Source organism: Macrobrachium nipponense, chromosome 2 (assembly GCF_015104395.2).
Source record: "Macrobrachium nipponense isolate FS-2020 chromosome 2, ASM1510439v2, whole genome shotgun sequence".
NCBI classification, from domain to species: Eukaryota; Metazoa; Arthropoda; class Malacostraca; order Decapoda; family Palaemonidae; genus Macrobrachium; species Macrobrachium nipponense.
In genome coordinates, this window is record NC_087201.1 from 161,902,169 (window position 1) to 161,974,257 (window position 72,089).

Genomic DNA, 72,089 nt, shown 5'->3' on the forward strand with positions numbered 1-72,089 from the left:
AAAAAAGGAAAAATATTTGAAGGTTGTAGCTTTTCTCATTTTCGAAATATTTGCATATAAATCACGATAAATAGAAAAAAAAACCACGTTCGGTCAACTTTGACTCTACCGAAACTGGTCGAAAAAAACGCAAATTGTAAGCTAAAACTCGTACAGTATCAGAATATTCAATCTTTTGTATTCATTTTGAAACAAATTGGAAGTCTCTAGAACAATATTTAGATTTACGGTGAATTTTTGAAAAAAAAAAAAAATTTTACGTCCGCACGTTACGAATTCGTACATCATTTTGTGATAATATTTTTCCGGTGTTGCTTTTATTGTTTTACAATGTATCATATATCAAAATGATTGCAATTTAGTGTACAATACAACGAAAAAAAAAGAAACTCGTTAGCTTTTACCGTTTTTTGCACAGCGTGATTTTAATACAATTATGTATGAATTTTTTTTTTTGCTACCATATATCGCATTATTTACATATGATAATGATATTTTTCTTTTTATTTCCTGATGATTGCATACTAAACTTCAGGCAATAAAAAAAAAAGGAGCCAAAAATGAACTCTTAATCTTCAAAACTAAGCGCGCTGTGATTTTTTGAAAAAAAAATTTTTTTCGCTTCCGTGCTCACTCAAAACCGGCTCCGGCATTCGGGGGAGTTTTTTATTTTTACCACTCGGCATTTAAGGGTTAATAATACACATTTATTGAAAACATTTCAAATGGAAAATATTGATAGGTTATACTTTTTTAATAATAATGATACTAACAACGCATTTTATATGATTGTTCGTGTACGGGATCCACTTGAAATGGGGGATGCGCCCCTTTACGTTGAATTGTGTTGTGATAATAATAACCAGTGTCATATTTTTGGTAGTAGGCATATCGATTTATTCATGTATTGTTTTAAAAATAAAGTTCCAATGTTAAATTGGAAACTGATACAACAATCCCTCACAAACGATAAACTTCGTCTTTATGTTAGCGAGATGTTTTCCTTGTCTTTTCCTCATTGGCATGATGAAATTCTTGCCGAAATGCAAGCGAATGTCAGAGGTGAACTCGAACGTGTAGCCTACTTGAAGTCTGTGCTTACACTGATCATCATGGTTGAACTTGATACTTCCCTCTGGCCTCTGCGGCCCAGGGAATCTCTACAGATGCCATTTCTCACAATTTCTTTGACAATAATTATCAAAATTTATGATAACAGAAGAAATATTGCATTTTCTTGTACGGATCAATGTTTTAGGCTTATTGAGTTATGTTTACTAATTACCCTGTAACTACGAAAGTAAGAGGAATTTTGACGAAATATTTCGTATACGTATTCTCAATTGCCATATGAAGCTCCATGAGTTTTTTCATGACTGCATTTTTCACCCTATACCCCCATACATTGGGGTTCCGGCCAGCCCCCTTAATAAAGTGGAATTGGTGTCATTATTGCCCGCTGATAAATCTATCGAAAGAAAAGTAATTGTTATAATTATTATAATTGAAATTATAATTAACACTGTAATAACAATAGACAAATTCACACTTCCTGATCGATATCCGAATGGTAGTAATTGTGGTGGTCGTTGTTCGTTCACTTCAAATTTACATGTAGTCATTATGATATGGTTCCCTCCTTTCTCGGTTAATGCTGGTAAAATAATGCAATGTATACATTCAAATTAGATGTTATATACACTAAAAAAAATAAAACTATATTTTTATAAATATAGTAAAGTTTAGAAAATTAAAAAATGTCTACCAGTCATATGTCATTATTTCAGTCTTTAAGAGATAATAATAATATTAATAAAATAATATTTAGAGAGATTTTAAAAAAAACTATTAATGATAAATCTCCAGAAAATGAAGCTTTAAATAATATCATTAAACATTTATTTAATATCAAAGAAAATGAAATAAACGAAGACCAAATTAATTTACTTTCAAAAGAAAATATTATATATAATATAAAATTAATTAAATATTTACAACATATTTTATGTGATAATCATATAAATATTTATCAAACCATTTTAAATGTTTTTGGTGATTTAAGCGAAGTTATTGAACAACAAATTGATGATGACAATAATATTACCTTACGAGCCTTTAAATATATTATTCCAACTATAAAACAAACGATAAAAAAGCTTGAATATATGGATTCTCAATATATAAATAAATTGATTCATCTTTTAGATATTATAACTTTAGATAATAATAATGATAATAATAATGACAAAATAATCGCCACCTTAAATAATATATCTAAACCACCCGATGCGTTTGATTTGATTATAAAAACGGGGTTTTGTTGTCTAATATCTTTTGGATTACATTTTTTGATTAGAAAGATGGTAACAAGTAATAAAGAGCAACAGCAACGGGAAAATGATGATATTTCCGGAAATAGGTTAATGTTAAACGATGAACAATTAAATAATATAAAATGGCAGACCTTAAATCCACCAACAATTAAAGAATGTATGAAAATGAATAATTCATCAAAAACAGTAGAAAAAGAAGAGGTGGTAGTAACAAAAAAATGTAATATTTTGGAACAACAACACTTTCCCTCGTTATTGTTAAATAAAGATAATAAAACTGAATATAATAATAATAATTATAATAACACAGAATATGAAGATTATTTTGGTAACAAAAATAATCAACAGAATATGGAATCTCAAATAATTATTACACCAAAAGATATTAGTAGTGAATATGAAAGTAGTGACTGTGATGAAATTGACACGACTGAAGAAAAAACAATTTCTCGTAATAATTATTATCCAGAAAGGGAAAAATATTTAACGACAAATTTCGAATCACATCATAATAATAATTTCCTACAAAAGGTAAAAAGTAGTAACAAATCATTAACAAAATCAGAAAGGGGGGGTGTGTCAAAAAAACGTAATAATAATATTTTAACGCAACAACAATCAAAAATGGATTCTCCTTTTAATAAACATCTACAAGATGATAACAATAATGATGATGATGATAATGAATACGAAAGTAGTGTCGATGAAATGGAAATGCTAGAAACGCAACAACAACAATCTTCCTCTTTATTAACTAATAATAATAATTATTATTATTCACCTTTTATTAATAAAATTGAAAAGAATGAAGAATTTAAAAACCAGATTATTATTACACCAAATAACGAAACGGAAGTGATTAAAAAACCATTTCCTTTTATAAAAAAAAGTACTAGTTTTAACAACATCAATGACAACACCATCATTAATAAAAAACGAAAAAGGTATTTTAGTGAACAGTTGACAAACAATAAAAAATTATGCTATTATAATTTTTCTACGTCTTTACCGTCATCATCATCACTATCATCTATTAGTTGCGGTGATGATGATGTTTTTATTTAATTTAATTAATAATAAAATAATGCGGGTAAAGCCAAGCGAATAAAAAACCAAATATGAAACCCAAATGGAGGAAATCATTATAGTATTTTAAGACAAAAAATCCCACCATTAAAAAAATTACAAAACAGATTAAATGATAAATTTTTATATCTAATTCAATTCGTTTTTTAACATCGCTAATTATATTTCTCAAGTAAGAAGTTGACAATGTCATTGTACTTTCATCAATGCCGCCGTGATTATCATTCATTTTTTACTTAGTAAAAAAATGATCAGACATTCCTTTTTATCATTACATAATAAATAATAAAGTATAAAAGAAGGATCATGTATTCTTTTTTTTCAACATTGAGTCGTAACATAGTTTAATAATAAAGCAAGAGCTGATACTGATAAAAAAATAAATATAAACGGATGAGGACATGTTACAGTACCAACAACATATAAGAAATACACCAAGGCAAAAACCGAAAGGTAAATAACAGTATTTTAATGTAAGTGATTTCTTTCTGGCATTTATTAAATTATTTAATGAGTTTCTTTGATTACAAAGATTAACTATAGGATTTCTTTCCATTTTTATTATTATTATTTCTTATTATTCTAAGACATTTTATATATATTTTTAATTTCTTAAAAAATTAATTTTATAAATATATATAATTTTAAAACATTATAAATAACACAATGTCATCATCATTAACGACTTTGCTATTTTTTGTTTTATTTGGTATTATTATTATTATTAATGCTCAGTTTTCTTGGGTCCCTATATATTATTAAATAATAATAAGAATAATAATAATAATAATAATAATAATAATAATAATAATAGTAATAATAATAATATCCTTTATTTTTCGGTTCAGGGCCATATACAATGAACATACAAAATACACAGTAACATACACAATCTAGATATATGAGTCAACATGATAGGAAAAATGAGTAATCGGCACTTATCCACAAAATAGCTGAGTAGCATAAAAGATAGTAATCATAATACTGGTAATAGTAATAATATTGGTGAGAAAAAAAATGCATTGAGAGTTATAACAGTTAGTGCACAGATTATATAGCTTAAATTTCACTAGAGACCTTAGGTGGTTACAGTAGTCAGGTCCAGAGGGCTAAATACATAAATTGAATGTATATAAAAAAAAAACTTTAACTTGATAGTAATCACAGAAATAATGAAAAAATAAAATATCAGCAATAAATATAATAATGACAAAATCTGCAGATGACATCTTGCTAATACAGAGATTAAGTCCTTTAGGGGAGGACAAAGGCCTCATTTTCCATCTTTCCCACAATTTAGATCTTCTTCTTGCTTCACTCCTTAGGATGCTTTGTATGAGCAAGTTGCCGCTGTTTCTCACTCGGGTTACCAGGCTGGACATTGTTTGCCTTACAATGATTTTTAAATTGTCCAGTTGGTTTTCTAAGAACATCTGTGTGGCGGAGTGGTAGCGTGGAGTGTTTGTGAGGCGTCTCAGAATGTCATTGTGCACGACAGTGATACGTCTCATGGTCTCTCGGGTATAGTTCGTCCAGAGGGAACACCCATAGATACTGTAGCAGTACGAGCGGAAGAGCAGCAGTTTCTCGTCTCGGTGACAGAAGGCAAACCTCCTTGCAATCATGTTGCGAGTTGCACATAGTTTACGACGCCTCTGTTCAATGTCTGCCATATCTTTTAGGTCGTCGGTAATAATGTGACCCAAATACGGAAATTCGTGCACAAATTCCAGCCGATGGTTTCCGAGGAAAATTTGTGGTTCTGCAATATGCTTAAGCGATCTCGGGAGCAGCGACATGCACTGGGTCTTGGTTTCGTTGTAGATTATATCATATTTCTCTGCATATTGGCGGCAAGTGTCGATGAGTCGTTGGAGGCCATGCACTGATGGGGAAATCAGAACCATATCGTCGGTGTAACAGAGGTTGTTTATAGTTGTTTCATTGACAGTGCATCCGATTGGGAGTGAGTTCAGATTGACATTCAAGGCATCTGTATACGTATTAAACAGGTATGGAGAGAGAATGCCCCCTTGCCGAAGCCCGTTTAGGGAGCCGAAGGTGTACGATAATATGTTGCCCCATTTGACACAGAATTGCTGTGTGGAGAACCAGCAATGTAAAATGCCAATTAGATATAGGGGTGTGCCCCTTTTATGCAGCTTCAGGAATAGCTTCAGGTAGTTTACTCTGTCAAATGCTTTCCTCACATCTACGAAACACAGGAAAACAGGAGATGCTGATGATAGGTAGTAGTTCAGCAATTCTTTCAGTATGTAGATGCAGAGGTCAGTTGAGTGGTTTGCTTTAAACCCGAACTGGTTGTCAGTGGTGTGTAGAAAGGGGAGAAGTCTCACAAGAAGAACCGACTCAAGTATCTTCGATGCGATCGTTGTGATTGCAATTGGCCGGTAGTTGCCAGGGTCAGCTGCATCCTTTAGCTTGTTTTTGATTAATGGTATCAAGTGAACTAAGAGTAGGGAGTCCGGAAGAAACTCGTTAATTATGCACACATTGAATAAGGCAGCTAGCAAAATGTAAATTATCGGATGGCAGAATTTGAAAGCCTCTGCGGGAAGACCATCACAGCCGGGCGATTTATTATTAGGTATGCTGTTTATGGCATCGCTGATGTTACCTGGCGTAATATGGTCTGCAAAATGAAATTGAATGTTGTCATTAAGGAGGTTATCTACCTCGCTTCGGGAATCCTGATCATTTATGCAATTCAGGATATTGTTGAAGTGATCACCCCACATCCTTGCGATAGCCTCGTCTCCGACTGCTTCCCCTACTCTCTGTGATAGCTTTATAGTTTTGGGATTTAAGGACTGGATATCTTTCCAAAGACGAGGGTAATCACCAGATTCTACGTTTCTAGATATTGCATCGGCTCTTAGTTGTTTTTCATTTAACCTGCAGTGCTTAAGAGCAAGTTTGAATTGCGCTCTCGCCTGCCTCATTAGTAATGCAGTGTGTCCTTCCCTCGGGCTGCCATTTTACCTCCACAGTAAAAACATTTCTCGTGAGTATGTATACAGATCCTTAACCAAGTCATTCCAACCAGTCCTGCCCGAAGCATGCATAGCGGAGATTAGGTTCGAATAGTATTCATTCAGATCCCTCTTGTGGTGGTCATTTCTACATTTTGTGTTGGTACACAGTAAGGCGTCAGCCGGTTGAATTATTGACCACAACCTGGTTTCCGTGGTCACCCTAAAGTATATTTGGTTTTCTGTTGGTTTTTAAACTCCCAGTTAACCGCTGGTGGGCGGTCAGTTAGTGGGTTCACGGTAGGGAGGGATGGGGTACTGAATGACACCTGTAATGGGATGTGATCGTAGCCCGTTGCAAGATCGTAGCGAATATTGCAGGTCATAATAGAATCATGAAGTTGTAGAGATGTGATGCAGTGGTCCAGCCAGGAGGTTGTAACTGCGTCCGCTCTATTATGTACATATGAGTAGGAGGAGGGAGGGAGGAGCATTACATCGCTAATTTGGAGAGCATGATTTTGACAGAAGCGAGTAAGTTCATTATAAAATTGTTTTGTGGGGTGAGAATTAAGGTCCCCTATTATACAAATATGATCAGCAGGAGAATCTTGAATAATACTGTGTAACTCCCCTAGGATCATGCAGTAATGATCAAAATTATTGTTATTTTCCCATGGCATATAAACATTAATTATTAGGATTTTAGAGTTCCCTACTGTCACTTGAAGCCCAAGCAATCTGTCACTCCTGTAGGTCATCACCTTTATCATATTGTCTAACGATTTGTGCCACAGGAAAGAAAGTCCCACTTTCGGACGACCGGCTATGATTTGATCTGTAACTTGCATCGATGAAGTCGAGAAGGTTCTGAAGTCTTCATGAATTGAATCGCAGATGGCAAGGTCATGAGGCCAGAGGAGCGTTTCTTGCAATGAAATGATTCCGTTGAAATTTTTGCAGAGCATGTTTAGGAGAGGAATGTTCCGCTTGAGGCCAAAAATATTCCAAGAGATTATGTTTAATGTATCCATGGCTACTCACGAAGATGGGAGATGAATGCGCTGATCATTTGGGTGGATGGGGGGTTATCCAGGGGGAGTGGGCAGTCACTCGCCGTGGGCGGTTGGCTGGCACTTGCGGTGGAAATGACCCTGGTTGGAGTGACAGTAAGTTCCCCTGGGGGTGGTTGGTCCCGGATTAGGTTATATCTTGAAACTATAAATATTAGGACCGAAATTCTCGCCTTTAAGAACGTCGAGGTGTTGAAATAGGCAGGTATCCTGTAAGCCACTTTATGTTTATTTCTACATGGGAGTTCGTGAGAGATAAGTGGGTCAGAGCCAGTGAGAAACTTGAACTCTCTCCACTAATGGCGTCTAGCGTCACCGATGAGCGCAGATTGTGAATTGCTACGTGACATCTCTTCTCAGGTGTCGGGTGAGGTGAAACTCGAATTTTGGGCTCCGGTCCAGCGGCCAAACGAGAGGATCTTCTCTTCTTTCTACTTGTTTGTATCTGCCAGCCGCCAGACCCCTCAAGATCACTCTCATCTGCATCTACGATGGGGGGTTGGTGGGGAGAGATAGGGTGGGGAGGATCACAAGGGCTAGTAATCATCACCGGAGGTCTATCTTCCACCGGAGGCACTGGGGAGGGAGGGGAGGTTGGGGGACCAACTGTCTCCTCAGAACGGCCTACAGGTGAAGGGGGCACTTCCGTGTTGCTGGGAGGCGAGGAAAAACTGGATGCCGCATTCATAGGAGTTAGGTGGCTATCTGTGCGATTGTCAATCGATCCCTGCACTCCTTTGATCGCATCCCAGATCCGTGTGAGATTATTTGTTTCCACCGTTTTAAGACTGTCTAGGGAATCGTGCAGTCCTTTGATCATGTCCCAGATTCTTGATAATTTATCATTTGTCTCCTCGATTTTTTCTGAGTTTTTTCCCATTATTTCTGAGAGGGATTTTGCTGTTTGGAAGGCATTTTCTGCCGTGTGGTACACCGCGGGTAGGCTTAGGTAGGTCAGCGGGCCCCTTTGGAGGCAGATTGTAAGGGTCATCGGCGTAGATTTCCACCGAGCAGGTCCTTAGCCACTTAGTGATATATGATATTTTTTTGTGTGAGGACAAGTTCTTCGCGGATCGCTCCTTGAGAATGCTCTCTGGTATCCTTTTTAATGATATAAAAAATCCCGCATTCCAAACTACCCATCCTGTTTCTGGAAAAGATTACCATAATTTTCCATCTCATTTGCAGTTACCCCAAAATATTTCCTTTTCTATTTTTTGCGGTATTTGCGTAAATCAGAAATCGTCCATTTTTTTAAATTCAAATTTTACTCTTAAAATTTCTAATAATCATTATTATTATAAATACAAGGGAAATATATCTTGTACTTTATTTTCATCAACGAAAATAAACGAAAAACTTTAAAATTTGATACGAGGCCAATAGAAATTCAGTCTAATTCATCGGCGTTGTTATTGAATTAACAATAACTTTCTTGTCCTCTATGGGAAAAAATAATAATAAACAATAAACTTACAGCACGTCTCTTGGTCCATGCTTCCACTATCCTCTAATACGGACCCTAAGTACTTGAACTTCTGTACTTTCTTTATTTCTTCCCATCCAATCTTATGCTACTTCTACTGAGGATGGTGGAAGTAGCATAAGATTGGATGGGGAAGAAATAAAGAAAGTACAGAAGTTCAAGTACTTAGGGTCCGTATTAGAGGATAGTGGAAGCATGGACCAAGAGGTGAGACACCGAATTCAGGCAGGATGGAATAAACTGGAGGGCTGCATCAGGGGTACTCTGTGACAAGAAGGTCCCTCTGAAATTGAAAGGAAAGTTCCATAGGACGGTGGTCAGACCAGCAATGTTATATGGAACAGAAACAGGAAGTATGAGGAAAACAGAGGAGAAGAAGATGGATGTAGCAGAAATGAGAATGTTGAGATGGATGTCGGGAGTAACAAGGGAAGATAGGATTAGAAATGAGTATATAAGAGGATCGACAAAGGTAGCTGAAATATCGAAGAAAATACAGGAAGGAAGGCTTCGATGGTATGGACACCTATTACGAAGGGAGGAACATCATGTTGGAAGACATACGATGGAAATGGAAGTGCGGGGTAGAAGGAAGAAGGGAAGACCAAGAAAGAGATGGCGTGATTGTGTAAGGGAAGATATGGAATTGAAAGGTATAAATGAGAACGAGGCACAAGACAGAAATCGATGGAGACGACTCATTCGCAATGGCGACCCCATATAAAAATGGGTTTAAGCTAGGAAGAAGAATTGCGTTTTTCGACCATTTCGGTAGAGTCAAAATGGAACCGAAGGTTGAAAATTTGTCACTTATCATTTTTTATATGAAAATATTTCAAAACTGATAAAAGCTACAACCATGGGTTGTTTTTAGTTGTATTTTGCATGAAATTGCGCACATTTCCATATATAAAACTTTATGTAACGGCTAATTTTAAAATGGTACAAACATTACCACAATCGCATGTATGATTTTTTTCGGAAGAGTTACCTCGCGGACGTAAGGATAAAGTTTTTTCATAAATTCACCATAAATCGAAATATTGTGCTAGAGACTTCCAATTTGTTGCAAAATTAAGGCAAATAGTTGAATATTACTATATTATAAGCGTTTTAGCTTACAATTGCGTTTTTTGACCATTTCGGTAGAGTCAAAGTTGACCGAAGGTTAAAATTTTGGCCCTTATCGTTATTTATATGGAAATATTTCAAAACTAATAAAAGCTACAATCATGAATATTTTTTTGTTGTATTCTAAATGAAATTGCGCACATTTTCATATATAATACTTCATGTAAAGGATAATTTAAAACGGTGCAAAAATTATGTCAAAGTGACAAAATAATTTTTGAGATGTGTCACTGATACTTTTAGTGCGATAAGAAAGAAATTCGCGCTTGCGCGCCTGCATAACGATTGTAAATAAAACAACGCCTTGATCCGTGAACTCCCAGCATCCCCCAAGGCGCGTAATTCAAAAGAATTCGGCTGGTAGGCCTATAAGTATTTTTCCGCGAATTTTTAAAAAACTTTTTTGAGTCGACGTATGGTACTTCCATTCGGCATACGGGGGACATTTTGACTCGACGTTTAATACATCCATTCGGCGTTTAAGGGTTAATATATGGCAAGTATTAAATTCTCAACATTTAATAATGATTGATTCTATGAACAATTCCATTGCTATTGATGATAAATTATTAGATATCATTAGGGCTAATAAGGAAATAATAATAGTTTGAACCACTTTTAATCCTTTCATTATAGACAAGGTATATCAAATTCAATATTTTTTTTACGAAAAAAAGATGATTCCAGATTGTTGTTATAGCAATAATAATAATCATTATTATTATAAATACAAATCAGAATTAGTTTCAAATACATTCAATAAATGTAAAGTTATGTTTATGACAACTGAACCCCTTTTTAATAAGGGAAATATATCTTGTACTTTAATTTCATCAACGAAAATATACGAAAAAACGTTAAAATTTTATACGAGGCCAATAGAAATTCAGTCTAATTCATCGGCATTGTTATTGAATAAACAATCACTTTCTTGTCCTCTGAAGGAAAAAATAATTATAAACAATAAACTTACCGCACGTCTACAATCATTTCATCCTGTTCCTATTAATATATGGCAAGTATTAAATTCTCAAAATTTAATAATGATTGAATCTATGAACAATTCCATTGCTATTGATGATAAATTATTAGATATCATTAGGGTTAATAAGGAAATAAAAATAGTTTGTACTACTTTTAATCCTTTTATTATAGACAAGGTATATCAAATTCAATATTTTTTTTACGAAAAAAAGATGATTCCTGATTGTTGTTATAGCAATAATAATAATCATTATTATTATAAATACAAATCAGAATTAGTTTCAAATACATTCAATAAATGTAAAGTTATGTTTATGACAACTGAACCCCTTTTTAATAAGGGAAATATATCTTGTACTTTAATTTCATCAACGAAAATATACGAAAAAACGTTAAAATTTTATACGAGGCCAATAGAAATTCAGTCTAATTCATCGGCATTGTTATTGAATAAACAATCACTTTCTTGTCCTCTGAAGGAAAAAATAATTATAAACAATAAACTTACCGCACGTCTACAATCATTTCATCCTGTTCCTATTAATATATGGCAAGTATTAAATTCTCAAAATTTAATAATGATTGAATCTATGAACAATTCCATTGCTATTGATGATAAATTATTAGATATCATTAGGGTTAATAAGGAAATAAAAATAGTTTGTACTACTTTTAATCCTTTTATTATAGACAAGGTATATCAAATTCAATATTTTTTTTACGAAAAAAAGATGATTCCTGATTGTTGTTATAGTAATAATAATAATAATAAAAATATTTACTTGACAGTTTTGTTAATAATTTTTATTATATATTAAAAAACGACTATGAAAAATTTTATAAGGTCACTATCAACATATCTCAACGAAAATGATATTAATCTAATATTAAAGGGATATACGGCTCCGTACGTAAATAACAATATAAATCCTATAACTAATCGAGTCCGTATAGGTGTGGCCACAACGCGACCGAGAAAAGTATTGAGTCCCGGAACCGAAAAAAATTACAAATCAATTATAACTAAATTTTGTCAATTTAAACTCAATGAAACAAAAACGGTAGAAGCGCCTGTAACGGAAGAATTGGTTTTGAAATATTCAAATTATTTATTGAAAGGGAAAAAAAAATTTCAAACTATCGTAACGGAAATTCATACTTTGAATAAAAATGTCTTTGTTCCCATATTGGAACAGGAAGCGAATATACCCAAATTAGTGACGATGATAAAAAACAAAAATGATGATGATGAAGGAGATGAGTTTAATAATGTTCTTAGATATAACAATAAACCACAATTCAATCACGCCGAAATTGCTTTAGCCTTACATCGCATGTGGGAAACTTGTACAAATCGCGATCACGTACATAAAGTATTTTTAATTTATTATACGGGATTGAGGTCACACGAAGCGGCAGATATGACATTTTTGGATATATTAAATGGTTACTCAAAAACAAACGCAATTATTATAGTTCGTAGAGGTAAGGGTTATAAAATGAGGAAAATATTATTATTCAAGGGAGCGCCGATGGATTATTATCTCAATCATTTCTTACCATTTCTTATTCCTAAAATAAAACTATTACTAGATAAAGATAAATATTTAAACTACCCTATATTTTCAAAATCCACATATAATGGTTGTAGGAAAGCATTTAAACAATATTTAAGGTGGGCCGTGGAACGGTTAGAAGAAAATAACAAAAATGATATAGATAAAATGATTAAAGGTGGAGGTTTACATTCAATAAGAGCAGATTGGGCAACTAGAGCGTTAAACATATTAACTAGATATTCCGGAAATATGAAATATCAACCCATAATACGCGTTGCGTATTTTCTCGGCCATACGAAAAGAAAATTAGTAGAAAATCATTATTTAAATATAGGTAATGATTTTAATAAATTTAATGGCCAAAGTTTGCGAGATATAATAGCAAAGTATAAAAATAATGATGATGATGTAAATAAAAAAATAATACCACAATCACCACCCACCACCATTGATAAAAAATTCTTAAAATTACTTTTCCCAAATTATAATAAAAGGCGGCAGCTGTTGGAAGAAGATGGAAGCGAAGAGGAAGAAGAAGAAGGACCAGCCGTTAGAATATTAAATAATATGAATAAATCTCATGAAAATTTGAAAAATTTAATTCATGTATATGATGATAACTTCATTTTATTCACATTCCTAATGAATCCAATTTTTTTGCTAGTAATGGTACGCAATTATTACCGGGTGAATCATATTGCGTGTATAAACCACTATCTACTCAACAATATAAAAAATGTAACGAAACTTGGGGGTTTTGGAAATATTCATCTAAAGATGAAAAGTGGATTTGTCATTCTAAAGTTCCCGGTGTATACAATGCTGAATTAGACACGTTTGATCCTTGTCAACGCGAAGATTCTAATGGAAAATTTCTAATAGATGGTCAAATTGTTTTACCGCGGGATATACCTATCAAATTTACTCCCCAAGATTTTTATTCTACCGAATTTCAATTAAAATGTGAATGTGAATGTGATAAATATCGTGGATATATATTTAATCCTAATCTAAGTCGTACTAGTTGTTACAAAGATCCATGTTTATTAGAATTACCCCCCTTCGCCGCAGCTAATGGTTTAGATTTGTTAACTGGAACTTGTGATTGCGGGGGTGAATATTTTACCAATATACTTAATGATCCTCGAAATCCATGTACCCCCACTTGCCCTTTCGATACTCCTGAAAACGATACTGCCGCTTGCTCTTCCTGAACTTTCTGCTATAGCGGCTATGATCGTTGCAGCTGGTTCCCGACGAAGGTGATCTTGATGTCCTCCATGACCATGTTATCGAACTGCGCAGCAAACTCTCCCGCTGTTTGGATGACGTTTCCATTGACCATCGCAGGGTTCCTGCGGTCGAAGGGGAAGCCCATGGGACGGGCATCCGGGAATTTGGAGTCTAGGATGCCGCAGTAGGAGACGGCGTTGGTACACGGCCTGCCTCGGATTACTTGTTCAACCTGAAGGGGACACCAAGGACTTCATTAGGAGGATGGATGTATGAGTTTTAGGGAGGGATATATGGGTGATGACCAAAGAAATATGTGAATGATGAGTTCAAAGATAATTAACAATATACAGTGGTACCTCGACATACAAAAGGCTCAACTTACGAAAAATTCCAGTTACGAAAGCAAATACAAAGATTTTTTTGGCTCTACATACAAAAATAGTTCAAGTTACGAAAGGTTGTTTCTGTAAAGTCCCGAGATTCGCCCGGACCACCGAGATCAATTTTAAAACTTGCGCGCCGCCAACTGAGTGGACTGGCCACCATCCTCCCGCTCTCCCATTGGTTCCTGAAGCTAGTCACCACCGTAAGATCCTGCTCTCCTATTGGTCAGAATCTACCCCATGTGCTCTATGTATTCTATTGGTAAAAAGATGCTGTAAATTGAAAAACTTATTCATGCAATACGTTTAAAAAAAAAACATTAGATAAAGATAGAATAAAGAATAGAAATGAATGGTTATTATACTGTTTGGTAGTTTTAGTAGTTGAAGAGAGATAATGAAAATTTGATTACTGTACGTACTAGGTGAAAGTGGTTGCTTGGCGATCGTTCGGTACTCGTAAGTGCTGAATGTAAACAGAAGGTTGGAAGGTTTTTTTTTTTTTGTTTGACTGTTTATTATAGTTAATGGTTACTTAATAATTATTTGAAATGAGTACATGCAATACATTTAATAAAAAAAAATTGTGAATTAGATATCATAAAGTATAAAATAAATCAGACTGCTATCATCGAAGCCAACAAATACGTATTTTCTAGAATTATTCTTCTGTTTCAATATTACGTATATGTTTCATTATAGCTGTCAGTAACTCCGTATCTCGATTAGGTAAAGATAGAAATAAAGAATAGAAATGAATGGTTATTATACTGTTTGGTAGTTTCATTAGTTGAAGAGAGATAATGAAAATTTATGGCTTACTGTGTGCTGGGAAAAGTGATTGCTTGGCGATCGTTCGGTACTCGTAAGTGCTGAATGTAAACAAAAGGTTTGAAGGTTTTTTTGTTTGTTTGTGTATTATAGTTAATGATTAATTAATAATTATTTGAAATGAGTACATACTGATTATTTATACATTTTATTGGCATATTCTAAGCTTTTAGCTTCTTAAGTTTAGATGTCAGAATCATAGACTAGGCTACAGTAGCAACTGCAAACATAGACTAGGCTTATTGCTAGGGACATATGCTAAAGTCCTAATATATGCAGTAAAAATGGGGTTGAACATTACATGAAGTTGAATATTACTCAAGTATGTACAGTATTTTGCCTTTTTGGAGTCATATTTCTTTCGTCGGATCGGCGTCGTAACCCTAGATCATGTGTTGTAAGCCTGGAAATATAATTTACTGGGGTGTTTTTGTAGGGGTTGGAACGGATTAGGCATTTAAAATGTAAAATGCGGTTCAAGATACGAAAAGCTCATGATACAAAGGCCGCCTCGGAACCGATTAATTTCATATGTCGAGGTACCACTGTATGCATGTATATATGATATATATATATATATATATATATATATATATATATATATATATATATATATATATATGTGTGTGTGTGTGTTTGTGTGTGTTGTGTGTGTGTGTGTGTGTTGTACCACTGTAATGTATGTTATTAATATATTAATTATTATATATATATATATATATATATATATATATATATATATATATATATATATAGAGTTTATGGTGTGAATTGAAGTAGATAAGCATCCTGACTGCCTGCTTTGCCACAGAGAATTTCGCGGGAGCATATTTACCTTGTCCAAAGCATGGTCAGTGAGCATCACGAAGAGCTGGAAGTCCATACCCTGGGGCATGCCCCTAGGCAGAAGCATGTGCCGGGGCCACCCACAGCCGCACTGACCGAATTCAACTCCTGCTTGCGTTCCTGAGAGAAAGAGAGAGAGAAAAATTTTTCAGTAAAAGAAAATTGCTGGTTTGAGTAGGACTTCAAGTTTGAGAGAGTGTAGAGTAAAAGAAAATCCTTTTTTTTTTCTATTAGGTTGGAGGATGTTAGAAGAGGAAGTATTGAATGGGTGAAGATGCCATTTTTAACCAGGACTTCAAGTGGATGATGGTAGAAGGGAGAGGCACAGATGAGTAAAAGTAATATTTTTAAGTGGGACAAGTGGATGCTTAGAAAGGAATTAAAGGGGTGAAAATGACATTTTTAAGTGGACTTTAAGTGCATTTTAAGTGGACTTCAAGTGCACTTTTAAGTGGACTTCAAGTGCATTTTTAAGTAGTTCAAGTGCATTTTTAAGTGGACTACAAGTGCAAGTGCATTTTTAAGTGGACTTCACTTGCATTTTTAAGTGGACTCCACGTGCATTTTTTAAGTGGAATTAACGTGCATTTTTAAGTGGACTTCACATGCATTTTTAATTGGACTTCAAGTGCATTTTTTAAGTGGACTTCAAGTGCATTTTAATTGGACTTCAAGTGCGTTTTTAAGTGGACTTCAAGGGCATTTTAATTGGACTTCAAGTGCATTTTTAAGTGGACTTCAAGTGCATTTTTAAGTGGACTACAAGTGCATTTTTAAGTGGACTTCACTTGCATTTTTAATTGGAATTCACGTGCATTTTAAGGGACTTTAAGTGCATTTTAAGGGGACTTCACGTGCATTTTTTAAGGGGACTTCAAGTGCATTTTTAAGTGAACTTCAAGTGCATTTTAAGTGGACTTCAAGTGCAATTTAATTGGACTTCAAATGCATTTTTAAGTGGACTTCACGTGTATTTTAAAGTGGACTTCAAGTGCATTTTTAATTGGACTTCAAGTGCATTTTTAAGTGGACTTCAAGGGAATTTTAATTGGACTTCAAGTGCATTTTTAAGTGGACTTCAAGGGCATTTTAATTGGACTTCAAGTGCATTTTTTTAAGTGGACTTCAAGTGCATTTTTAAGTGGACTACAAGTGCATTTTTAAGTGGACTTCACTAGCATTTTTAATTGGAATTCACGTACATTTTTAAGGGGACTTCAAGTGCATTTTTAAGGGGACTTCACGTGCATTTTTAAGGGGACTTCAAGTGCATTTTTAAGTGAACTTCAAGTGCATTTTTAAGTGGACTTCAAGTGCAATTTAATTGGACTTCAAGTGCATTTTTAAGTGGACTTCAAGTGTAATTTAATTGGACTTCAAGTGCATTTTTAAGTGGACTTCACGTGCATTTTAAAGTGGACTTCAAGTGCATTTTTAATTGGATTTCAAGTGAATTTTTAAGTGGACTTCAATTGCATTTTAATTGGATTTAAGTGATTTTTACTCAAGGACTTTTTAAGGACTTCAAGTGCATTTTAATTGGACTTCAAGTGCATTTAATTGGACTTCAAGTGCATTTAATTGGACTTCAAGTGCATGTTTGTGACATTCTGGAGTAGGCTTCCCTTGACTTCAGTTATCTGAATATTACCAATGAACGAGTTAGTCTGCTGAAGGAACGGGAAACGAAAAAAGGGGGGAAGAAGGGGGGAGAGAAGGGGAGAGGAGAGAGAGAGAGAGGAAGAGAGAGAGACGAGAGAGAGAGAGAGAGAGAGTGAGTGGAACAGAGATTGATCTGACACAGTAGATGAACTGCTATTTACGAAAGTTAGGTGGACTGTGGAACTGTCTCCCAGGGAAACTTTTGTAACTATAACCTAAAACATTCCAGCGAAGATGCAGTGCAGTAACTCCCGTAAACAGTTGTCCTTGCATTTTATTAATTCACATTTTTATCTATTTATTTAGTGATTTGTCAATATATTTTTTCTCTTCTAACAATTAATCTCTTCTTTCTGTATTTCCCATTACCTTTTGGAAGCTTGAATTTCAAGTCAGTGGCCCTTTTGGTTGGCTTTTTCCATATGAATAGGGTTCACCTTCTGAATGGTAACAGTAAGAAAATAGATATCTGCTGAAAAGGGGGGAGAGTAAAGAAGCGTCGTAAAGGTTCAAAGAAAGATTAGATTCCATTGTACAATTGATTAACTGAAATGTCTTGTACTCAGACTCATGCAAACTTAAGAAAGAGCGTTGATTGTTTGAAATGGTGAAATGGTGAAGATTGTGGATAATTATGTATTGCAAGAGCCAGAGGGAAATATTACAAAATGGCGTAATTACTTGGCGATTTCGTGTGATTAATACCCACTTCTTCAGGGTACAGTACAAACTTTGTGACTTTAGACCAGTGGTTCTCAACCTTTATATGACCACGCCCCCTCTAAGAGTTGGTCACCTACCTTCCACGCCCCCCCTTGCATATGTGAGTAAAATTCCCTCCCAGACTTGAAAAAGAAAAAGAAAAAGAAGGGGTTTCGAGGGATAGGGAGGGAAGTCAATAATTACATTGTTAGCCTAACTAGAGTAGTAGACTCTAGGAAAGTAACGTTATAAGGCGACACTTTCGCATTTTTCCATAAACTTGTGAATATTAGTTCCTCACTTTTGTTAAGAGAATAACGAAATATAATTAGAGAATTTTCTTTTTTTTATTTGTCCCTAGGGCTCGCGCCTCCCCTGGAAATTGCTGCACCACCCCCCCCCCCCACCCCCCGCAGGTTGAGAACCACTGCTTTAGACTGTACCCTGAAGAAGTGTATGCTGAATACACGAAACCCATAGCTACTTATACCTTACTATATTACTTCCCTCTGGTTTGTGACGGTGTAGCATAAATATGTTATGCAAACATGTATGAAAATGTACCAATCCATCGCGCAGACTCACCAGACGTGATTTCGCGTCCCGCCTCCAGTTCCCTAAAAGTGGCCTCTGGCGGTGCGGTGATGGAGGAGTCACGTGACGATCTCACCAGCTTGTTCTCGCCCGGAGTCACTGTTATGATATAAAGGACAAATATTTGATTAAAAAATGACCTTTTGGAACTTTGAAAGTACGAGCGAAGTTGCAATGCATTGCTTCCCTATTACTATTCTCCTTGCATTTTGATATATTGTTAACTGTTTATTATTTTATTGTTTTTTTTTCTTTTTTAATAAGCGAGATCTGTTCTTTCTGGATTTCGCTTTACCTCCTCTTACTTCTTCCAGGACACCATATTCCCTGGAAGATTGCTGGAAGCTTGAATCACAAGTCAGTGTCCCCTTTGGTGGGCGTATTCCATATGGATAGGGTTCATATTCTGAATAAATAATAATAATAATAATAATAATAATAATAATAATAATAATAATAATAATAATAATAATAATAATTGATAGTTCGTAAAAATCATTTTTATTCCTAGTGATCTATGGATGTCTAATTTTCATACGATTTCATTATGTGATGTAGTCAAATGGGTGGCAGTTTGATTACGTACACGCAAGACATTTCTTTTGTCAAAACTACTTTATATATTATATATATATATATATATATATATATATAATATATATATATATATATTATATATATATATAGGACATTGGAACATCAATCAATTTGACACGATCGACTTATTATCAAAAGGCAAAAGAGAGAGAATTATAAATTTCTGCTTGCTTTATCCCAAGGTATAGATAGGATACTCTCTAGACCTTGCTTTATCCAATGGCATACAATTTTTTTTTTGTCACTTAGGTGGACAATTGGATAGATTTACAAATTACTTGGTTTTTGGACTTACATTTCGTCACAAACTTGTCCATCTCCGCCCACAGGAGACGCTGATCCATGAAACTCATTCTGTTGCCCCTCTCGTCCAGCGTAGGGGCTAAGAAAATTCGGACAGTCACGTCTTTCTCAGCCGGCAGAGTGTTCATAATCTGGAGAGAGGAGGAGGAGGAGGAGGAGAGTTAATGTGGGATTGAAAGAAAAGGGTGTGTGGATTTACTGATCGTCATTCTTGTTAGTTTATTGGAGAGTTTAAGGACAAGACTTCTTCACTGAATAGGCTGTTTTGCTTCCCTGTCCTCAGTGCGAAAGATAATCAAAGTTTACAGGAATAGTTCCTCTTTATTTAGCTCGCATTTTCTTCTTCCGTTTCACATAAATAAAAACTGTAGAGGGACAGAAAACAGGATGATTACATCTTCCAAGGTCGCATCTCTCCATTCCCTCCAATCTTTGATATCCCTGAAGAAAGCCTTAATCTCTCTCTGAAAGGAGCGTGTCGCTTCTGTTCTTAATGCTGAACAGGGAGACGTAACCTGGTATTGATTTGTTCTCTGTCGCGACAGTTCTCGGCAGGAGAGCGTAAGGTCACCGTGGAGGGGTAGGAGGAGGTCCTATTATCCAGTCTGGCAGAATATCACGCACGTTTGATTTCCACCTGATGTAACATTTACTACAGGCAGCGTCCTTGCTTACTGCCATATTTCTGCCCTCGTGTGTTAATCGTTTAGAATTCTGTGTCTCTATACATTGTGTCTGTTTCTAGAATCATATCAAATCCAATCAAAAATTTATTTCCACTTTACGATGGTTATTCTACATGCCATAGATAAAAAATGAAATATATACAACATCCATTTACTTATAGGACACAGGTATTTTATATCAAAGTCAAACGCCCATGGTCCGCATTTTGTTTCAACGAATGCATGTTATCAAAATAATGATTTAAAAAGCTGTTTTAAAATAACAAATTAACGAGAGAGCATTTTAAAGTAATGAATTAGTGAGACTTCTTAAAACAGTAAAATGGCAGGGGAGATGCGAGCGACGTGAATCTACAGGGAGAAGAATTATATACATAAAAGAAAAGTACTTATATACACTCCATTTGCCTGTGGTTTCAAAGGCCATTTAACTGGAATTACTAAAAATAAGAAAGTAATAAGATTAAATGGTCCCCCTTAAATCCAAATGGCGTATGACCAGTGACTCTTCATCTTTCTAAAAGAAGTTTTGACACAACCATTTATATAATCCTTTTGACGACTCACCTGCAGATGGTAATCGAATGGCCTGTGATCCAGGTGGGTGAACCTGAGGCGGATCGGAGCCGATCCACCGAAGTCGAGTCCTCTTCCAGCTTCGAACTCTCGTTGATTCCATCCGGTCCTGAGGTTGTTTGGGAACCCCGTCCTGAAAGAACGCCTTATTCTTTCAACCACCCTGAACGCCAGGTAGACCCAGCTGGGAATGAAAGGTTAGGTTTTCTTTTATTGGCTTTCAAGCTTTTGGTTTTGAACCCGACTTGGAAATTAGTTTTTTTTTTTTCGAGCCTGGCTGAAATTAGAAAGGTTTTTTTTTTCGGAACCACCTTTGGAAAGGAAAGGGTAGTTTTTGCTTCAACGTTGTTTGACCCAACTGGAAAGGAAGTAGCTTTTGCTTCAACTTTGTTTGACCCCAATGGAAATGAAAGGTTTTTTCGAATCCAACTGGAAATGAAAGGTATTTTGTTTTTGTTTCAATTTTTGTAACACCCAACTGGAAATGAAAGATTTTCTTCGAACCCAACTGGAAATGAAAGTTATTAATTTCTTCAACTTTGTTTGACCCAACTGGAAATGAAAGGTTACCTTCGAACCCAGCTTAAAATGAAGAAGTTTTTTTTTCAGATTTTTTTACACAACTGGAAATTAGATATTTTTTCTTCAACTGGAAATTAAAGGTATTATTTACCTTGGATTTAAAAAAAAAAAACAACAACTGTGAACTGGAGGTATTTTTTTCGATTATATTGGGAATCTACCTCTAAATGATAGGTAGTTTTTTCGAAATTTTTTTAACCCAACTGAAAATGAAAGATACCTAATTTTTCCCTTCGAATTTCATGAACCTAATAGGAAATTCCCGTTGGGGGTTAGTAACGTCAGTGCACCTCATGTGGTGCACTGTAGGCATTACTTAAGTTTCTTTGCAGCGTCCCTTGGTCCCTAGCTGCAACCCCCTTTCATTCCTTTACTGTACCTCCGTTCATATTCTTTTCTCCTCTTCCTCCACCATCTAACAATTGATTCATAGTGCAAACTGCTCTGAGGTTTTCCTGCCTGTTCCACCTTTCAAACCTTTATACTGTCAATTAACGCTTCAGTGCTGAATGACCTCGTAAGTCCCAGCGCTTGGCCTTTGTCCTAAATTCAATATTCTTTTCTCCATAATAATAAGAAATGAAACGATTTTGTTCATATCTCTTGATGTGGTTGAGCTTGATATTTCTCTCAGATATGGGAACACCTTATAGATATATATTAACCTGAGATTATGTCTTCATTCAGACATGGGTGCGTCTGTGTGTATCTCTGCTTAGTCTCACAGACTCATTGGTTAGACTCGTCTCTCCGCTCGTCATTTCATGATTGAGTTTTTTTTTAGTGCATTATAACTATATTTCATTTCGTCTACGCAGGGGCAATCACAACTTATACACCAGACGTAACTAAAGCCTTGAAAAAAAAGTCTCCAGAGAGAAAGTCGTGGAAAGAAAGTATGAAAGTGGAGGGCTTTCTCCGTCAGGTGTGAAAATATGACATGAAAGGAGCACTCTTTTTACAAGAATGAGGTAAACAGACGACATACAGTTTGAAAGGCTTTGGTTCAAAGGCAACTCTCAGGCTCTTTGAATATCTGATCAAAAATAGCGAAAGGGCGTGGCAGAAAATAGAAAGTGGAGAGAAAACGCTAGAGCGAAAGAAAGGATTTTATCACAAAAAAGAAATAAAAAAGGGAAAGTGATAGACAGTCATTCCCTTACAAAGCATTGTATTAGACCTCTCACAAATGATCAAGAGGACCTGTATAGCGTCCGCCCCCCCCCCCTCTCTCTCTCTCTCTCTCTCTCTCTCTCTCTCTCTCTCTCTCTCTCTCTCTCACCTCTTCGTTGTTGTAGGGCCTCTGTTTGCAGTTTGTACTCTTGGAAGAACTCGTCGACGAACTTGTGCAACCTGTAGAAGAACGGGTCTCTCATTGATGTGGCAGGGTCTCCGATTGCACTGACCTCCTCCTGAAATGGTGGTGGTGTTGTATGAATATACACACATGAATACACATATACACATACATACATTCTCTCTGTCTCTCTCTCTCTCTCTAACCATAAATCAAAAAATATGAACTATCTGCACCTAAAATTCATTCTCTCTCTCTCTCTCTCTCTCTACTCTCCTATCTGCACAAAAAATCTCCTCTCTCTCTCTCTCCAAAATCATGAACCTATCTGCAACAAAATCTCTCTCTCTCTCTCTCTCTCTCTCCACTTAATCAAGTATGAACCTATCTGCACAAAATTCTCTCTCTCTCTCTCTCTCCAACTTAATCAAGTAATGAACCTATATGCACAAAATTCCCACTCTCTCTCTCTCTCTCTCTCTCTCACCCTGGGCGAAGTCCGGATCGTGGGCGAAGGCGATGAGGACATGGGCCAAGTTGTGGAAGTCTCCATAGAAGGGTAATTCACGCTGAGTTCGGCGTCTGCCTCGAAGGCGTCCCCCAGGATGTCGATGCCCCTCCTGCCCCCCCTGGGGGGTCGTCAGTGAGCGGGATTCGGACGGTTCCCCTGCCTCTGTGGAGAGGGAATAGTAAATACATATAGAGGGTCGTAAAGGATTGTATTCGTCTTGAAGATGCTTTTTTATAACTGTTTTTTTTTCGTTGTCGGTTCCTTTTTAAACATTATCTTTACACTTTTTCTTTACATTTAATTAATTCATTTTATTTTATTTATTTATTTATTTATTTTTATCATAAGTTGCAAATGAAAATAATCAAACATTGAAACGAGGCATAAAATTCGGCTGACAAAACTTTATCTGTGCGAGGATTTCTTAACTGTATTGTTCTCTGTGTCTTTTTTTTTCTTTCATTTCAAAGTTCGATAATGATCTGTTATCATTAACTGGCGCAAGTTTCGTGGAAGGCTTTGTGTTCGTGTGGTGTGTGTCTTTTTTCCATGGTTTTAACATTATTTAATAAGTAAATAGATAAAAATGTGATTTATAAAATACTGGAATTAGTAACCAGTGATTATCAAAATGAGCCAATGATGATGATATCATGAGATGATGACTACATTTGATAAATGATGACATTGACTGCAGGGTATCCCAAACATTCTTACTGTCAATTTCCTTTTGAGCACCGAATGACCTCATAGGTTCCAGAGCTTGGCCTTTTTGGCCTAGATTCTGCATTCTATTCTAGTGTATTCTGTTCTGACTTACATCCTGTACAAATCCTTGATGGACAGCGTCCATGAGTCTCGAAATGTAGAGTTCCAAGTCTGAGATGTTTGATGAAATCCCAGGCCAAAGTCATCTCGCCTTATGTCCTGTTAGTGAGAGGAAAGAACGTATTGTATCATGAGTGTGTTATTAGGAATTTATTTAGCAGTTTACAAACATTGGTTTTATTGTAAATGAAAGTTCTGCTGCCCCCCCCCCCAAAAAAAAAAAAAACCCCCCCCCCAAAAAAAAAAAAAAAAAAAAAGTAAAAAATTAACCCAAGGCCTTTTTTCGGCGCAGTCAAGTTTTCTACCTGGTGCTGACCTCAGCTACGACCCATAGCCCCGGCCCATGCAACTCAAGATGGAATAACGTAAGGTGTGTTCACCGAGGGATCCGATCGCTAATTTTCCTCTCTCAGTGACGTCACTGGAGCACATCGACTGGGCGATGCACTTGTCACTCCGTCAGTTGCATTTGTTGCAGTTCACGATTATGGGTGTGTATTCCATATTTGGTGCACTAATAGTTCCAGACAGTATGTGGGATTTGTTTTCACAGGTTCCCTAAAGACCCGAGGAGTCCAAAGTATGGATTAATGCATGTAAAAGAAGTGATAACATTAATGTTAAGGATGCCAGGATTTGTTCTGTCCATTTCCGGACAGAAGATTACGAAAGAAATCTTCAACATGAACTGCTACCACAACTTTACCAGAGAAGTTATCACAGATTAAAGAAAACCGCAGTTCTCTCTTTAAATTTACCTGTTAAGGACGTAAAGTCAGGTATGCTTTAACAATTTGTTTACAATCTCATTAGTGCAATTTTTAGTGACATCTCAGTTGATAAGTAGCCGTAGGACTAAATTCTTGAAATGAAGTACTAAATTAGATTAGGCCTAGCCTATGCAATGAATGAAGAAATGATCTGATTAAGGCTATCCAACTTTTTTTCTTTTATACTTTCATTTTATGAATGTAAAGTTGATCGAACAGGTGATTAGACCTATGCGTAATGACGTACTTCTGAGTACGTCTTCCTGTGCAGACAATAATTAGGACTAGACCTTTTATTTCTTAAGAACCCCACTAAAGGATATCGTGGGGTCAGAGTATAGAGTGAGTTCAAGTGTAGACAGGAATTTCTTGTTAGGTAAGAACAACATTTTAAGCAATCACGGTCATAATGTCGCTCCCAATGATGATAACATGCCATGTATGAGCAATACTAGTGTTATGGAATCAGGTAAGTCTTGGGTTTCCAAAACCTCTGAAGAAAGTGACTCCAGTCATGTTGACTTAGACTCTGAATTATGTATCTCTGCTCATCTCTAGATGAGAAGTCCTCAGGAAGGTGTTCCTAATGAGCTGGAGGAAGAGGATTTTGTAGATCTTGGAATAGAGTCTGAAAATGGTATAGAAATTGAAGCCTTAAATTATTTGGGAGGTTATATAGCTCATAGGTACAGAAATAAATATCCTTCCTTAGGATTCCCAGAAATTGAAGGCCTAAACAACGACTGGATCTCCTAAGTGAGGAGGAAAGTGCTGCTTAGGCGCAGTCCTCAATTTGTCAGTAATTGAAAGGAAATGGAATAACTCTTTAAATCTTTTCTCATGGGGAACAGTTGAAACCAGGCGTTGATGGGATTACGAAATTAGTTAATATTTTCAGGGAATTAAACATTGATGCTCCAGAGGAAGTAATGAAGTTCTTTTTTAGGTGCAAAATACATTTTAGGATGAAGATATTAAATGCTGAAAGGAAGTCAGATTTCTTAAAAAAGGTGTAAACTAAATGAAAAAAATTCTTCAGTAATTTTTGGTAAATAAAAGAACAATACGCTAATTCAATAAAAGTCTGGAAAGTTTTTTTTCATATTCATTCACCCTCGTTAATTTCGTTATTTCTATTCCAACAAGATTATATTCTATATGGTAAGGTCTTAGATATCTTGATATAACTGTGTTTCAAGTGAAGAGAGAGAGAGAGAGAGAGAGAAAAAAAAGTATTTTCCTGTATGGAAATTGTGAACACCAGCATAGCAACAAATTACTGTCAAAACATACGTAATCATTAAGTGCACTGCCCAGTCGACGCGCACCTGTGACGTCACAGTGCGGGAACCGAGCGACCGACGATCTCACCTCATGTTATTCCATCTTGATGGAACTCACCCACGGTCTGGTACCTATCTCGTTGGTTATACCTATAGCGCTGCCAGAAGTACGATTATGGCTAACTTTAACCTTAAATAAAGTAAAGAAAAACTACTGAGGCTAAAGGGCTGCAATTTGGTGTATTTGGTGGTTGGAGGGTGGACGATTAACATACAAATTTGCAGCCCTCTAGTCTCAGCTAGATTTTTAAGAATCTGAAGGGCGGACGGACAGGACCAACATGCCCAGCAGCAATAGTTTTCTTTTTGCAAAAAACATTGTTTTCTATTTTCGGACCCTTTGAAAACTTACTTGAATTATGTTGCACTTTGTGCACTTACGAAATAAGTGAATCTGCATGAGCGGTGAAACAGATCATGAAATGAAGCTGATTTGCATCATATTTACTTTAGAAGATCATAAGTTTTTACTTGTCACTTTTGCTAGGGTCAGAAACAGAAGAAAATTTAAACTTTCCTTATTTTTATATTTATTAATATATTTTTTTTTTTTTGCAAAAACTTCCATTTACAGTCAAATCAATGTTTTAGAAACTATTCATATGAATCCCTGATAACATATGTACAAACTTTATCTAAGGTCCTACAACGTTTACTGTTATTTTGATACTTGAAATACAAAAAGCCCTCCAAAAATCCTTATACCTGAGTATTTTAATAGTTTTATCATGAAAATTATATGAAGCTACAGTAATTTGTGAATATTTCTCAGTGAAAATTCGAAATAATGGGTATATACGCCATGGAAAAATCTGCGAATAGGCGAATCCGCAAATCATGAGTCCACAAAAAGCGGGGATCGACTGCACTATATCCATACCTTCAGTCTCGTGTCGTCTTGCCTCGTGCCCCATGCCCGGCCTGAGTTGTTGACTGTCAGCTTGGAGAAATACCCATCCACAACAGGGTCTCGGAGGCCGGTCATTGGAAGCACGCGGTTGAGACTATGGCTGAGTCGCTCCATGTCGTACCTGAGGAAAGTTGTTGGGGAACACGTTAGAAAACAGTAAGCTGGAGACATGTCGTCAAAATGTCCTCAACTTATCTCAAACACATGTTGGCAAGTTATCTCCAGCTCATCTCCAACAGGCCAAATACAAGTCGAGGACTTGTTGGTGGGTCTAATCAGCTTTTCATACGACCCACCCAGCATTTACCAGATTCGTTCTGCACTGACAGTCATCAACTTGTTTCCAAACTTTGTTTTATGCATGTGATAAGTTTCTGACGTGTGTTTGTGACATGTTCAACTGTAGTATGGATGCACTAATATGAATAAGACTGAATTTGGTTTCATTGTTGGTGATTGGGTAAACAAGGGGAAATAGCTTTAAGTGACTGAGTAAGTATTAGAAAAAGAGGGCTCATTATTGGTGATTGGGTAACTAACTTTAAGTGACTGAGTAATAGCTTTAAGTGACTGAGTTAAATATTAGAAAAAGAAACTGTTTCTATTATTATTATTGTTATTATTCAGAAGATGAACCCTACCCATATGGAACAAGCCCACAGGGGCCGTTGACTTTAAATTCAAGCTTTCAAAAGAATATGGTGTCCATCAGGAAGAAGTAAGAGGAGATAAATGGAAATACAAAAACAAGAGAGCTCACATATCGAAAAAGAACAAAATATAAATTAATAAATGCATAAAAATGTATGAAAATACAAAGAGAATAGCATCAGAGTAGGAATGCATTGGATGTTCTCTGGAACTTCTAAAATTCCAGTTGCTGGACATCCTCTGGGAGACTGTTCCACAGTCCAACAGTGTGAGGAATGAAGGACCTCTGGAACAGTTCCCCATTGGACGAGTGGGTTGCGTACTCGCCTATCAATCTGGTAGCCCAAGTTCACCCCCCACTTCTGCCAGTGCGGAACCAGTGGAGGAATTTATTTCAGGTGACTAGAAATTCATTTCCCGATATAATGTGGTTTTCGGATCCTACAGTAAGATGTAGCTCTCGTTGCTAAGTTAAAAATAAGTAACCCAGCCACTTAAAAATCTAACCCTTCGGGCAACCCTAGGAGAGCTGTTATCAGCTCAGTGTCTGGTTAAACTAGGCCTGTTTAGCAAGACTAACAGGTCCTTTTGGGGCCTTTTTTATGTCAATAAAATTTTTTCATTTGAATTTGGTAGCGCCGTAGTGGCATGGTTGGTATGGTGTTAGCGTCCCACCTCGGTGGTCGCGAGTTCGATTCTCGGCCTTTCCATTGAGGAGTGAGATATGTGTATTTCTGGTGATAGAAGTTCACTCTCGACGTGATTCGGAAGTCACGTAAAGCCGTTGGTCCCGTTGCTGAATAACCATACTGGTTCCATGCAACTTAAAAACACCATTCAAACAATTGAATTTGGTTAAACTTAGGTAGACTCAACTTTGGATCTGAGGACTTCGACTAGCGTTTTTATGTTAACGTAGATGGGGTCAAGAAGGAAGGAAGGAAGGAAGGAACCCACCTGGCCAGCATCTGCTGGTGCATGAAGTAGAAGATCTCTCCCTTCCTGTCCCTCCTGATGTCCATCTCGATGGGGAAGACGAGATGCCAATGCCAATGGTGCGAGTTGATGCCATAGTCTTCGCGCCAATAGGAGAGTCTGTGTTCGGGCTTGATGAGGGTCCCCGAAAACTCCTGGTTGATAACGATTGGTTCCGTCTGCAATAAGGTTTTGAGAAGGTTGTCATTAAGGAATGAATAAGACTTTGTTTCATTACGAAACTGTTTTCATGTAACGTAGGTGCCAGAGGACTATGTCAAGAGCTAATGTCCCTGCCTAGTGTGGCTGTTGCCCGTGAGGGGCTAGTGCCCTGTTGGCATTACTTAAGGTTCTTTGCAGCGTGCCTTCGACGCCTAGCTACAACCCCTTTCGTTCCTTTTACTGCCCCTCCATTGATATTGTCTTTCTTCCATCTTACTTTCCACCCTCTCCTAACACTTGATTCATAGTGCAACTACTTTGAGGTAGTGCCGTCAGTGGACCTCATGCAGTGCACTGTAGGTATTACTTAAGGTTCTTTGCAGCGTGCCTTCGGCCCCTAACTGCAACCACTTTCGTTCCTTTTACCGTACCTCCATTCATATTCTCTTTCTTCCATCTTACATTCCACCCTCTCCTAACACTTGATTCATAGTGCAACTGCTTTGAGGTTTTCCTCCTAGTTTCACCTTTCAAAGCTTTTACTGTCCATTTCCATTTCAACGCTGAATGACCTCATAGGTCCCAGTGCTTGGCCTTTGACCTAAATTCTATATTCATATTCAACTCAAGTGTGGACATTGTTTCATGACTTCAAGTTGGAATGTCAGGTGACTGCGCAACTTCAGATAAATTAGGTCAGTGTTCGTGAAGGTATTCCAAATCAATTTGTTTTTTTAACAACAACAAAAACTGTTTTCATAAAGCAATGGATATGGACTTTGGTAACAGTATTTCCCATCAAAACAATTTTCTTGTTGGTGGTTCCACTTAGGACTATGCTGATCATTTTCTCTTTTTTCAGGTATGGATGTTCTTCCATTCACGAAAAAAATCTGGGTAAGTTTGCAACAGTATCTGTTTATAAAACAAAGTTAGCAATGAGAATAACCAAGCGCAAATTAAATTACATGACTGACTTATATATTTATATATTTATATAGTTATAAGGGATAAATTAATAAATCACAGGAAAGAAGCTTAGAGTAAAACTATATGAGTGAAGGAATGTAGGGTGTATATATATATATATATATATATATATATATATATATATATATATATATATATATATATATGAATACTTATCACATCACCGTGATTCATATAAATCATTCAAGCTACAAATGTCCTTTAATATCTAATTCGCTTCTACCTCGGAATTGATATATTTTCATATATGAACTGAGGAGGAATTTTTAGTTGATAATAATTTCGTACCCCCATGGGATCGAACCACCGTCCAGTTGGACGGGGAACGAAATCAGGAACGGACAGTGATGCTACCGAGTCTGCTAGCAGAGAGGCTATAAGTTTATATCGATTCTGACCATTACAAATCTCCGCCGATCTCGGTGTATTCGTAATTAGAATCGATATGAAACCCCCTCAACTATGCTAGCCGATTCGAGCATTTGACCCACGCAGCCTTGTTATGAATACCTATCACATCACCGTGATTCATATAAATCATTCGAGTTACAAATGTCCTTTAATATCTAATTCGCTCTACCTCGGGAATTGATATATTTTCATATATGTAGCGAGGGGGAATTTTTAGTTGATCGGCGGTGATTTGTAATGGTCAGAATTGATATAAACTTATAGCTTCTCTGCTAGCAGACTCGGTAGCGTCACTGTCCGTTCCTGATTTCGTTCCCCGTCCAACTGGACGGTGGTTCGATCCCATGGGGGAATGAAATTATTATCAAACTAAAAATTCCCCTCGGTACATATATGAAAATATATCAATTCCGAGGTAGAGCGAATTAGATATTAAAGAGAGAAACCTGGATGATCCATTCACTATTTTCTTGATCTGTCAGATTACGTCATTCTTGTGTGTAGAGAAAAAAGTAAACAAACAAACTCTGCTGTGTAGGAGTGTTGTGTTTGTTGATGCGGCAGGAAACGATTACGTTTGAACGCAGGTGTTCTGACAGGTGTCCAGAGCCGAGCTGTCATAACACAGACAGAGGCGATAAAAGACTCCTAGGGAATTGTTGACAGGAAACGCAAAAAAAATGTATTTTGGCAAAGAACCGGATGTTTTAGACTTTTAAATAAAGGTTTCGCCACAGCAGCGATAATTAGAGTTATATAAACAGCGAGGTGGTGTCGTAATCGCGTTTTATTAAAAGCATTTGAGGAGTTACTTTTTGCAGTTTGCAAGGGCAGACATTTTTTGCTGGAGGAGGGACCTTGAATGTTAAATTATTATTGTTATTATTAGAATATTATTATTATTATTATTATTATTATTATTATTATTATACTTAAGAAGTAGACCCTCTCTCAAGCTTGCTTTATTAAAAGTAATGGCTACTTCACAGCGTTACGCTTGTAGAGATTCTTCTTCTTCTTATTATTATTATAACTTAAGAGCAGACCCTCTCTCAAGCTTACTTTATTGAAAGTAATTGCTACTTCAGCAGCGTTACGCTTGTAGAGATTATTCTCTATTTTTTTTTCCGTGCTAGTAGTAGAGCGCCTATGGAGGTCATCATCAATTATATGGGTAAAATCGGTGTACATATTTCAATTTTACAGATAAACTATGATATCATAGTTATCTGTAAAATTGAAATATATACACCCAACTTTTTTAAACCCTGTATTTGATAATGACCTCCATAGGCGCTCTACTACTAGCCCGTTTAAGTAGCACAGAAAAAGCCGCTATTCCAAAAAGAAAAAAAAGCCATTAATTTTAATAAAGTATTATTATTATTATTATTATTATTTTATTATTATTATATTCATGAGAAGGAAAGTGTTTTCATTTGAGATGTGAAGTCTTCAGTACTTTGTAGAAGTTTATTATTATTATTATTGAAAAAGAACCCACAAATTCAATTTGTAACTTGTTTACTTCTAAGTATTTACATTTAGTTTTACATACTTAGAAGTAAACAAGTTACAAATTGAATTTGTGGGTTTCTTTTTCAATATTCAGAAGAAAAACTGAAAGAAGTTTTTGTTTGGTTATTATTATTATTATTATTATTATTATTATTATTATTATTATTATTATTATTACTTTGCATTTTGGTTGGGTAGTAGTTGGTAATAATTGTAGCAAACCGCAAACCTCCGCCAAGTTTTCCTCTAAGCGTTGTGATATTTTCGTAAAGATATACATAGTTATATTTACATTATGCACGTGATTATACGTTCATTATTTTATTATTATATTATTCATATTATTATTATTATTATTATCATTATTATTATTATTATTATCATTATTATTATATTATTAACTCAGACTGGGATCGAACCCAGGACTCAGATTATTATTATTATTATTATTATTGCTTATAAGTTCACCAAGTTCATGATTAACTGTTGTATAAAAGAATTTCACAATTAAATAGGTTGTATTATTTTACAAATAATAATACATTTTACTTATACCACAAACATTATTATTATTATTACGAAGTTATGAGCCACTAAATTATCGTAAAAGTATTATTATTATTATTATTATTATTATTATTATTATTATTATTATTATCATTGCATAGAAATCTCAATTACGAGGCACAAGTAATGTTCTTTAAGGTCCCCAATAATATAATGATGGTAGCAGTAGTAAAATGTTCATAAAACTATATAAAAGCTTTCGAACCCTACCCTGGGTTCATCTTCAGTCGACTGATTTATTTAACATAAAATTATTATCATTATTTTTATTATTACTGCGTGGCTATGAACTACTACATTGTAAGAAGACGTCAATTTGCCATTAATGTAGTTTTTAAAACTTTCCATTAAAAAGAATATTTATTCCTTTCTTATCTGGCTCCCTCATTCATTTCATTCATTCATCCCTTGTCGTACTCTGCCTCTTATCTTATCTCTGTCTTGTATCTATCTCATCTCTATCTTACCCTCGTCAGATTTCTCTTCACTTTGCATCTTATCCCTATGTTATCTCTATCTTAGTTCTATCTTACCCTCGTTGGATTTCTCCTCACTTGCACATCTGATCTTTTCCTATGTTTACTCTATCTTATCTCTACCCCTTATCTCTATCTTACCCTCGTCGGATTTCTCTTCACTTCGCATCCAATCTTATCCCTATGTTATCTCTATCTTATTTCTATATTACCCTCGTTGGATTTCTCTTTACTCCACAATCTCTCATCTCTAACCTTATCTCTATCTTAACCTCGTCGAAGTTCTCTTGACTTGGCATCTTATCTTATCCTTATGTTATCTCTGTCTTATCTCTGTCTTATACTCGTGGGATATCTTTTCACTTCGTATCATATCTCTATCGTATTTCTGTCTTATCTCTGTCTTACCCTCGTCGGATTTCTCTTGACTTCGAATCATGTTGTATCACTATGTTATCACTATCTTATCACTATTATCTCTGACATAACCCTCGTCGGATTTCTCTTGACTTCGCATCTCATCTTATCACTATCTTACCCTCGCAGGATTCCTTCTGACTTCGTTCCCAGCCTGCTGCAGCATCTCCTGCGAAGCGAACTTGCTGGGGAAGGTCTCGACGACCGTCGGGATTCGAACTCGTCTCAACTCCTGCAGAGCAAAGGGAAGTTCCTCATTAACTTTATTATAAGGTCTCTCGAGTCTCAGTAACTTTACTTGTTTTATCTTATACTTTTTTTTGCATTATGCATCTCCTTCTTTGGAGAAAGTAGCACCAGTATAGGGTGAGGTTGCGAACCCTCCTTGCCTCTGCTGGTACCTGGTCAAGATGACTGGGAGGCTAAGAGAGAATGGCGAGCCTTGCAATTGTGTGCTCAGTGGTTACCACTGGGTCGCACCAGGTGCAAAAGTTACAATATATATATATATATATCTAGATATATATGCATATATATATATATATATCTATATATATATAATATATATATAATAGATATATATATATATATATATATATATATATATATATATATATATAAAGTATAAAATGCTCATTAAACACTGGATTAAAGCTAAGGACTATATTTCGGTGGACCAACTTCGATCCCTTTCAAGTGTGGAAGTTGGTCCACCGAAATATAGTAGTCCTTAGCCTTAATCCAGAGTGTTTTAATGGGCTAAGTTGATACTTTATTAAGAAATACATGTTTGCATGTGATTTTAGCTGACGGAGAAATTTAAACGGGACTTGAAACTTAGAGATTATAAGAGTAATGATATCCTCAAAGCACATTATTTTCTTAATTATTCCGTTTCTTACCGGTTTCCGAATGATGACGAAGGAGAGGGAGTAGATGAACAACTGCTCGTTGACCAGATTTCTGCATGCATTTGCCAGGCTCGTCAGTTCGGCAATGTTGCGTTGCGCCTGCAGAACATGAAAGGATGAGACAGTGAAATATTCAAGTCTATAAATGGACCTTTATGTCAGTCTTTACCTGTGGCTAAATTACTGTATTGTCTAGCTTGTATAATTGGAAGAATTAATTTTATCGGCAGTGAGTAAGGAAATGCTGTTTGAAAAGTGTTATCATCAAAATTTGGTTTAAATGTTCCAGTCATAAGAGGCTCCTGAAGAAACGACAGGCCACAAATATCTTTGCGAAGAGGTGAGATATTCTGAAGATATTTCTGAAGAGAACTGAACCTGGTGAAGAGACTTGCGAAGAAGAGAAAAGGTGCTTTAAGAGATACCTTTAGAGTGATAAGCTACATTGTATACCTGATCTCAGGTATTGTATGAAGCTAATTAGGGGTGTCCGTTCTCCTTCATAGACTTCATGATGTCTCTTTTGAGCTCTCACACGTTTTTTCCAAGGTGGCAAATTTTCATCAACTAGCCCCTTCTCTCCTGAAGTTCCCATCCGTTCATGTCTCTTAACTTTGACAAAGAGTCGGTTCACGATGTCTCTTCATGGTGTCTCTCTTCTATATAATTATCTTTAGGGTGTATTTCTTTTCACAAGTCCTTTCTCTTTCAACAAGTCTCCTCTACGATCTCTTACCTTCATGAGTATCTTAGCATGCTCTTTCTGTTCCTAAACAGAAAGAGCATGCTAAGATACTCATGAAGGTAAGAGACTCGTAGAGGAGGAACTTGTGAGAAAGAGAAAGACTTGTGCAAAAGAAGAACACCCTAAAGATAATTATATAGAAGAGAGACACCATGAAGAGACATCGTGAACCGACTCTTTCAAGTAAGAGACATACGGAGGACTTCAGGAGAGAAGGGGCTAGTTGATGAAAATTTGCCACCTTGGAAAAAACGTGAGAGAGCTCAAAAGAGACATCATGAAGTCTATGAAGGAGAACGGACACCCCTAATTAGCTCATACATACCTGAGTCAGTATACATTCATGACAAGAGGTCATACTCAGAGGGAATGGGACTAAAGGGGACATATTACTTTAGAAGGAGGATGGAACTGCTCGTACTCATGAAGTAGTCGCAGAGGCTCCTCGCAGCTCTGCGGTGGGCTCTGATGAAGACGGAAAAGACTCGTCCTCTTTGGAGGGTGGTGGCGTAGCCGAGATTTCTTGCGGGTGGACGACCTCCCGTGCCTATCCGGGTGCCGATGCCCTGCAATGGAAATGAATAATTTTATTTATTTTATTTTTTTGTTGGTCTCTCATGACAGGCAACAAGGAATTCAGTGTTTCAATTCGACAAAAGACTTTTTTCATGTCAAATAGAAGGGGAATTCAAATGTTCACTTCGACAAAACACATTGTTTTTCATGTCATAGAGAAGGGGAATTCAATGTTCACTGTTTCGTACAAAACACATTGTTTTTCATGTCAAATAGAAGGGGAATTCAAGGGGGGGGGGGGGGGAATGTTCACTTCGACAAACACATTGTTTTTCATGCCAAGTATAAAAGGGACTTCAGTGTTTCAGTTTGACGACGGATACATTGTTCCTCATGCCAAGCAGAAAGATGAATTCAGTGTTTTAGTTTAACAAGAGATATTTTTTTATTTCTCATGCGAAGCACAAAAGGAAATTCAGTGTTTCAGGTTGATGAAAGACATTGTTTTTCGTGTAAACAAGAAATCAGCATTCAGGGTTTCAGTTTGATAAAATGGATTTTTTCATGCCAAGCATTTCGTAGGAATTTATGTTTCGTTACCGGGAAGAGATGATCCCTTCCAGGGAATTGACATCTTCTACGGGGATATCTGGTTCCAGTACTCGTTTTTCACCTGTTAAGAGAATTTTCGGCCTCCGCTTTTCTAATTCCATGATTCCTGAATGGCCTTCTTTGCCCCAGTGCCAGGGCTGTAGCCCTAAATTTCATACCTCTTAAGTAGATTTTGTGTTGTGCAAGGTTTACAGTTTAGAGAATATCGTCCTGATTGCGTCATGTACCACAGAATATGCTCTCACCCTCCAGATGAGAACCTGGTGACTACTCGACTATCCAGGGAACTTGATAGTTTTACAAGAGAGCCATCAGTAAGAAAATGGGCATGTGCATAAACCTTCGCCTATCGGCAAGTATTCCTGAATGTCTTATTCGTATATCTAAAGTGAGATTATTAAAGTCAGCTATATATACGTGTATATTTATACTATCTTTGAGTCTCATATAGTTACGCATTTAGGCTTCCAGGAAGAGACACGACACGAATTTTCTACTCAAATGCTTAGACAACAATGACTACGGTCTTGCCGTCAAGATTTTGTTGACTAACAATTCTTCCGAAATACATACTAAGCTATGTGCTTAGTATGTATTTTGTTTTACCATAAAGAGTCAAGTTTTGTAGTAGGTTCAGTTCTTCCTCGTTGTGTTTTCCGGCTGCTTGCTTTCGTGGTAAATATTCAGATTTGCTATCCTAGCTCCTTAGTCGAAAACATAACAAAAGATTATAGACGGATCTCTGTGTGCTGTGAATTTCTAAAAGAAATTCAGAACGTCAATTTGTAAGTGTTAATAATAGGAGGTGCACTGTAGGCATTACTTTAAGGTTCTTTGCAACGTCCATTCCTTAGGACCCCAGCTGCGACACCTTTCGTTCTTTTTACTGTACCTCCGTTCATATTCTCTTTCTTTCGTCGCAATTCCTTAACCCTCTCCTCACAATTGTTTCGTGGTGCAACTGCTTTGAGGTCTTCCTCCTGTTACACCTTTTAAAGCTACTTGACTCTCATTTCGCTTTCAGCGCTGAATGACTTCGTAGGTCCTACAGTAGGCCAGTCCCTTGCGACGCCCCTGATTGGTTGTTGATAAGCCAATCACAATGCTGGAAACTCTGTTTCTCTCTCTCGAGAGTTCACATGGGCAGGAGGATGTATGTTCCACCTGTCCTAAGGGATACTTTTGAAAGACGTACCCTCAGGAGAGGTGGAATATACATCCTGCCTATGTGAACTATCTCGAGAGAGACTGAGAGTTTTCCAACCCTGTGATTGGCTTATCAACAGCCATAATCAGGAGCGTCGTAAGGGACTGGCCTAGACATCATGCACGGTTTATGTGAATCTACTACAGTTAACGATTTGCCATTGACCTAAATTCCATATTCCAATTCCAGAAAGGAATAGAGGTAGATCAATGGATCGGCATCTCTCATAATTTGCTTGATAGTTGTTATGCATTGATTGAAAAGAATAATTGAACGGGGAAAAAATTTCTGACATTTTGGTTTCGATAATCAAAGAGCTCTTTCCTTACCTTCTCCCCCCCCCCCCCCCTCCAAAATAATGACAGACATTCATGTTAGAGAAGTGACCTTTTTATTTATTCTTTATTTCTCCCTCATTTTCTTGACAATTGATTTGCCCACGTTTTCATTTTTCTTAAAGTGTTTTTAATATAATGTGTAGACATTTCTTTAAAAAAATAATAAAAATAGAAACGAAAATTTATAAAATACAATAAAAATAAAAATTAGAAAATTATTGAAAAAGAAATAAATCTGATAAGATATAAATAATAAAAATAAAAATAATAAATATAATGATAAAAAAAACCCCTAAAAATAAAGGTATGATATGATTCGTCTCACTTCAGTTAAAGCAAAAAATATGAATGAATGATTTCCACAAAACACGAATGAGCTTATTTAGAAGCACGAACAGAAGAATTACAAATTGAGAGACATCCCTTTAGCACAGTTATGATACATTTCTTGTAAAACGCAACCTATACAAAAAATCTCCGTAGTGGGGTTGTGCCGTCAGTGCCCCTCTTGCGGTGCACTGTAGGCTTTGACGTAAGGTTATTTACTGCGCCCCTTCATCCCCTAGCCGCAACACCTTTCATTCTTTTTAGTGTACCTCCGTTCATATTCTCTCTCTCCTATCCTAACATTCTTTCATAGTGCAACTGCTTTGAGGTTTCCTCCAGTTACACCTTTCGGAACTGTTTTAATGCCAGCTTCAGTTTCAGTGCTGACTGACCTCATAGGTCCCAGCGCTGAGCCTCCGGCCTAAAGGTCCACCCTAGTAATATTCCTGGAAAAGGCCTAAAGTCTACCTATTAACATTCCTGGAAAAGGCCTAAAGTCTATCTAATAACATTCCTGGAAAAGGCCTATAGTCTGCCTAGTAAACATTCCTGAAAAGGCAATAAAGTCTACCTACTATCTTCTGGAAAAGGCCTAAAGTCTACCTATTATCATTCCTGGAAAAGGCCTAATATCTACCTAATAACATTCCTGGAAAAGGCCTAAAGTGTGCCTAGTAACATTCCTGAATAAAAGGCCTAAAGTCTGCCTAGTAGCATTCCTGGAAAAACGTTGACGTCAGCACTTACCTCGCCCGTGGGGAAGGAGATCGTACCGACCGACGGACCACGGAAAACGGTTTTTCGAAAAGCTCCAGGACTTGGCTCTGCTCCGTGGCCATGGTGACGGCTGGAAGGGAATTCCTCTCGCGTCCTCAACCCTGTTGTTGGAAAGTCATGGAGGAGTTAGTTAAAACCGAAACCAGAGAGAGAGAGAGAGAGAGAGAGAGAGAGAGTGGTAGGGATATATAGACTCGAAGGGGTTGAATGACTTCAATTACGTTGTTTCACATATAAGTGAAGGTCCCCTTTTCAAGTCAAGTTAAAATTAAAACCATAGAGAGAGAGAGAGAGAGAGAGAGGAGAGAGAGAGAGGAGAGAGAGATGATAGATCTGGAAGGGGTTGAATGACTTTAAGTTGTTTCACATATAAGTAAAGAAGTGAAGGTCCCTTTTTAAGTCAACTTAAAAGTAAAACCATAGAGAGAGAGATGTTGAGTAGCAGAGATTATGTAGACTTAAAAAAAGTTGAAGACTTTTAAGTTGTTTCACATTAAGCGAAATTATTTATTATTACACATTATTATTAGAAATTATTATTATTATTATTATTATTATTATTATTATTATTATTATTATTATTATTTTTATTATTAGGGAAAAACTCTCTTTCACGAGAGAAATATAATGTTCTCAAGGGGTGTAATAAAAAATTTTAAGATTCCGTGTATAATTTTAAAACACTACAAAATAATATAAAATTTTAAGATTCTGTGTACAGTTTAAATTATACACGGAATCTAACATTTTTTAATATTGTAAAGTGTTTTTAAATCAGACAAGGAATCTTAACATCTTTTATTGTTGTGGACCCCTTAGAAACATTTATTATTACTGTTACAAGTGTCTAACCACTTGCTATAAACATCCCGAGAAACGAAAAAAAATAATTCTCTCGGAAAAAAAAATAAAATTAACAAAACTGAGAAACAAAGCCATCCTTACCTGTCAGGAGTCTCGTAGGAGAGTGACGAGCTGCCCTGGACACCTGTCATATATATAAGCACAAGGTGTGATAAGGAGGGATTGGGAACCTCAAGTTACCTATTTCTTATTTTGAATTTTTGCTCTTGGGTGTTACACACTTATTAAGTGGCATATTTACGTTTGTTTAGAAACGGTGAATTGTTTGTGTATTTATGTATGTATGTATATATATATATATATATATATATATTATATATATATATATATATATATATGAGGATACAATCCACAATGAAGTAAAATCCTCTTGTAGTTTAAAATATATATTTCTTGTACAGTAAGTTCCAGAAGTGAAGCGACAAATCTAAGAATTGATCGTACTTCTTTAGAAACTCGTGGGGTTGCCAGTTAGTATGTTTTATTCCAATTACTGTCATCCTATTTATCTGATAATACGTATCAGTGATTAACTGTATAAGCGCAGAAAGTATTTCCCCAGTAAATGATCAATGTTAGTTCAATAATTGTTTATTAAAAGAAAAAAAAAATCCCCAAAGACACATCTGCGGCTCTCAAAGAGTGATATCAAGTGTTCACCATAGAGTGGCAGCAGGAACCGAGTGCATAAGCATTGGCCTAATTTTTGTAAATCAACTTTCTACTTTTATGGCGTTATATTGAAAGTTATTATGATTTCTTTGATAAAGCACAGAGAAGTTTAGCATTTGATTAAATGACATATAAATAAGACACAAGTTTGGTGTAAAAAAAAAAAAAAAAAATCCCAGTTACATGCGCGTTAGCATCGGTACATGGTTAGGCCTATTTCAAGAATCAAGGAAATATACTTTCCAACTTGTTAGTTAATAATTTCATCGAATTTCTCAATTGTGCAAATCTTTGCATGTGGAATTGCGTTCAGGGTCGCACCAAACAAGTATTTGCGTAGGTTTTCCGCCTTTTTTTTTTTTTAGTGCATAAGTGAGACTATTCTTATCCATACGATCCGGAGTGTGAATATGCTTGGCGAGCATTATTTTAATTCAAGTATCTCCTGTTATGCTCTCTCTCTCTCTTCTCTCTCTCTCTCCTCTCTCTCTCTCTCTCTCTCTCTCTCTCTCAGGACCTTTTTATCTAGTCAGGAATAACCAGAGGTCTGTTTTAAGAATCAAGCATTAGGCCTATTGGTCATGCTCGGGTGCTTTCTTTATATATATAAATATATATATATAGATATATATAATACTATTATATATATTATATATATATATCCAAAAAACTCACAAATTTCTGTTATATATAAATGCTTGACTGGATTGAACTGATTACTGGTTGTCCGTTGGAAATATGAATTTGGGTGATATAACTCTCTTATGATTTCCCCACTTACGCAAATTCAGTCTTAAATTTCACGGTTGGGATATGATTCGAAGATTTAAGGTAAAAGGTTGATGTGAAAAAGGTGGAGTTAGTATTGTGGGTAGAGGTAGAGGTAAAGGTAGAGGGGGAGGGGTGGTTGGGGTCTGTCGTCTCCCTACTTAACCAGATGGTGATATTACGGGTGTTCTGGTTGCTTGCGACCGTCTTTCTTATTCTTTGTTTAGCGAGTCTGTTTCCCAGGTGCAAGGACAGGTCCTGGTATCGGTCCTGAAGGTTCTATCTTTGCTTAAATAACAGACAGTGGCCCTGCATTGTAAGCCTTGCAATGCCCGGAACTAGGCCTAGCCACCTGAAGATAGCAGCAGCAGTTAGAGCCTTTCTCGAAGATGGTGTTTTATGCTCGGTCCTAGAAGCTAGAATTAGAACTACCAACCTCATCCAACTTCTCTATTGAATCTAGGTGCATTCATGGTTGATTATGTTTAATGTCGCGGAGATTTTCCCTTTTCATTCTATTGATACTTTCATGGTTTTATGCATCTTCGCTAAAATAATTGATAATACACTATGATATTAAATATTTGTTTCCACATTGCTCGAAATATACATTGGTAATGTTGGTAATCCTGTGTTGAACGAGAATTTCAAATTGTTTCGTTTCTATAGTTTGAAGTAATACTATACTTTAAAAATAATTACTATTACAGTAATTTTTTTTCTTATGATTGTTATAAATATCATAGATTTGATATTTGTGCATCATATGTTAGCTTTATTTTGCTTGATAGAGTTTTCACTGTAGAAAAAAAAATGAATTTTTCAGCTACGAGTTGTAGTTGCCAGTTAGTGAATTTCGAACGAAATCCTCTGAAATTTGTCGCTTCAGTTTTGGAACTTACTGTACAAGATTAAAGCTTTCGACCATCAGCTGTGGTCTTTAGTGAACAAGACCACAGCTAATGGTCGAAAGCTTTAATCTTGTACAAGAATATATATTTTAAACTACAAGAGGATTTTACTTCATTGTGGATTGTATCCCCATTTACTTAGAGGTACGACATAGTACCTGGCTTCTGCATATATATATATATTATATATATATATATATATATATATATATATATATATATATATCTAATTTTTATTTATTTATTTGTATTTATATACATATGTGTTTGTGCTTGTAGATAAAATTACATTTTATGGTGATTCATGACCCTGTCATGACCGTGTGTGTGTGTTTATGAGTTTGTGTTTGTAGATAAAAATTACCTTTTTTATGCTGATTCATGACCGTCTTACGACCTGGTAAAGTCGTCGTCGGACATCTACCAAATCTGAGCAGTGCCTTTGATGAATCATGACCAGCTTACATGAATATCTAAAATCTAAAATGAAAAAGAAAATATCATCGCTCTTATCACTTCGCACTCTGCCTCCTCAGAGATGCAGAAAATTACAAGGAAAAAAATCTTTATCTTTACTGAAATAGAACTAAGAATGTATGGTCAATAAAATTGGATCTCTGCTTTCAGAATGTGCAGTAAAGATCTTATTACTCTGGTGTCGTCCTAGTACAATCCAGTGTCTTAGAAGTTACAGGTATGTTGACAACCCTTGTATGTAAGGATGACCTGTTAATCTTTTATTTTATATATATATATATATATATATATATATATATATATATATATATATATATATATATATATGTGTGTGTGTGTGTGTGTGTGTGTGTGTGTGTGGGGTTTTATATATATATTATATATAATACATTCTATAGTGTATATATAATATATATATATATATATATATATATATATATATATATATATATATATATATATAATTTGCAAGTGTTTGCGTGTAATTATAAAGTGTCCGTGAGTAATTGTAATTATTTTCAACACGCCTATATAAATTATATAACTAGGCATTTGAAATTAACAAAAACAATAAATGAACGTAAAATTAACCTGTTATTCTGGTCCTTCTATTTGAATGTGTAAATAATTACAATTACACACGGAAACTTTATAATTACAAGCAAACTCCTGCAAATTATGCCAGCCAATGTACTATTTCTTCGTAATTATCGGATACATTGTTATTTGTACAAAGTTGTCCATTTTCCCTTTCTCCTGACTCCAGAACTCATATCATTCCTTTGTAACCCCAGAGGCCCCTTATATAGATCTCCTCAACACACGTGTAATGTTGACGTACTTACAGAGTTACCTGGGAGTGTTGCAGAGTTATACTCATGTGAATTGTCAGTATCATGTGTGTTTGTATATATATATTATATATAATATATATATATATATATATATATTATGAACGATGCCTTACCTCTCAATAAAAAAAAATAGTTGTTGTTTTGTCAGTTTTGAAATATATTAAAAAGTTTCTCTGTCGTAATACAGTGATTCAATCCTTGAGAACACTATAAATTTTGAACTGTCCTCAAGAAGATATATATAAAAAACAAAACTATATTCAATCCTTCTCTGCAAGGGAGCATCAAAGCGTGTCTGTTATTTAATTCAAGGACGAGAGGAAATGAAGTAAGGGTGAAATTGATTACACAATGGCGTCTCCGTCTCGCGAGGAGATACGACAATTCTTGGAAGCGTTCGTTGTAGTGCTGTTCTCATTGAATTATAAAATGCCGAAACTTACCAAAGAAGCATAGGCTTATAAGAAGTATGGTACCATTTGGAAGATGAGTTCACTACACTGAGGTATCATAACGGCTCGATTTCATCCATTAAGACGTATTTTTTCTCTTTTTTTTATCCATTTCGTACGGGTCCCTCATTCTAGTTTCACTCTCGGTTAATAGGCCTACTCGTTATACGATGGGTTGGGCTCGGAAAGTTCAATCAGGCAGGGCCTTCTGTGATCAAATAGACAAATCAATTCCCCCTAACACAAATATACCCCGAAGCATGGCTCCATGACTGAGTCCTTTCTCTCTTTCTCTCTCTTTCAACTCCTCCGTGACGTTTGAATTCTATCAACGATCAAATTGCGTCCATATGTACCACCAATATTCCCTTCTTTCTTTACACAACTTGTTCTAAAATACAGACAAATGCATTTTATATAATAGTAGCTTACATAACTTGTAAATGACCCCCCCGCCCAAAAATCTTAGTTTTTTTTTTTTTTTTTTCCATATTTATATCCTCAATGACAGGTCTGTGACAAAAATATCATTATGGAGGAATGTAGACTATTTTTTTTTTCAACAAGACTAACTGCAGTGCTATTTTGAGAGGGTGTGGTATTGATAGCATTCTCGCTATTTATAAGTATCTTTATTCCCTAATGGAAATCGCTTGTAATGTCTTTTGCGTGGCAGACTGTACATAATACTGTCAGTTCCCTATTGGATTAAGTACTGTTTTTTTCTGCTGTTGTGTAGATGTTTAAATTCAACATTAGACCAGTAAGATGCTGATTCTTGCTTTAATGTTTACTGGGCGTGTAACTTTGAAAATGCATCTAAAAACTATAGTCTATGATATATGAATTAAGTCATTTTAACCTACGTGTTTACCTTCAACTTTACTTTGAATTATGTCCTTACTTTTTTTTATGAAGTGTGACGTCAGCAAGGCAGCAAAGGATTAATGGGACTAATAATAGGGAAATGTTTAAGAAACTTAGTAGTACTGCGCCTCTTAATATGCCTACATCGTAATCTTCGTCCTGTCCCAGAGCCTTCATCTTTCCTTTATTCAGAAACTTTGAAATTAATGTTAGTAATGATTTTATTATCACTTATGTCAGTTTTAACCCTAAAAAGTAGACAGAACTTCTTACATTTCATATATATATATATATATATATATATATATATATATATATATTATATATATATTGTTACGAAGTGCCAAGTATCTGGCTACTACACTTACCATTCATTTATTGTTACCTCACAAAAGCCAGACCCCTGAACCCTCATCACAGGTATTCAACGACTGAATACTCAAAGGCAACAGTGATCCCTTAACTACTTACCAGTATTGCAGAAATTCAGACTAAGTTCAACAAAACAGGTGTGAGGTAATCTTGTAAGTAATTAAATAATCAAAGGGCATCACTCCATCAACAACTTTAAAAGTCTAATTATTTCCCTGATTTCAGAAGTCTAAGTACTTCCCTGGTTCTAAGTCACTTCAAGTAAATTGAAGGAAAGTAGATCAATTACCACTCTATGTTTCTACCTAACATAAATACAATCATAATCAAATGCAAATATACTGGTGAAAAATAAAGAAGACACTTATAAAATTTTCAAATACAAAAATTTATTATTAAATTCAAAATTTATAAGTGAAATTCACAATATCAGGGAAAATTACTGTTACTTGAAAACAAAGTAAAGTTTAATTATAATTAATTCTTGAATCAATTAAGTAAAATTAAATCATAATTAATTTATCACAAAATTCAAGAAAATTAATTCAATTGAAATTCAAAAGTGTTAGGCAATAATTGAAAATTTGAAATTAATTCACAAGTGCTAAACAACAATAAATCTTGAAAAGAATTCTAAGTAAATGCAAATTAATTCACAAGTGTTAAATTTAATTAAATGTGCAATGATTAAGCAATGAAAATAACTAAGTCAATTAAATTGTGACTGTAAATGAAAATATAAAATAAAAAGGCACACTTCAATAAGAAAATGAACAAGTGCACAAAAAAAATTAAACAAAAACAAAATACAAAAATTTGCAATGTGTAAAAGTGTAAATCTTTTCACTTGTTCATTTTCTTATTGAAGTGTGCCTTTTATTTTATATTTTTATTTATTTCACATTCACAATTTAATTGACTTAGTCATTTTCATTGCTTAATCATTGCACATTTAATTAAATTTAACACTTGCGAATTAATTTGCATTTACGTAGAATTCTTTTCAAGTTTTATTATTGTTTAGCACTTGTGAATTAATTTCAAATTTTCAATTATTGCCTAACACTTTTGAATTTCAATTGAATTAATTTTCTTGAATTTTGTGATAAATTAATTTTGATTTAATTTTACTTAATTGATTCTAGAATTAATTAAACTTTATTTTGTTTTCAAGTAACAGTAATTTTCCCTGATATTTTGAATTTCACTTATAAATTTTGAATTTAATAATAAATTTTTGTATTTGAAAATTTTATAAGTGTTTTCTTTATTTTTCACCAGTATATTTGCATTTAATTATGATTATATTTATGTTAGGTAGAAACATAGAGTGGTAATTGATCTGCTTTCCTTCAATTTACTTGAAGTGACTTAGAACCAGGGAAGTACTAAGACTTCTGAAATCAGGGAAATAATTAGACTTTTAAAGTTGTTGATGGAGTGATTCCCTTTGATTAATTTAATTACTTACAAGATTACCTCACACCTGTTTTGTTGAACTTAGTCTGAATTTCTGCAATAATGGTAAGTAGTTAAGGGATCACTGTTGCCTTTAGAGTATTCAGTCGTTGAATACCTGTGATGAGGGTTCAGGTGTCTGGCTTTTGTGAGGTAACAATAAATGAATGGTAAGTGTAGTAGCCAGATACTTGGCACTTCGTAACAATATATATATATATATATATATATATATATATATATATATATATATATATATATATATATATATATAGAATGTAAGAAGTTCTGTCTATTTTTCAGGGAAAACTGACATAAGTGATAATAAAATCATTACTAACATTAATTTCAAAGTTTCAGAATAAAGAAAAGATGAAGGTCTCTGGGACAGGACGAAGATTACGATGTAGGCATATTAAGAGGCGCAGTACTACTAAAGTTTTCTTAAACATTTCCCTATTATTAGTCCCATTAATCCTTTGCTGCCTTGCTGACGTCACACTTCAGAAAAAAAGTAAGGACATAATTCAAAGTAAAGTTGAAGGTAAACACGTAGGTTAAAATGACTTAATTCATATATCATAGACTATAGTTTTTAAATGCATTTTCAAAGTTACTCGCCCAGTAAACATTAAAGCAAGAATCAACATCTTACTGGTCTAATGTTGAATTTAAACATCTACACAACAGCAGAATAAAACGAGGTTTGACGAAGGAAAACATTATTTTTGACCAAGGCAGACCTGGGTCACTCATGGAGGACTATTCACCACCTGTACAGGTGGGTGCGACTCTCGAAATAATTATCAAGAAGTCTAAATAGACCAAAACGCCAAAAGGGCTCTCTCACAGGCTAAAAGCATGTATAGAGAGAGAAGTGACTTTAAATTTCAGGTCTGCCTAATCAAAAACAACCATTCCAATGTCAAACCTCCCCACTACATGCAAGGAGAGCCGTTCCAAGAAACAAGAAGAACAGCGCAATCCATCCATCAACTGTTTCCACACATCGTTACCATGTTCACTATTGAGTTAATATAGCGGTTATCGAACTGTGTGAAATGTAAAAGGAAAGAAAACCATGAAGGGTGGGGTCTGAGTGACCCAGGTCTGCCTTGGTCAAAAATAATGTTTTCCTTCGTCAAACCTCGTTTTTTGACCGAAGGGCAGACCTGGGTCACTCATGGAGTATTTACCAAGAGTCATAAAAAAAGGGAATTTATGACAAGGGAAAGAAAGGAAGGGAAAGGAAACAGCTGACGGAAGAGGGATACACCTGAAAAAATAGCTAATTGCTGCATCCTGAGGTAATATCATTGGAAATTACGAATTAATGAGAAATATTCAATATTACTATGATTAAATATAAGTATTCTGTATCTTAACCCTGTTAAGAACAGAATAAAATAAAATCCAGTAAACAAGTAGTAATTTACTCAAATTAATAAAGGCAGACCTAAAAGATAGGTATCGGTTCCAGAAAAAATGAGATAAAGTATACATATTATACTTAATAAGTACAATACCAGGTATCCACTTGACACCATGACATCAACCCCATTATGTTGTTAACACAGAGACATAAATTGTACTCTAAATATATACTTATAATAGAAATATATATTTAGACAATATGAAATAGTACTTTATGTGCAAACAGATAACAAATGACGTAAATAAAATATTAATTAAATTTATGAAGATAGGCTTCCAGATTCAGAACCCAGCACGACAAAAGACAAGGAAATACAACAGATCTGCTTCAAATAATGTTTTCTGAAAACGTTATAGAAGACCATCCAACAAGATTACAAATTCTTTTGCTATTCATACCTTTTAGGAAAGCAAAAGAAGTTGCGACTTTTCTCAAATCATGAGTTCTGGGAAAGGAACCTGGATCAGCCCAAAGAATAAATTGACGCATAAATAGTCTCAACTTTTTAATTGATATGTCAGAAAGGTTTTCTGGGTATACAAAAATTTTTCAAAAATTTTGTATTTCAAGTCTAAACAAGGTACTTCTCCAACTTATGCACCGGACTTAAAGGATGACGACCTCCTTAATCATCCTTAAGTTTAGTGATAAAAAACAGTTCGGCTAGAATTAGGACGTTCATTCTTGGCCAAAAAATTTGGATTAGGAAACAGTCTGACCCTCTCTGAAGAAAAATCAAGAAATTCGTCTAACCTCAGTAGTAAACGGGTTCACTCATCCTACTTCCTGTAGCCAATGAGATTAGAAACACTGTAATATATATCTTTAACACAAGGGTTCTCTTGGGACCTTGAAGACAATGCAAAGTTTAAAACCTTATTTGAAGAACAAGAAATTTTGTTCAAGGAATAATGGGTTTGATGTTAAAAAGGGCTTTCATAAATTCTGGAAATGGATGAACCGATACACCAATGTTGAAAGCAAGCTTAAGAGGTTTAAATAATGCAGACTTATAGGTTGAAATGGTGGTAGGAGATAAATGTCTGTCATTAAAAAGATTTCTCAGAAATGCTAAAATAGTTTCCACTGAAACCTTACTAATATTATTAGATCTAATAAAATGACAAAAAGAGTTTCACACAGACTGATACTGTCTATTGGTAGAAGTTCTTAAGGATTTAAATAAAATTCTTGCTGAATCTAGAGTATAACTTGTGAATCTTAATCATAAAATCCAGCAAGCTAGTTGGAGGAGGATCTATGAGGCACAAAAGCACGATTCCCCCAACTATTTTGCGAAGTACTGGATTCGGGATTATGAGTCTTTCTTTTGCCCTTACTTGCAATAGAGGGAACCATGGCTGGGCAGTCCACAATGGGGCTATCAGCTTTGCTTTTTCCCTGAAGCTTACCAAATAACTGAGCACTCTGAGGATCATCTTTGTTGGAAGAAACAGGTAAATTACTTGCCACCTGTTCCAGTCCCATGCGAGGGCGTCGACCCCACTGCTAGGAGGTCAATCACTGGAGATGTGGCGGGATCACAAGCTAGAAAAAAAACAGCAGAATCCCCCCCCACATATACCTAATCAGTCCAGCTGCCCAACTCACCCCAGTCACACTTTCTACTTTACACTTCAGAATACAGCAGGACAGTTGACCTAACAGCTACACAAAAACAACACAAAACCCAAAACAAACACAAAACTAAAAACAACACAAAACACACGTACTTACCAACATTCCAGTTACTCCTGGGGCTATCCTGTGCTGTCCGCTGGTCGAGGACACAACAACAACACCAACAAACAACAACCAAGAACAACCACCAAACAACACAGCAACCAACCAAGAAACACAACCTCACATATCACAACAAAACACAACAAAGACCACTGCACAACCAACAACCAAAGACAACCACCAAACAACACAGCAACCAACCAAGAAACACAACCTCACATATCACAACAAAACACAACAAAAGAACCACTGCACAAACACAAAAAATCACAACAGCACAGGCACAACAACTCTAATCAAACAACATTAACCTAACAATCACAATAACAAACAAAAACACACAAAACTCAACGAACTCCCAATGCCTTCAAAGACCGCTGCCGTCACTAATAAACCTCACCAGTTCTTACTAAACTGACTGAAAACCTCACTCAAAAAACAGAAACTCAGATCTCTACCAGCACCAGCAGACAACCAGCACCAACAACCAATTCAGTCATTAACCATCCATGCAGCAATTACACCCTCTCTCTCCCTTCTTTCTCCTCTCTCCTCTCTCTCTCTCTCTCTCGTCTCTCTCTCTCTCTCTCTCTCTCACACACAGACATTGTCAAATGGAACTTCATAACTCCTCCATATTTCCTCCCCTGTTACATTTGACAACGTCTCCTTTCACTCACAACACCCACACTAAATAGCTTTCCGCAACACCCACGGATGCTCAGATGCAAGTCCCCTGGATCTTGTTTGAGGGCCCTCATACACACTCTCAGTAACACCGCCATCAACTTCTCCCAGATCACTTTCAGTCAGACTACCATTACTATCTCCCTCACTACCATCCCCCAAATCCCATTCACTATCTCATCTACCCCTTCTAACTCTCCGAACATCTCTCGTAACTCTGCCACCAAATCACTTACCTCATTTACACTCCTGGCAAACTCCTGAGGAGACTCATTCATACTGCCAACTACATCCTTACTTACCCGATTCCCTTCCTGGTGAAACTTCACCAAACCCTGACAATTCAAACCCACACACGCCATAGGTATCATTACTCCCCCAAAGTCATCTGTATTACACTGTGTACCCTTATCCACCATTTTTACCCTAACACTAACCCCTCTATCATGCAGCTTACGTTTTATCCCTTTCATTCCCTTTCCTTACCTTTTTCCGCTTCCTTCCATACTCCAACACCACAACTGCCGATCTTCCAGACCCATTTGCTCACTGACACTCGGCTCACATTTATTCACTTTCAACCACCCACTCATCACATTCTCCTGAACATACTGCCGCACACTAGAGGACCCACCCAACTGAATCCCCTTTTCACCTAGTTTCCTGAACTCCCAGCCTGACTCATCCTCTTTGAACTCCCAGCCTGACTCATCCCCGTATGAACTATGTTCATACGGGTACCCCGACATCCACTAGCTATGTGCCCTACCTGTCCACACCTGTAACACTTAATATCCCTATCCTTCTTTACACTCACTCACTAAATGCCCCGTTTGCCCACACCCGAAGCACGCTCCTAACGCCCACCGACATTCATTCTTCCTGTGTCCAGGCTTACCACATCTATAACACTGCTGCTGCTCTCGCTCACAACTAACTGACCCTACTCGTCCAACACTCGCACTCCTATCTCTTTTTGGGCTAACTACACTCATGTTACTTGCCCTAACACTCCTATCTACCACTCGCTCTGCCATTCGCCTTGGCCCTTCCAAAACTGCCACCCTATAGCTTTTAAATTCTGGTACAACTTCAGCTACTTCAGTCCTACACTAACACTTCTACTCTCTTTCACACAACCCTATCTAACTCGTGATCCTCTACTATTTCTAAAATGTCGTTCCAGGTTAACCTTTCATTCGTCCATCGCATTTTCTCCTTACGTTTCAGATTTATAAACTCATATACACTCTCTGGTACAGTCGCCAACAACTTTCGCACTACCTTACACTCATTTATCCCTTCGTCCCCAAAACTTTTTCCTAGCTAATGTTTCTAACCTACAGACATACATCGACAACGACTCACCAACATTCATTCTTGCCTCCTCAAAATCTTGCTCCTCCTATATCTAACGCTACTCTTTATCCTCTTTGCCTGTTCTACAATCCTAGCTTTTACACTCTCATACGGCACATGCCCTACACTCATAATTACCCTATACATATCCAACAAAAATCCCGTCAAAAGTTACCCAACTCTCTTGCCCAGACTCTCTTGTTATCCCATACTTTGCCTCACAATACCTCTCATATTCCTCAAAAAGTCCCTTATGTCCCTACTACCATGTTCCTCGTATTGTGCACATCGGGGTACCTCTCTCAATATACACAGCCTTTCGTACTTCCCGCTCACTCTCACTCTCACTTTCGCTACTTCCATTCTGACCCATCTTTCCCTCTTCCGAATACAGCGAATCCCCACTTCCATACTCACGTCCATACCCCTGACTACGCTCTTCTTACCCTTCTTCTTTCTACTTACCTGTTTCCACTCACCGCTATCCAAAATCACTCTCAGCCCTTTCCCCAATGTATTCTGACCTAGTCTCATCCTGTCCATCACCCTTACTAACCTTTTTTTCCTTAGTCTTCTTCTTTCCTCAGCCACTTTCTTATTCTTGTCCTCAGGTTTATCTTTATCCTGTGTTCTTCCGGTTCCTTCCCCTCTTTCCCTTACCTATCACAACCAAATCACCTTCATCACTCGTACTCTCATCCACTCGCTCTTTCGCTTCCTTTACCACCCCTGGCCCGTCACAAGACCCAGTAGGCCTACCTCCTACAGCTCCCTTCTCCCACGAAATCCTTCATCATTTCCTGCATCATCTCTTGCACTGCATTCATCATTAACCCCCAATTTTTCATCCATTTTCACCCCCAAATTTTTTCATCCATTTTCTCACCATTTCTCTCTTCCGCTCCTTTCACCTCTTCTTTCATTTCCACTTTCGCATTCCTTAACATTCCTCTCATTTCCTCTAACTCCCTCTTCTGCTCCTCACACACTACCCTCAACCTCTCATTCTCCACTTCCAGCCTTCCCTTAGCTTCCCTCGCCAACCGTAACTCCTCCTTCAGCCTCTCTTATCTCCTTCAACCCTTCCATCCTCACTTTCTCCACCAATCACACAACTCTATACCAATTGCCCTGCAGCTGCCGAACCAACAGTCCCTGTTCAGGCGCCAAAAAATAATGTGGCGGGATCACAAGCTAGAAAAAAAAAACTGCAGAATCCCCCCCCACATATACCTAAATCAGTCCAGCTGCCCAACTCACCCCAGTCACACTTTCTACTTCAGAATACAGCAGGACAGTTGACCTAACAGCTACACAAAAACAAAACAAAACACAAAACACAAAACTAAAACAACACAAAACACACGTACTTACCCAAACATTCCAGTTACTCCGGGGCTATCCTTGTGCTGTCCGCTGGTCGAGGACACAACAACAACCACCAACAACAACAACCAAGAACAACCACCAAACAACACAGCAACCAACCAAGAAACGCAACCTCACATATCACACAAAAACACAACAAAAGACCACTGCACAACAAACAACCAAAGAACACAACCACCAACAACACAGCACCAACCAAGAAACACAACCTCACATATCACAACAAAACACAACAAAAGACCACTGCACAAACACAAAATCACAACAGCACAGGCACAACAACTCTAATCAAACAACACTAACCTAACAATCACAATAACAAACAAAAACACACAAACTCAACGAACTCCCAATGCCTTCAAAGACCGCTGCCGTCACTAATAAACCTCACCAGTTCTTACTAAACTGACTGAAAACCTCACTCAAAAAACAGAACTCAGATCTCTACCAGCACCAGCAGACAACCCAGCACCAACAACCAATTCAGTCATTGACCATCTCCATACAGTCATTACACCCTCTCTCTCTCTCTCTCTCTCCTCTCTCGTCTCTCTCTCTCTCTCTCGACGTTGTCAAATGTAACTTCATAACTCCTCCATAGAGAAACGAAGTGAGATCTGGGAATTCTCTCTCGTGGCAAAAGATCTATTTGGGGCATCCCCAACTGGGAGCAAACATAGTGGAAGGATGTCGGATCCAGAGACCACTCCGATGGTATTGGATGGCTTCTGGATAATGCATCTGAAGTAACATTTCTCACCCCTGCCACGTGAAATGCTGTCATCGTTAGGTTTCTCCTATGAGGAAACCTCAGAATAGAGAGAGTCCACTCACTTAGAGGCTATGATTTTGCGGATCCTTCCTGTTCAGACAGGCCACTGGTGTTGCGCTGTCTGAGTGTAATCTGAAGTGGATCCCTGGCTGGAGATTCAACTTCTTGATGGTAATATACACTACATGTATCTCTATAATATTTATATGGCAAGTTGAGAGAGGATGAGACCATGCACCCTGAAGCATCTGCCCTGCAGGTGTGTGAATCCCCTAGCCTGTTTGGGAGGCACCTGTGTACACATTCAGACTGGGTGGAGGTGGACGGAAAGGAATCACTGCCGAGAAAATCTATGGATACATCCATCTTTCTAGAGAACTCTTGATGAAAGGAGGGAATGGACATAACTGATCCCTTTGCTTTCTGTTGGTCTTCGTGATTAAAAAGTGATTCAGGCCCTTAAAAATGGCAAATTGGAGCCTCCCCAACATCTGCTCCACTTACCAACAATACGTTGATGTTTGCTTCAAAAATAACGAAAGGGTCCGAGATAGAGACAGGACCTTGTCTCTCGGCAGACACAGGATACCACAAGTGGTGTCCCAAACCACCCCCAGCCACTTAAAGTCTGTTCCAGACTTAATCTTGATTTTTTCATGTTGATAAGAAAAACCCCACCTCGGACAGGGTCTGTAAAACAATCCTTGTTGCCTTTAAACAATCCACTCTCGAATTCGCCCATATCAGCCAGCCTGGTATACCAATACCTGGATACCTTTCTCCCTGAGTTCCCTCAGAATTGGGTAACAGATCTTTGTGGATACTCTCGGAGCGATGTGAGTCCAAAAGGTAGAGCTTTGAAACGAAACTTCTTCCCTTCTAGACTGAATCCGAGGAACTTCCTGTAATATGGGTGTATCGGAAATTCAGAGTATGCATATAGGCGTCTTGCAAGTCATTGGGGGTGGCAAAAGCTACTTGCAACAACAATCTTATGTCTTGCAAAGTTGTCATTCTGAAGGTCGGACATTGTATTGATTGTTGAGGATTAACAGGTCCAAGATGATCCGTCTTTTGCTGTATCTTTTTCGGGACTGAAAATAAGGGGCCCTGAAAGAGGAGGGAGTCTTCTCCTCTATTGCCCCGGTTTTCACCATGTATGAAACAAATTCTTTGAGTTGTGGACTGAAGCCTGAAAGAATGAACGGAAGTAGTGATGGAGGACTGCACCACTCCCACCTCAGCCCCTTTCTGATTGTGAGACCCTAAATCACTTGTCCAATATTGATGAAAGTATTGGAGTCTCCTGCCAATCCTCAAATTCTAAAAGATTTACCCCTCCCCTGGAAGACTGGTTACGTCTAGGGGTGCCTGGAGACATCATACCTCTGCCCGAGGTTACGTTTTCCACGACCTCTTGAGGTACCTGGGGGACATCTGTTAGGAGATGAAGAGGCGTACTGATTCTGGTAATTCCTTCTGAAGTTACCCAAGGTCTTGTGAGGAAGGGTGCTTCGTAGCAGGATTCCTAAAATCAAGCATGGTCAGCATTGACTTGGCCTGATGAACAGCTTGGGTGACTACTCCTTCCCAGGCGTCCTCATGAGAGAGGTCCTTTGAAAGCAGATCTGAACTGAGAAGCTTTAAAACCAGTGTATTTTTCATAAAACAGCCCCAGAAGTGCGATCTTCCTCAATTCATATTTCTTTCTAGCGAAGAGGCTGTAGGCTGTCCACCATGGCTGTAAGGGCAACTTCAACAAAGCATAGAGAGCTGAAGAGTTAGGATCCTCTTTAGGGGTCTGTCTGGTTGGTACTTCCGTTAGTTCCCTGTGTACGAGTGGTTCGCGCTCGGCTACCCATCTGGTGGTGCAAAGTTGATTCTCGGTTCTTCCAACGCTAAATCAGAGAAATCTATATCTGGTGATAGAAATTGAATTCTCGATATAATGTGGTTCGGATCAACAATAAGTTGTAGATCCTGTTGCTTGGTGACCAATTGGTTCCTAGCCACGCAAAAAAATATCTTATCCTTCGGGACCAGCACTAGGGAACTGTTAACAAGCGCAGTGTTCTGGTAAAACTAGATATACTAACTTTAGTACTTCCGCTGCAATGGTCATATTCAACGAGCTGAGGAAGTTCTGATGTGCAACCCCCTCGTCTTGAACAGCATTCTTAAGAAGCGGCTGCAATCTGTCAGAATTGAACAAGACAGCCGGTTCCGTGAGAACAAAATTCTCCCACTGTTAAATGTCTTAACGTATTCCGTAGATGTTATGGGAGAAATGGAGTCTTCATCCCAGCTTTATCCCTATTCGGGGTCGCAGTTTTTAATGAATCTCTTCCATCTACCTCTGTTCTGTGTCATTTTCTCCCGTACTAGAGTCGGGGACGAAATTCCTAGATGCACAATTACTGCCCTTTCACCCTTCGAATCTAGAGGATGGAGGGGCTTGTTGGTCCATTCTGAGATAGGAGCAGGATCAGGTGTGAAGACAATCAAAAAGGGGCCTCATAAGCCTGACGGACTGGGATGATGCCCGTTGTTTCTTGGAGGAGTCAAGTCTCTTTGAACCTGTGCCTTCCTGAGAGTTTCTAATTAATGAAATATTCTTCTGGATAGAGGTGGCATCAGACGAGGAATCATAGTTAGATTCTTAAAGGGATGTTCCTCTAGAGTAACAATCTTCTGTTGCATATCCCTAATTGCTCCGAGGATAATCTCCAAGGTATCCTAAGACTTAGCCAGAGAGGGCAGCGCCCCTGGGGCGGAAGGGGCTAACTGGGACCAGGAGGCGACTGTGTAAGGGCGGCAGAGGCAATACATCCTTCTTGAGTCACTGCTGAAGAGATGGGGTCTTTGGACGAGCCACCCTTCATAGAAGCTTGGGAGGAAGCGGCAGAGGATTTGGATGTCGACTTCCCCTGAAAGTGTGTGAACACACGAGATCTAGATTGGCGCTAGATGCCGAGTATGACTTCTTCGGCAGGGCGGCAGAACTTAGAATCTTATCGTGTATAGGGGGTTCTTTAAAGGCGGCAGGAGAAGGCTTAGAAGTTACAGTTGTTGAGATTCCAGTATCGCATCAGGCAGGTTCCGAGATGCATCAACTTCAAGAACCACCTCAGAGATAGAGGATGCAAGAGAACTGCAAGGTGGAACAAGGGCTGAGTCTCTGTTGAGGGCAGCAGATAAGAAGCCCATGAGGAAGCCACATCCTGTGCAATTGCAGATAAAGACTCCTCTACTTGGTCGTCCATTATCTGCTATAGAGGACACGTGTCAAAGGAAAGTCTTCACGAATAGTTCTGGCAAACGAGACTAAACCTAAAAAATCAGCATTATGAGCAAAGACAAAGAAATTATCTACCCTGGATTGAGATCCAGCAGGAAGAGTCAAATTCAGGCGCAGTATGTTTCTTAAATTTTGATGAACATCATGAACAGTTTTATCCCCAAACTCATAACTTCAGTCAGTAAGCGCCTTAAACGCGATGATGGCGTCTTCGGTTTGGGCCAGATTACGGGCCTTGTCCCATAGCCCATCACAGTTGCCACAAATTGCTCCTTGCACGAATCGTGGGTTATGTCCTCTGTTGCGTGATTGCATTCACAGCAGGGCATTCTGGAAGAAGGATTTCCTATTGAGTTTAAATCATCAAAAAATCCTTTGCCGCCCAAGGGTGGCCTCCCACTTTAGGGCGGCACACCTTAAGGCGGCGATGCAGCGACAAAAATTATTGCAATTATAGTCCCGCCGCCACAATCGCGGCAACCGCAGCAAAATTAACTAGGGCAATCCTAGAGCTGCTATGAAAAGGGGGGCGGCACTGGGGTGGGCGGCAGGGTATATGTAATCAAGGTATTTAATCCCTTCAAAGTCCTGCCGCTGCAATTGTGGCAACTGCAGCAAAATGCAATCAGTATAATCCTGCAGATACTATGAAAAAGGGGGCGGGGGCGGCAGGTAAGGCTGATAAATAAACTGGGAGGGCGGCAAGAAACCGCAAAGATAAATATATAGAGGACTAAAAACAATATAAACTGCAGAAAGGGAATGAATAAACACATAGAAGAAAAATATATATACACACTATGCTTCATTTACGCCAACGCGGCTGGCATTAGCAATCTGAATGTCTGCCGCATTGCTGAAAAAAACCACTCATGAAAATGGTATGCCGTTCAAGTAAATATACCCTCAAATCAAAGGAAGCGGTCCTGACGCCTTCTTCCACCTATCCTGAACAGATACCTGGTTCAGGATAGAAGATGTATTGTACTGCACCCTCCGTGAGACAGCGCTGCGCGAAGGATGAGATAACTCACGGGGATTCTCCTACTCACCATCAAAGGCTGATAGGGGGAGAACCAACGGTACAAACACCCCTGGCCGAAGACCCGAGAGGGGAAGGCTACCAGCGTGGGGAGCATACCTCAAGGAAGGGCAGGGCGGGGTGGGGGAGGATGGTACCTAACCATAGCCTACCCTCTTGTCTTGTGTATAAACGGTTGTCGATGACACCTTTGTTCTTTTCAAATCAGCTTTCCATGCTGATCAATTTCTCTCGTACATCAATGAATTACTTCCTAATATCAGTTTACATTAGAGAGAGAGGAAAATGATCGATTATCATTTTTGGATGTTTTGGTTTTTCGAAGAGGTGATAGTTTTTAACACTTCCGTTTTTTAGAAAAAACAAGCGTTCTCCGGTCTGGGTTCAAACTTTTATAGTGCTTGTTTTTATAATTTTAAACTTAATTCATTTTACCCTTGCTCCATCGAGCTTACACTCTAACCTCTTCCTGGGATTTGTTATCATAAAGAAATATTGTTCCTGTTTTAAATATATTTTTTCCGATAACTGGTTTCCCTCACATGGTTTTTCTTCAAACATTGCAAGAATTTTCTAAATAAGAAATTATCGGACTCCCCCTTCCATAAGCACTGTTCCACGAAAGAAGCTATATGCCAGTATTCCATAACATCCAAGACGACAAATTTAAGAAGGAATCTCAAGTCTGCAATTGAAAAACACTATAATATGTTGCAAGTTATATTAATTCCAAAAAGTCCCCTTACATAGGATCACTTTTCAAATTTAAAGACAGACTCTGCCCAATATTGCAATCTTCAGTCGTATATAAATATACTTGCCCCAGATGTGATTTGGGGACTTACGTGGGTTCGACTAAACGATTGCTAAAAGTCAGAGCTGATTCACATAATGGTGTAAGTCATCGTACTGGCTGCAGAGTGTCCAATCCAGAATTTTCAAAATATCAGAAATCATGCAAAAATTTGTAAAACCACCATCAATTATACTGATTTTCTCTGTCTTGGGCCAAACAAGCCGTTTACACGAACTGGCTTATATTAGAGTCGTTGTTTATTAAGCAAGTTGGTGCCCAAGTTGAACTCACACACCTCCTCTGTACAGTTGTATCTGGGTTGAACCGGCTTTCTTCGCTGTTTCTCCCTTCTCTCCGAATCACTCAGTCTTCAACTTTTTAGTCTAGCAGGTGCTTTTTAAATTGCTTTCATTTTATATGTTTTTTGTATATTTGTTGAGACTCTTAAAGTCAAAGTTATGTTTCATGTGTTTTTAATTTGTGTTGTTTCTCTTTTAGCCTTGATGATGTAACTATGTGTTTACGAAACGAGTCCGGCAATAAATGATTATTACCTGATGACCGGCTATCTCCTTGTCACCCTGTCCTTTCATATGCTTGTGGCCTGCTTGCGCCAACGTTTTCTATCTTATATAGATATATATATATATATATATATATATATATATATGTATGTATATATATATATATATATATATATATATATATATATATTAAACAGGCGGAGGTTTCTCTAAACCCAACTATACAATGAAGGTAGGGGAAGCACACCAACAGGTCAAGGAACTCATATTTATTAAGTTGCAACGTTTCGAAGCCAACCAGCAGGCCTCATTTTCAAGCTAAAAAGTACAATATCTAATTAGTACAATAAAATTAAGCTACAATATTAAAATACACAATGTAAAGTACAATAAAACAATCACAGTTAAAAACACAAATAAGGACCAACCGTTGAGTGTGAAGACAGAGGAAGACTAACAAAAAACGTAAGCAGTTCACGAGAGGTAAAGAGGGTGTAGACGTGGCATGGGTGTTCAGTGAGGGGACCAGTTTTTTTAATAAACAAAGATTCATTAATTGTTAAAACCTTGTGATTGGAAGCTCTGCCCAAAACCTGAAAGTCTTTGTACTGGATCGAATACCTACATTTATCGGTATGATCCTTATGTTGGAAAATTCGGGATTCGAAAGCTTAGTGCCAGTTCGGATGAGTCTCTTTTTAATGGGTTCTGTAAGAATGATTTTAGGAAACTTTTAGATCTGGCGGTGCGGGACACCGTTTTTTTTGTTTTTAATGGTTGTTCTTACTCGCAAATTGATGGTATGGCTATGGGCTCTCCTCTTGGACCCATCTTTGCCGGTATCTTCATGTGCGCGTGGAAGAGCAAATGCCTTGATTCTTGTCCCCTTAGTTACCATCCACGTTTTTTATAAACGGTACGTTGACGACACGTTTGCACTCTTTAGAAGTCGGTTTGACGCCGAGAGGTTTTTTAACTTTCATCAACTCATTTCACCCTAACATCAAATTCACCATTGAACACGAAACCAACAATCAGTTGCCTTTTTTAGATATTTTAATTACACGCTCCTCTCATGGCTTCTCAACTTCCGTTTTTAGAAAAAGACATTCACTGGTCTTGGTACAAATTTTTATAGTTTTTGTTCTCTTGATTTTAAGATAAATGCCTTATTAACCATGCTTCACCGAGCCTTTGCTTTGTCTTTCTAGTTGGCAATCTTTTCACAATGAAGTCACGTTCTTGCAAAAATATTTTAACAGCAACTGCTTTCCCACCCAGTTGTTCTTTAAGCATGTCTTCCAAATTTTTTTAAATAATATTTTTGTTCCACGTCATCCTACTCCTCACGTTCCTAAATTACCGTTCTATGCTAGCCTTCCTTTTATTCATAATACAACTTTATATAAGGAAACACTCCAACGCTTTAATGTCTGGTCATCTCCCATGCCTATGAAAATCAAAATTATACCTACAAACCCACTGAATATCGGTAGCCTTTTCAACTTCAAGGACCGTTTGGATCCATTGATGAACCTCATGTGTCATTTACAAGTTTACTTGTCCTCGATGTAATCGAGGAACCTATATTGGATCGACACATAGGTTACTCAAGGTCCGAATCGACAGTCATAGAGCATCAGCTATAGAACTGGCACTAAGCTTTCGAATCCCGAATTTTCCAACATAAGGGATCATACCGATAAATGTAGGTATTCGATCCAGTACAAAGGACTTTTCAGGGTTTTGGGCAGGAGCTTCCAACAACAAAACGGTTTTAAACAATTAATGGAAATCTTTGTTTATTTTTAAAAAAAAAAACTGGTCCTCCCCTTCACTGAACAACCCCATTGCCACCGTCTACACCTCTTTACCTCTCGTGAACTGCTTACGTTTTTTGTTAGTCCTTCCTCTGTCTTCACACTCAACGGTTGGTCCTTATTTGTGTTTTTTTAACTGTGATTGTTTTTTTATTGTACTTTACATTGTGTATTAATATTGTAGCTTAATTTTATTGTACTAATTAGATATTGTTACTTTTTAGCTTGAAAATGAGGCTGCTGGTTGGCTTCGAACGTTGCAACTTAATAAAATATGAGTTCCTTGACCTGTTGGTGTGCTTCCCCTACCTTCATTGTATATTATATATATATAAGGGATCCTCACGTGTAAAAGAAAGGAGGAGGTACCAAGACTTTCAACTTTTATTCCAAAGCCATCTTCAGGGTACCCTGAAGATGACTTTGGTAATAAAAGTTGAAAGTCTTGGTACCTCCTCCTTTCATTTTCATGTGAGGATCCCTTATATACTTCACCCCACGGGACCATTGTGGGAATTGCAATATATATATATATATATATATATATATATATATATATATATATATATATATACATACATACATACATTCCACAAATACACAGACAATCCACCGCTTCTAAACAAACGTAAAATACGCCACTTAATAAGTGTGTACACCAAGAGCAAAATTCAAAATAAGAAATAGGTAACTTGAGGTGGTTCCCAATCCCTCCTTATCACACCTTGTGCTTATATATATGACAGGTATCCAGGGCAGCTCGTCACTCTCCTACGAGACTCCTGACAGGTAAGGATTGCTTTGTTTCTAAGTTTTGTTAATTTTATTTTTCCGAGAGAATTGAATTTTTTTTTTCGTTTCTCGGGATGTTTATTTATAGCAAGTGGTTAGACACTTGTAACAATAATAATAAATGTTAAGATTCCTTGTCTGATTTAAAAACACTACAATATTAAAAAATGTTTAGATTCCGTGTATAATTTGGGGGGGGGAAACTGTACACAGAATCTTAAAATTTTATATTATTTTGTAGTGTTTTTTTCAAAATTATACACGGAATCTTAAAATTTTTTTATTAACACCCCACCCCTGAGAACATTATATTTACTCTCGTGAAAAGAGAGTTTTCCCTAATATAATAATAATAATAATAATAATAATATAATAATAATAATAATAATAATAATATATAATAATAATAATAATAATATAATAATAATAACAATTTCACTTTTATGTGAAACCACTTAACGTCATTCAACTTTTTTTTAAGTCTACATAATCTCTGCTACTCAACATCTCTCTCTCTCTCTATGTTTTTACTTTTAAGTTGACTTAAAAAGGGAACTTCACTTCTTCACTTATATGTGAAACAACTTAAAGTCATTTCAAACCCCTCCCCTTCCAGATCATATATCACCTCTCTCTCTCTCTTTTTTCTCTCTCTCTCTCTTTCTCTGCTATGGTTAAAAATTTTAGTTTTAACCTTGACTTAAAAAGGGGACCTTCACTTATATGTGAAACAACTTAATTGAAATCATTCAACCCCTTCGAGGTCTATATCATCCCTCTCTCTCTCTCTCTCTCATCTCTCTCTCTCTCTCTCTCTCCCTCTGGTTTCGGTTTTTTTTAACTAACACCTCCATGACTTTCCAACAACACGGGTTGAGGACGAGAGAGGAATTCCCTTCCAGCCGTCACCATGGCCACGGAGCAGAGCCAAGTCCTGGAGCTTTTCGAAAAACCGTTCCGTGTCCGTCGGGCGGTACGCATCTCCTTCCCACGGGCGAGGTAAGTGCTGACGTCAACGTTTTTACAGGAATGCTACTAGGAACCACATTAAGGCCTTTTCCAGGAATGTTACTAGGTAGACTTGGCCTTTCCTTTCCAGGAATGTTACTAGTAGACTTTAGGCCATTTTCCAGGAATGTTACTAGGTAGACTTTAGGCCTTTTCCAGGAATGTTACTAGGTAGACTTTTAGGAGGCCTTTTTCCAGGAATGTTACTAGGTAGACTTTTGGCCTTTTCCAGGAATGTTACTAGGTAGATTTTAGGCCTTTTCAAGGAATGTTACTAGGTAGACTTTAGGCCTTTTCCAGGAATGTTACTAGGTAGACTTTAGGCCTTTTCCAGGAATGTTACTAGGTAGACTTTTGGCCTTTTCCAGGAATGTTACTAGGTAGACTTTAGGCCTTTTCCAGGAATGTTACTAGGTAGACTTTAGGCCTTTTCCAGGAATGTTACAAGGTAGATTTTTGGCCTTTTCCAGGAATGTTACTAGGTAGACTTTAGGCCTTTTCCAGGAATGTTACTAAGTAGACTTTTGGCCTTTTCCAGGAATGTTACATGGGTAGACTATAGCCTTTTCCAGGAATGTTATTAGGTAGACTTTAGGCCTTTTCCAGGAATGTTATTAGGTAGGCTTTAGGCCTTTTCCAGGAATGTTACTAGGTAGACTTTAGGCCTTTTCCAGGAATGTTACTAGGTAAACTTTAGGCCTTTTTCAGGAATGTTGCTAGGTAGACTTTAGGCCTTTTCCAGGAATGATAATAGGTAGACTTTAGGCCTTTTCCAGGAATGTTACTAGGTAGACTTTAGGCCTTTTCCAGGAATGTTACAAGGTAGACTTTAGGCTTTTTTCAGGAATGTTACTAGGTAGACTTTAGGCTTTTTCCAGGAATGTTACAAGGTAGACTTTAGGCCTTTTCCAGCAATATTACTAGGTGGACTTTAGGCCGGAGGCTCAGCGCTGGGACCTATGAGGTCACTCAGCACTGAAACTGAAACTGGCATTTTAAAACAGTTCCGAAAGGTGTAACTGGAGTAAAACCTCAAAGCAGCATTGCACTATGAAAGAATGTTAGGATAGGAGAAAGAGAATATGAACGGAGTACATTAAAAAGAATGAAAGGTGTTGCGGCTAGGGATGAAGGGGCGTAAAAAATAATGCATCATAACTGTGCTAAAGGGATGTCTCTCCAATTTGTGGATTCTTCTGTCCGTGCTTCTAAAAATAAGCTCATTCGTGTTTTGAGGAAGATGTGTGATTTATATAACAACTGAGGAAAATCATTCATTCATATTTTTTTGCTTTAACTGAAGTGAGACGAATCATATCATACCTTTTATTTTTTTATGTTTATTTTTGTTTTTTTATCATTATATTTATCATTGTTATTTTTATTATTATATTTTTATCAGATTTATTTCTTTTTAAATTTTCAACATTTTTAATATTTTTATTGTATTTTTATCAATTTTCGTTTCTATTTTTATTATTTTTTAAAGAAAAACTGTCTACACATTATATTAAAACACTTTAAGAAAAATGAAAAACGGTGTGGCAAATCAATTGTCAAGAAAATGAGGGAGAAATAAAGAATAAATAAAAAGGTCACTTCTCTAACATGAATGTCTGTCATTATTTTGAAGGGGAGGGGGGGGGGGGAGAGAAGGCAAGGGGGGGGGTGGGGGGGGGGGGGGGGTGTTTGGAACAAAAGGAAAGAGCTCTTTGATTATCGAAAACAAAAAGACAGAAATTTTTTCCCCGTTCAAAATTCTTTATCAAATCAATGCATAAAAACTATCACGCAATATGAGAGATGCCGATCCATTGATCTACCTCTATTATTTCCTTTGGAATTGGAATATGGAATTTAGGTCAATGGCAAATCGCTAGCTGTAGTAGATTCACATCAACCATGCATCTGATGTCTAGGCCAGTCCCTTACGACGCTCCTGATTATGGCTGTTGATAAGCCAATCACAGGGCTGGAAACTCTCAGTCTCTCTCGAGATAGTTCACATAGCAGGATGTATATTCCACCTCTCCTGAGGGATACGTCTTTCAAAAGTATCCCTTAGGACAGGTGGATACATCCTCCTGCCCATGAGAAATCTCTCTCGAGAGAAACAAAAGAGTTTTTCCAGCATTGTGATTGGCTTATCAACAACCAATCAGGGGCGGGGGCGTAAGGGACTGGCCTACTGTAGGACCTACGAAGTCATTCAGCGCTGAAAGCGAAATTGAGAGTCAAGTAGCTTTGAAAGGTGTAACAGGAGGAAGACCTCAAAGCAGTTGCACCACGATACAATTGTGAGGAGAGGGTTAAGGAATTGCGACGAAAGAAAGAGAATATGAACGGAGGTACAGTAAAAAGAACGAAAGGTGTCGCAGCTGGGTCCTAAGGAATGGACGTTGCAAAGAACCTTAAAGTAATGCCTACAGTGCACCTCGTATTATTAACACTTACAATTGACGTTCTGAATTTCTTTTAGAAATTCACAGCACATAGAGATCCGTCTAATAATTTTTCGTTTGTTATGTTTTCGGCTAAGGAGCTATGATAGCAAATCTGAATATTTACCACGAAAGCAAGCAGCCGGAAAACACAACGAGGAAGAACTGAACCTACTACAAAACTTGACTCTTTATGGTAAACAAAATACATACTAAGCACATAGATTAGTATGTATTTCGGAAGAATTGTTAGTCAACAAAGCTTGACGGCAAGACCGTAGTCATCGCTGTCTAAGCATTTGAGTAGATAATTCGTGTCGTGTCTCTTCCTGGAAGCCTAAATGCGTAACTATATGAGACTCAAAGATAGTATAAATATATAAGTATATATAGCTGACTTTGATAACCTCACTTTAGATATACGAATAAGACATTCAGGAATACGTGCCGATAGGCGAAGGTTTATGAACAGGCACATTTTCTTACTGATGGCTCTCTTGTAAAACTATCAAGTTCCCTGGATAGTCGAGTAGTCACCAGGTTCTCATCTGGAGGGGGTTGAGAGCATAGTCTGTGGTACATGACGCAATCAGGACGATTCTCTAAACTGTAAACTTGCACAACACAAAATCTACTTAAGATGTATGAAATTTAGGGCTACAGCCCAGGCACTGGGCAAAGAAGGCCATTCAGGAAATCATGGAATTAGAAAAGCGGAGGCCAAACAAATTCTCTTAACAGGTGAAAACGAGCACTGGAACCAGATATCCCGTAGAAGATGTCAATTCCCTGGAAGGATCATCTCTTCCCGGTAACGAAACATAAATTCTACGAAATGCTTGCATGAAAAAATGCCATTTATCAAACTGAAACCCTGAATGCTGATTTCTTGTTTACACGAAAAACAATGTCTATCATCAACCTGAAACACTGAATTTCCTTTTGTGCTTCGCATGAGAAATAAAAAAATATCTCTTGTTAAACTAAAACACTGAATTCATCTTTCTGCTTGGCATGAGGAACAATGTATTTCGTCGAACTGAAACACTAAAGTCCCTTTTATACTTGGCATGAAAAACAATGTGTTTTGTCGAAGTGAACATTGAATTCCCCTTCTATTTGACATGAAAAACAATGTCTTTCGTCGAACTTGAAACACTGAAGTCCCCCTTTTACCTGGAGTGAAAAACAAACAATGCCTTTCTCGAACTGAAACAATGAATTCCCCTTTCTACTTGACATGAGAAAGTCTTTTGTCGAACTGAAACTTTGAATTCCCTTTCTATTTGACATGAGAAAGTCTTCTGTCGAATTGAAGCATTGAATTCCCCTTTCTATTTGACATGAAAGTCTTTTGTCGAATTGAAACACTGAATTCCTTGTTGCCTGTCAGTGAGACCAACAAAAAAAATAAAATAAATAAAATTAATTCATTTCCATTGCAGGGCATCGGCACCCGGATAGGCACGGGAGGTCGTCCACCCGCAGAACTCGGCTACGCCACCACCCTCCAAACAGAGGGACGAGTCTTCTCCGTCTTCATCAGAGCCCACCGCAGAGCTGCGAGGAGCCTCTGCGACTACTTCATGAGTACGACAGTCCTCCTCCTTCTAAAGTAATATGTCCCCTTTAGTCCCATTCCCTCTGAGTATGACCTCTTGTCATGAATGTATACCTGACTCAGGTATGTATGAGCTAATTAGGGGTGTCCATTCTCCTTCATAGACTTCATGATGTCTCTTTTGAGCTCTCTCACGTTTTTTCCAAGGTGGCAAATTTTCATCAACTATCCCCTTCTCTCCTGAAGTCCCCCCGTAATGTCTCTTACTTTGAAAGAGTCGGTTCACGATGTCTCTTCATGGTGTCTCTCTTCTATATAATTATCTTTAGGGTGTCTCTTCTTTTCACCAGTCTTTCTCTTTCACAAGTCTCCTCTACGATCTCTTACCTTCATGAGTATCTTTAGCATGCTCTTTCTCCTCCTGAACCCCATCATAATGTAGCTTATCACTCTAAGTATCTCTTAAGTACCTTTTCTCTTCGCAAGTCTCTTCACCAGGTTCAGTTCTCTTCAGAAATATCTTCAGAATATCTCACCTCTTCGCAAAGATATTTGTGGCCTGTCGTTTCTTCAGGAGCCTCTTATGACTGAACATTTAAACCAAATTTTGATGATAACACTTTTCAAACAGCATTTCCTTACTCACTGCCGATAAAATTAATTCTTCCAATTATACAAGCTAGACAATACAGTAATTTAGCCACAGGTAAAGACTGACATAAAGGTCCATTTATAGACTTGAATATTTCACTGTCTCATCCTTTCAATGTCTGCAGGAGCACGCAACATTGCCGAACTGACGAGCCTGGCAAATGCATGCAGAAATCTGGTCAACGAGCAGTTGTTCATCTACTCTCTCTCCTTCGTCATCATTCGGAAACGGTTAAGAAACGGAATAATTAAGAAAATAATGCGCTTTTGAGGATATCATTACTCTTATAATCTCTAAAGTTTCAAGTCCCTTTAAATTTCTCCGTCAGCTAAAATCACATGTAAACATGTATTTCTTAATAAAGTATCAACTTGGCCCATTAAAACACTCTGGATTAAGGCTAAGGACTACTATATTTCGGTGGACCAACTTCCACACTTGAAAGGGATCGAAGTTGGTCCACCGAAATATAGTCCTTAGCTTGTTTTAAACCAGTGTTTTAATGGGCATTTTATAGTTTCTATATATATATATATATTATATATATATATATATATATATATATATATATATATTGTAACTTTTACAGCTGGTGCGACCAGTGGTAACCTACTGGTAGCACACAATTGCAAGGCTCGCCATTCTCTCTTAGCCTTCCAGTCATCTTGACTAGGTACCAAGCAGCGGCAAGTAGGGTTTCGCAACCTCACCCTATACTGGTGCCACTTTCTCCAAAGAAGGAGATGCATAATAATGCAATAAAAAAGGATAAGATAAAACATGTAAAGTTACTGAGACTCGAGAGACCATACTTTAAAGTAATGAGGAACTTTCCTTTGCTCTGCAGGAGTTGAGACGAGTTCGAATCCCGACGGTCGTCGAGACCTTCCCCAGCAAGTTCGCTTCGCAGGAGATGCTGCAGCAGGCTGGGAACGAAGTCAGAGGAATCCTACAAGGGTAAGATAGTGATAAGATGAGATGCGAAGTCAAGAGAAATCCGACGAGGGTTATGTCAGAGATAATAGTGATAAGATAGTGATAATATAGTGAGACGACATGATTCGAAGTCAAGAGAAATCCCGACGAGGGTAAGACAGAGATAGACAGAAATACGATAGTGATATGATGCGAAGTGAAGATATCCCACGAGTATAAGATAGAGATAAGACAGAGATAACATAAGGATAAGATAAGATGCCAAGTCAAGAGAACTTCGACGAGGGTAAGATAGAGATAAGTTAGAGATAAGAGATTGTGGAGTAAAGAGAAATCCGACGAGGGTAAGATTGAAATAAGATAGAGATAACATAGGGATAAGATAAGATGCGAAGAGAAGAGAAATCCGACGAGGGTAAGATAGAGATAAGGGGTAGAGATAAGAGAAGATGTGGAATGAAGAGAAATCCGACAAGGGTGGAAGATAGAAAATAAGTAGAGAGAGATACATAAGGACAAGAATAATAATGTGAAGTGAGGAGAAATCCGAGGAGGGTAAGACAGAAATAAGATAGAGATAACATAGGGAAAAGATAAGATCGAAGTGAAGAGAAATTCTACGAGGGTAAGATAGAGATAAGATAGAGATAACATAAGGACAAGATAAGATGCGAAGTGAGGAGAAATCCGACGAGGGTAAGATAGAACTAAGATAGAGATAACATAGGGATAAGATAAGATGCAACGTGAAGAGAAATCCGACGAGGGTAGATGAGAATGAGATAGATACAAGACAGAGATAAGATAAGAAGCAGAGTACGACAAGGGATGGTATGAATGAATGAATGAATGAATGAGGGAGCCAGATAAGAAAGGAATAAATATCTTTTTAATGAAAGTTTTAAAACTACATTAATGGCAAATTGACGTCTTCTTACAATGGAGTAGTTCATAGCCACGCAGTAATAATAAAAATAATGATAATAATTTTATGTTAAATAAATCAGTCGACTGAAGATGAACCCAGGGTAGGGTTTGAAAGTCTTTATATAGTTTTATGAACATTTTACTACTGCTACCATCAGTATATTATTGGGGACCTTAAAGAACATTACTTGTGCCTCGTAATTGAGATTTCTATGCAATAATAATAATAATAATAATAATAATAATAATATAATAATAATAATAATAATAATAATAATAATAATAATAATAATACTTTATTAAAAAGTAATGGCTACTTCAGCAGTGTTACGCTTCTAGAGATTTTTGTCTATTTTTGGAATAACGGCTTTTTCCGTGCTACTTAAACAGGCTAGCAGAGCGCCTATGGAGGTCATTATCAAATACAGGGTTAAAATTGGTGTATATATTTCAATTTTTACAGATAAACTATGATATAATAGTTTACCTGTAAAATTGAAATATATACACCGATTTTTGACCCTGTATTGATGATGACCTCCATAGGCGCTCTACTACTAGCCCGTTTTAAGTAGCACGGAAAAAGCCGCTATTCCAAAATAGAGAATAATCTCTACAAGCGTAACGCTGCTGAAGTAAGCCATTACTTTTAATAAAGCAAGCTTGAGAGAGGGTCTACTTCTTAAGTATAATAATAATAATAATAATAATATAATAATAATATAATAATAATAATAATAATAATAATAATAATAATAATAAGAAGAAGAAGAAGAAGAAGAAGAATCTCTACAAGCGTAACGCTGTGAAGTAGCCATTACTTTTAATAAAGTAAGCTTGAGAGAGGGTATGCTTCTTAAGTATAATAATAATAATAATAATAATAATAATAATAATAATAATAATAATAATAATAATAATAATAATAATAACAATAATAATTTAACATTCAAGGTCCCTCCTCCAGCAAAAAAATGTCTGCCCTTGCAAAACACAAAAAGTAACTCCTCAAATGCTTTTAATAAAACGCGATTACGACACAGCCTGCTGCTATATAACTCTAATAATAGCGGCTGTGGACGAAACCTTCATTTAAAAGCCTAAAACATCCGTCCTTTGCCAAAAATACTTTTTTTTTTTTTTTTATTTTTTTTTTTTTTTTTTTTTGCGTTTCCTGTCAACAATTCACGAGGAGTCTCGTCGCTCTGTCTGGTGTTTTTGAAAGCTCGGCGGCTGGGACACCTGTCAGAACACCTGCGTTTCACGTAATCGTTCCTGCCGCATCAACAACAACACAACACAACACTCGTACACAGAGATTTGTTTGTACGTTTTTCTCTACACAAGAATGACGTAATTTGACAGATCAAGAAAATAGGTGATGTAACATCCAGGTTTCTCTCTCTTTCCATGCAGACACGCACACGCATACACACGCGCACACAGACAGAGACACACACACGCACAGACACAGACACACAAACATACACATACACACACACACACACACGATATACGAAATAAATGCTATAGCAGACTGAATGGCGCACTGAAAATATGCTTGTAAATAACAAAAAGTAGAAAAGAAATATCATAAACGCGCATTATGCATACAAATACACAGTCACTCAGACACAGACATAGACACACACACACACTGAAGTCCTGATTTCTCTTCTGTCTGCGCTGGGCGGTGTTCGAACCCATGAGTGGACGAAATTATTGTCAACTAAAAAAATTCCCCTTCGGTTTTACTTATATGAAAATATATTAATTCCGTGGTAGAGCGAATTAGATATTAAAGGACATTTGTAGCTCGAATAATTTATATGAATCACGGTGATGTGCTAAATAATTATCATATACTATATATAATATATATATATATATATATATATATATATATATATATATATATATATGTATATATATGATATTTTTATATATATATATATATATATATATATATATTTTATATATATATAGATTATATATTTATATATATATACATATATATATATATATAATATATATATATATATATATATATATATATATATATATATCCCTTACCCTACATTCCTTCATCATATAGTTTACTTTAAGCTTTCCATTCCTGTGATTTATTAATTTATCCCTTATAACTATATTATAAATAAAGTCGATCATGTAATTTACTTTGCGCTTGGTTATTCTCATTGCTAACTTTGTTTTATAAACAGATACTACTGTTGCACACTTACCCGGATTTTTTTTTCGTGAATGGAAGAAAACATCCATACCTGAAAAAAGAGAAAATGATCAGCAGTA

At 36.8% G+C, this 72,089-nt stretch overlaps 2 pseudogenes; one reads left to right on the top strand and one right to left on the bottom strand.

Annotated features, from left to right (window-relative positions):
- Positions 1–11,235: 11,235 nt before the first annotated feature.
- On the bottom strand, positions 11,236–38,979 carry LOC135221112 (phenoloxidase 2-like; annotated as a pseudogene).
- Positions 38,980–63,130: 24,151 nt separating this feature from the next.
- The window catches only part of LOC135221356 (phenoloxidase 2-like), a 25,728-nt pseudogene continuing 16,769 nt past the window's right edge, over positions 63,131–72,089 (top strand).